Below are 70,350 nucleotides of genomic sequence, written 5' to 3' on the forward strand. Positions count from 1 at the left end.
TTCGTTTTAATCATAATAGCAAAAAATTTTTAGGTCATTATCCATATTGTAATTGGACATATGAGTACATTAATGGATCTTCTTGTTTTCTTAATGTTACAACCATGAGTGGTAGGCCAAAGGTCTTAATTAATAATGTCACAACCTACATGACCTATGAACAACAAGCTGCGTGTAGAGACTTTTATGTTTGGTTCGACTGGATGAGAAAGAGCAGCAGAACTACATGTTTGCTTCAATCTGATTTATGGTTATTTTGTGGCACAAGGGCCTACAAAGAAATCACCTATTTCTCATTATACAGGAACAGCCATTTCTAGATCCCTTTTCCCCTCTTTAGGTGTAGGGATGAATTACCGTGATCTGCATAAATTGGCAAACTGGACAGAAAATTTGTTCAATTCCACCATTTTGGCTTTAAAAATGATTAACAAAGAAATGTCAGAAATAAGAAATGTAGTTCTTCAACATCGTTATGCTTTAGATGTGATCCTTGCTTCTAAAGGTGGAATTTGTGCCTTAATTCATTCTCATTGCTGTATGTATATAACCGATCAATCGACCAATATCTCTGCTACTATTGATTATATGGAACAAATGATAGCTCATAATCCTTTGAATCCACCTGAAGGTTTTGATCCATGGGAGTGGTTGTCTTCTTGGTTGCCTAATGGATTATGGTTAAGAAAAATATTATTGATTGTAATTGCATGTATTGTTGGCTTCATTATGGTGTGTTGTTGCATTCAATGCATACCCTCTTTGATTTCCCAATGCACTGCATGGTGGTACCGACCACGGCCCACCACAGGGGTTACAAGAGGAATTTATGTTGCAAAGTGTAGACGCTTAGGCAATGAAGTGTACGATTTGGACTAATGGTCCCTCTTTTCCTCTAATAATATAAACAAGAAAAGGGGACATGTGGGAAAATGATTGCTTGTACATGAGAGCATGAGCAAAGTTCTTATTGTTGCAGGGTGATTTCATAGCTAGAAGCATCCTTGGAGCATGAACAGCGCGTGAACAGCTCGTGCTGTCCTATATGATTGGCTAACGTAGCATGGCCTGATGCTCGCATAGTCTAGTGCGAATGTCCTTATCTGCTGGCTAGAACAAATTGCTTGGCTTGTATTTTGTATCTTTCTGATTTCACACAATAAAAGCTGTGCTGCATTAGCCCTAGGAGCTGCCATATTAGCCCTAAGAGCTGCCATATTTCGGAACCTATCATGGTGTGAGACTGATTTTTCTTTGGATGCCGAGCTGCAACTCGACAAGTGGCCCCATGGACCAGAGCATGCCAGGCACTCCTGTCTTCCACTGCCTCCCGCAGTTTAGTCAAACTGGTAGCTTCAAGAACACTGTCCAACCATCTCGTCCTCTGTCGTCCCCTTCTCCTTGTGCCCTCCATCTTTCCCAACATCAGGGTCTATTCCAGGGAGCCTTCTCTTCTCATGAGGCGGCCAAAGTATTACTGGAGCCTCAGCTTCAGGATCTGTCCTTCCAGTGAGCACGCAGGGCTGATTTCCTTCAGAATGGAGAGGTTGGATCTTTTTGCAGTCCATGGGACTCTCAAGAGTCTCCTCCAGCACCAGAATTCAAAAGCATCAATTCTCCAGCGATCAGCCTTCTTTATGGTCCAGCTCTCACTTCCATACATCACTACTGGGACAACCATAGCTTTAACTATACGGACCTTTGTCGGCAAGGTGATGTCTCTGCTTTTTAATATGCTGCCTAGGTTTGTCATTGCTCTTCTCCCAAGAAGCAGGTGTCTTTTAATTTCGTGACTGCTGTCACCATCTGCAGTGATCATGGAGCCGAAGAAAGTAAAATCTCTCACTGCCTCCATTTCTTCCCCTTCTATTTGCCAGGAGGACTTCCGGTCGGTGCCAGCGCTTAATGGCGGTCCTAGCTCCGAGCTCCGGAGAAGGACTGCTTCGCAAGTTCGGGTCTTACCCGCTACGGCAAGCGGGGGACCCCTAAAATCCCAGGCGCTGAAGCCTGAGAACAAGGAGACTCGGTGGGCACCTTCGCGCCCCCCGGTACCGTGAAAGAGCCTTTTTAAAGGCTACGGATCGACATCGGGAGTGAGCGCGGTGCTGAGAGTCGCTACCCAGCCTGCGAAGTGAAGCCGCGTCGCCATAAGCGGAGAGCGCCGATTCCTTCCTGAAAAGAAATTCGGACTGATTCCCCGTGAGTAAGAACTGAAAAATAACCGGGACTCTTTCAATTTTAAAAATTGGGCTAAAAACGGGGGAGATTTAAACAAAGGAAGTCTGCCTCCCCCCGACTGCATGAAAGCGAAAGCAACGGAGCTCTAAACCTGCATCCGTTTAAATCCGTCCTTTGATCAGCTAAACCGGACATTTAAACCTTTGATCTCCCCTCTAGCAAGCAGGGCAGAGGGGAGGCGAATCTGACCATTAATTGCATGACTTATTTGGAGGAAAAAACCTCTGCTGTCTCATCTGCTTGAAAGTACGAAACGGTCTGCCTTCTTAGTACACTGAACTGACTTTTCCCTGTGAAGTGATACTTTGATACAAAGTTTCCACACTGCCTGACTATTGCATATTATAAGAAGAAACAGTATAAATTGGGCAACTGTGGCAATTTGAAGTTACAAGTATTTAGTAACATTGACTTTGACTGTGTTAATCTCCCTTTTTCTTACTTTTTGGACTGTCTCCTTTGTTTTGGTACTTGGAAATTTCGCTCTATGGCCATTTTGATTTGCTCCCTCTAGAGGATAAAGTAAAGTCCGGCACGGCTTAAGACAGTGGAATTTTCCAAGGGAGAACAAATCCCGTGGGAATTGACCTTGACATGAGTGGCCCACAAGAAGAGATAGTCACAAGAGCCAAGATCAAGCAACAACAGCAACAACAACAGTTGCAGCTGCAACAGGCAAAGAAAAGAGGCTCAATCTCAGGCGCAACAGCCGGATCAGCAGGAACAACAGGTCAAGACAAAGGAGCAGCCGTTTCTATGGAAGCTGTGACAGAGGCCCTGCTCAAGATAAACCAAACCCTGGAGTCTTTGACAAAACAGACTTCAGAGAACACACAAAAATTAACAGAAATATCAGCAAGATTAAACCAGAATACAGAATCTATAAATAGATTAGTAGAGGAGAACGCCACCACGCGCCAAATTGCCGAGGAGGCCAAAGCCACTGCCGGAGAGACACAGGAGAAGCTAGAGCCGCTTGCCAAGAAGGTCTATGAGCATGATGCAACTTTGGCCTTGTGGGAGTTACAGAGGAAAGAGAGAAATTTAAAATTAAGACTGATTCCGGAGAACGAAAGAGACAGCCTTGTGGAATACTTGACACGGGAGTTTGCGGATTGCTGGGACCTTGAGGAAGACGAATTTAAAATTACGACTGCCTTCAGATTGGGTAAAAAGCAAGATAGAAAGACACCGAGAGACTGTTTGATTACACTCAGATCCAAGGAGGAAAGAGACAAAATATTAGGATTACACTTTGAAAAGGCCCTGCAAATTGGAAATTCAGCTGTACAGATCTTTAAAGACATCCCAAAATACATTTTGGATTTAAGAAACTTTTACAAGGACTTGGTTCTCTTGCTAAAGAAGAACACTATTCGCTTTAGGTGGGAGTTTCCACAAGGACTGTCATTTGATTTCAAGGCAAAGAAAGTGAAAATAAAGACAATTCAAGATAAAGACAAATTTTTGGCAAGATACCAGGAGGATTTACAGAAGGGGACTGTGGACGTACTTGCAGAACAGAGGAGAGCACTGGACATCCTGAATCTCTCGTTTGGACAAAAACCACCACCATCAGAAGAAGAGCAACAACTTGGAGCTGTTGGAGGAGCCTTAAGAAAATAACAAGATGGCTCTGCAATTCCTTAGTTGGAATTGTAATGGGCTCAATGGGCCTTTGAAGAGAAGACAAGTATTTCATATATTGAATAAAGAACAATTGGACCTGATATGCTTACAAGAAACTCACATAACCAGAGCCCACAGGAGATTACTTTCAAATAAAAGGCTAGGACAAGAATTTATTTCATCAGACAAAGTTAAGAAGAGAGGAGTTGTAATATATGTGAAGGAGAAATGGGCTCCAAAAATGATATTCAAAGATGAACAAGGGAGATATCTGGCTGTGGAGATACAAGTACAAGGAGAAAAATTCTTAGTTGTTGGAATTTATGCACCAAATGAAGGCAAATCTGACTTCTTTAAGAGACTTCATGAAACTTTGACGGACTATTTGGATTACAATATGATAATCATGGGAGACATGAATGGCGTGGTCTCCACTAATATGGACAAGGCACAAAGACTAACAGTCACTAAAGAAGGGAGACTCCCTAAGACTTTTTTCGAAATGACAGAAAACATGGACTTGATAGACATCTGGAGAACAAGGAACCCTCTGGAGAGAGAGGGAACCTTTTTCTCCCAAGCAATGATGACCTGGACCAGAATTGACCAAATCTGGGTTACTAGTGGACTGGCTCCAAAGATTAAGAAAGTGGAAATCTGCCCAAAAACTTGCTCCGACCATAACGCCGTGAAGATGGAGATGAAACTCACAATAACTGGTCAATTTAGATGGAGAATGAATGACACCCTCTTTCGAGATAAGGAGATTCTCACGAAGGCCCAAAAGACCCTAAAAGACTATTTTGAAATAAATTTGAGGACCGACATGGAGAAAAGAGTGATCTGGGATGCAAGTAAAGCGGTTATGAGAGGATTTTTGATTCAACAAAATTCAATAAAGAGGAAAAAACAAAATGAGAAAAAAGAGAAGATCTTGGAAATGATAAAGGAAGGAGAGAAGAAATTAAGAACAAAACCAAAGTCTCAGGACATTTTAAGAGAGATCAAGTTATATCAAACTCAATATATGGAATTGATGAACCAAGAGATTGAATGGAAGATAAAGCAAATGAAGCAAAAAACTTTTGAATCAGCAAATAAATGTGGTAAACTTTTGGCATGGCAATTGAAGAAAAGGCAGAAACTAAATACAGTTACAAGCCTAGAGGTGGATGGAAAGAACATATCTAAACCCAATGAAATCAGAAATTGCTTTTTAAGTTATTTCAAAAAACTCTACACTCAAGGCCCGCAAAATGAAGAAGATATAGACAAATTCCTTGGAAGATATGGATTACAAAACATCTCTCAGCAAAGTAAGATGGACCTGAACCAGAGAATCTCAGAACAAGAGATAGAGGCTGCCATTCAGAATATGCAACTGGGTAAATCTCCGGGACCAGATGGTCTGACTTCTAGATACTACAAATCGCTGAAGGAATGGTTGATTCAACCATTAAGAGAAGTTTGTAATGAGATCCTTGAAGGAAAAAGGGCACCTGAATCGTGGAAAGAGGCATATATTTCACTCATACCAAAGTCAGAGACTGAAAAGACCCAACTCAAGAACTACCGCCCAATATCATTGCTCAATGTGGATTACAAAATTTTTGCAGACATTTTGGCAAAAAGACTTAAAAGAGTTTTGATGGAGATGATTCATAAGGACCAAGCAGGCTTTCTCCCTAAAAGACACCTGGCAGACAATGTAAGGAATGTTATAGACATTCTGGAAAAGCTAGAGGTGAATATAAACACTAAAGCAGTATTGATCTTTGTGGACGCGGAGAAAGCCTTCGACAATATTTCTTGGAGTTTTATGAAGAAGAATCTTCATAGGATGGGGGTAGGCCGGAGTTTTGAGAATGGTATGGCTGCAATATACTCTGAACAAAAAGCCAAACTGATTGTAAATAATGTTGTGACTGAGGAGCTTAAGATAGAAAAAGGAACACGACAGGGGTGCCCGATTTCCCCATTACTCTTTATTTCAGTTCTGGAGGTGTTGCTGAATATGATAAGAAATGACCAGCAGGTTAAAGGTGTGCAGGTCGGAGCTAAACATTACAAGTTAAGAGCGTTCGCAGATGACTTAGTATTGACTTTGCAAGAGCCAAACACTAGTACGAAAAAGGTATTAGAAATAATACAACAGTTTGGCCAGGTAGCTGGATTTAAGTTGAACAAGCTAAAAACCAAAGTTTTAGGGAAAAACCTAACAGATATGGAAAAGGAGAAATTTCAAGAGGAAACAGGTTTGACTGTGGTCAAGAAGGTCAAATATCTAGGGGTTTATCTAACATCCAAGAATCAGAATTTGTATAAGGACAATTATGAAAAATGTTGGTCAGAAATTAAAAAAGATTTAGAAATATGGTCAAATTTGAAACTGTCAATGTTAGGCCGAATTGCAGTAATTAAAATGAATGTATTGCCTAGAATGCTATTTTTGTTTCAGACCTTGCAGATTATTGATAAGATGGAATGTTTTAAGAGGTGGCACAAAGATATCTCGAAATTTGTCTGGCAGGGCAAAAAGCCCCGAATTAAATTTAAAATATTGACAGATGCTAAAGAAAGAGGGGGTTTTGCCCTGCCGGACCTAAAATTGTATTATGAGGCAGCAGCTTTTTGCTGGCTCAAAGAATGGATGCTCCTCGAGAATACAGACATCTTGGATCTGGAAGGTTTCAATAACGCTTTTGGTTGGCATGCATATCTTTGGTATGATAAAGTTAACAGTGCCTTCAAAAATCACATTGTCAGAAAAGCATTGTTTAATGTTTGGATAAGATATAAAGATCTATTGGAAAACAAAACCCCTAGATGGGTGTCACCAGTGGAGGCTAATGCAGTGAAAAAACTCAATATGGAGGTCGGATGGCCGAAGTATTGGGAAATTTTAGAACAGGATGGAGATAAGTTCAAATTACAAAGTCAGGAGAAATTGAAGCATAAAGTGGAAAATTGGTTCCAATATCGTCAAATAATGGAATTTTTTAAACAGGACAGGAAAGTCGGCTTCCAGGTGGAAAAATCAAAATTAGAAACCGAATTGTTAGAACCCAATACTAAGAATTTATCTAGAATGTACAACTTGTTGTTGAAATGGAACACACAGGATGAAACAGTTAAATCGGCTATGATTAAGTGGGCTCAGGATGTTGGACATAACATTATGTCAGCTGACTGGGAATGGTTATGGAACACCGGTATAAAATTTACGGCATGTAATGCCTTAAAGGAAAACATTATGAAAATGGTATACAGGTGGTACATGACCCCAGTCAAGCTGGCAAAAATCTATCATTTGCCCGACAACAAATGTTGGAAGTGTAAAGAGACTGAAGGTACTTTTTATCACCTTTGGTGGACATGCCCGAAGATTAAGGCCTTCTGGGAAATGATCTATAATGAAATGAAAAAGGTACTTAAATGTACCTTTTCTAAAAAACCAGAGGCCTTTCTCTTGGGCATTGTCGGCCAATTGGTGACAAAGAAAGATAGAGCTTTTTTCATGTATGCCACAACAGCAGCAAGAATACTCATCGCAAAGTATTGGAAGACACAGGACCTACCCACTTTGGAAGAATGGCAGATGAAAGTGATGGACTACATGACATCGGCCGAGATGACAGGCAGAATCCGTGACCAACGAAAAGAGACGGTAGAAGAAGAATGGAGAAAATTTAAAAGCTATCTTAAGGACTACTATAAACTTAATGAATGTTAAAATGTCGTAGTTTCCAGAAACAAAGGGGTACAGGGACATAAGGTCAGAGTGTAAGAGAGGACTAAGATGATAGAGATTGGAAAGTAATAACTGGGAGTTGCTAGTTGAACTATGGACATTGGGATGCAGAGAGGGGGGGTATGGGGAAGTCCTAGAAAGGAGGTTTATGAAAATATGTTTGAAACTATACGTGTATGTTTGCCATTTTTAATGTTTGTCTGTTTTTCTCAAAAATGTTGTAAAACCAATAAAAATTTTATAAAAAAAAAAAGAAAGTAAAATCTCTCACTGCCTCCATTTCTTCCCCTTCTATTTGCCAGGAGGTGATGGGCCCAGTGGCCATGATCTTCGTTTTTTTGATGTTGAGCTTCAGACCATATTTTGTGCTCTCCTCTTTCACCCTCATTAAGAGGTTCTTTAATTCCTCCTCACTTTCTGCCATCAAGGTTGTGTCATCTGCAGATCTGAGGTTGTTGATATTTCTTTACACCATGTGTACTTTGAGCCAAATATTCAGCCTTTCTGAGTCATGGGCTGGAAGTTTCTGAGCAGAATACGGCCCTGGAAGGCCATGTCCCCCCACCCACCACCCCTATGAAACTGCAGAGTGGCATGACTGCCAAATGTATTTTTTACATAGGGAAAGAAAAGTGCCAACATCACTACACTGTGGCACTGGAAGAGAAATATTGTGGGGTCTTCAGGTCATCATCCATCTTGCAGTACTGATACCTGGATAAGAGGAGGCAGAAAACAGGGGCAGGCATTGCGGTACAGAGGGATGAATGTGTCCTTTTCAGTTTCCCATTTTTTCAATCTTAAATTCAGTTCTCCATGTTTCCACAACAATGTGCAGGTTTTTGCTGCTGAATCCATGAAAATCCACCAGTTTTGCATGCAGTTCTTCTAATTACTGTGCCCATTTTGGCAAGCATTCCCCTGCCCCTCAAAGCAATGCAACGTCATATGCTATTTTCACTTATGTATACATCTCTACACACCCTTTAAGTATATGCACTTCCGGACATGTCGTTTGGTTAAAGAATCACATCGCAAAATTCAGACAACTGTGGATTTCGAAGGATAGGTGTTTCAGTTTGTGTATTGGTTCGAGAAGTTCGAATCGGGCCATTTCTCATCGAAATGCAAGCAAAATCAAATTCCGTCCCTGCCCTAGGCACTGCTCCAAACGCACTGCTTACTTAATTGATAAGATGATACACAGGCAAAACACTGTAGCTGCTGTATAAGGGATTGCGATGAATATAGAAATGTAATTGGATTAAATAAGACTTTGAAAGCAGAATTAAATGAAATTATCTTACCTTGAAATCTAGCACGCAGGGGGCTATCTAAAACGTGTAATTGGCATTTTAATAGATTGATATTTGAATTGGAATGGTAATTTGGTATTGATATAATGTGGCATATATTGGATTTTTGTAATTGAAAATATTTTTTTAAAAAAGAAAAGAAAGATAAGATGATGCACAAGCTACCAGGAAGTCCTCCTGCACAAGCCCCATTGACTAAATTGTTGTCGTGTTTGCTATGTCTTGACTTCTCCTGCTTCCCACTATTCTGCAGTGGTGCTGTTAAGAGGTGTGTTGTTGCTGCCACTGCAGCTTCAGCAACTGGACAAAAAATGCATTGGCAGTACATAGCCAAAAACCAGACAGGATCTACCCAGCTTTCACTCTCAACATGTCAGTTTGGTTCTCGAAACTCGCTTGCCCATTTTTTACAATCAATCCAGAATGGGCTTGAAGCGGCAGGAGGCTGAGGGGGAGAAATGGCAAGTCTGTCTTCAGAGGTGAGGCCCAGAGGGCTGGAGGCACTTCCAGAATCCGGACTGCTGCTATTTTCGGGTGGGATTCAATCACATACCAGCAATTAACGTGGATCTGGTGCTCTTACAAACCCACTTTAAAAAATAAATCAGACTTTTTTAGTAGCAAGGACAGTCAAATGCACTGGGAAACTGTGGAATATCAAGTACTTGATGCAACGTGATAAAACAGTTAGAAAGGATGCTGAAAAAGTAGCTGACGTTGTCTAACCTGCTGCCAGATTGAGTTTGCTATCCAGATGGACAATGCTTTGTCACACTAAACGCACCAGGTGTTTGCTTTCAAACCAGGTCAGCTGGAAGTAACCAGAGACTATCAAAGGGGCTGGAGGGAGGAAATTGCAAGGGCAGAAGGAGGGCAGGTACCGGAGAGCTAAACGGCAGGGAAGGGAACGATCGCCAACACTTTGTGGTGTAAGCTGCGTTCTGAATAGACAGTGCTGAGCTGAGCTCCCATCCATTGTGCTGTTTGCTGAGAGCTCATTTATCTGTTTCTTGCTGGCTTCTGAACCTGCTGGTGGCGGAGGCGGGAGCTATCTGCCTCCGAGGCAGCCACAGCATCCTTCAACAATATCTTTGCCACATTACACTTCAGGAGAAGCGGCGCCCCAACCCCACCCTGCTTCCAAGCTCATCCTAGCTGCCTGGGTTGCAGGTTGCCCTGTGTGGGTATGAAATGGGGAGAATTACAGGCAGTGTTCGAGGCAAGTGCAGTTCACCTTCTGCAGCGCTCCGTGGAGGGCAGAGATGTTTGCCAGGGTGAAGATTGTGCCACGGGGCAGGCCTCTCCCGATGGCGATGCCTGAGACCTCTCCGGGTGAGAGCGCACGATCCCATATGGCAAGGCCGGCCAGGTAGCCCACAAAGGACTCCGAGGGTTCGAACCCCCCACCCATTGTGTCTTGCTCCTGACCCAGTACAAGAGACCCTTTGGGGGGAATCTCGTAGCCCTTCTGGAACTTGGAGCCCATGGAAGCCAACCTCCTGTCCACATAGAACCAGTATCGGCCCTGGATGGAGGACCAGATGACACAGATGTGGTGCCACTTGCCATCCAGGATCCGTCCCACCGGCAGCTCCCGAAAAGCAGGGTCGCCAATGACAAAGTGGATGGAGTTCCGGGGTGCAGCATCGCGGCCGTGGAGTACCAGCTTATTGTCATTATCCTCAGTGGCATAAGACAGGATGGTGCCCAGGTAGTTGGCACTGGTGTTCACCCAGCTGCAGAGGCTCAGTTCAAGCAGGCCGGCCTGGAAACCTGGCGTGAACGTGGCAAAGTTCTCTGTGGAAGCGTTAGGGAAAAACAGCATGGAATCCACGTTGCAGACTGTGGGGAAAGAGAGAGAAAGAGGCGATCAAGCCTACAAGTTTAACATGTGTCAAATCTGGGAACTGCCCCTGCCCGAGACCAATAGCACTGCTCATCTGAGATATAAAGATAAGGACCAACATTTCAATTATTTGTGAAATTTTATCAATACAGTGGTACCTCGGGTTAAGTACTTAATTTGTTCCAGAGGTCCGTAGTTAACCTGAAACTGTTCTTAACCTGAAGCACCACTTTAGCTAATGGGGCCTCCTGTTGCCGCCGCGCCACCGGAGCACGATTTCTGTTCTCATCCTGAAGCAAAGTTATTAACCTGAAGCACTATTTCTGGGTTAGCGGAGTGTGTAACCTGAAGCGTATGTAACCTGAAGTGTATGTAACCTGAGGTACCACTGTATGTTGAAAAATTAGGCTTTGCAAAAGGCAGAAGAATGGCTCAGAGCGTAAGTAAATTCATATAAGTTATTTACATGGTTTAAAAATCAAAAGAATGGGAGCATTTCTTTTTTAAGGACACTGAAAAAGGATTTGACCACATTAAATGGCCATTTTTAAAGCAATATTGGAACTATGGGGATGTAGTCCAATAGTTAGACAAAGGATAAGTATAGATTCTGCATACTATCTCAGCTAATAACTCGGCCAATGGATGCTCATAAGAAAAATTTACTCTCTCTAGAGGTACATGTCATGAATGCCCTTTGTTGCCAGTATTATTTATATTATCTATGGATCATTGGTCTCAACCACTGAGCTTAGGGCTTGCCGATCAGAAGGTCAGCAGTTCGAATCCCTGTGACGGGGTGAGCTCACATTGCTCGGTCCCTGCTCCTGCCAACCTAGCAGTTCTAAAGCATGTCAAAGTGCAAGTAGATAAATAGGTACCACTCCGGCGGAAAGGTAAATGGTGTTTCCGTGTGCTGCTCTGGTTTCGCCAACAGCATCTTAGTCATGCTGGCCACATGACCCAGAAAAACTGTCTGCGGACAAACATCGGCTCCCTCAGCCAGTAAAGCGAGATGAGTGCCGCAACCCCAGAGTCGTTCGCGACTGGACTTAACTGTCAGGGGTCCTTTACCTTTTTTTTTTAAGCCGTTAGCTATAGCTTTAATAACGGCACTTTAATAAAGTGGGCAGATGCCTGGATATGTCCGAAGGAATGCTTTAAATGTATGGTGTGGATGGGACCCGAATTGTTCCCTCTCTGGGAAGATACTCCAGGAGAGAGGTTCCAAAGACCAAAGGTGGTAGGGGAATAATCAAATTGTTGTGTTGGAAGAGACCATGAGGGTCATCTAATCCAACGCAGGAATCTTTCGCCCAACGTTGGGCTCAAACCCACGGCACTGAGGTCAAGAATCTCATGCTCTACTGACTGAGCCATCTCCCTGGTCACAAAGTCTCCTTCAAGCTACCAATGGCTATCGACTATACAGCACTGCTGCTATTACCACCTCTGGGTAGCTTAGCAGGGCCATTCCGGCAGGATAAACCTGGTTGTTCAGCTCATCTACACATACTTGTCCCTGGTTTCCGAGGCGCCTCTGACTGCGACTGCTCTTCAGGGGCCTTTTCTACGACCGCTTGCTGTTGCCTGAGCGCTTGTGGCTCCTGCGGATGAGGCTGTTCCGCTTCTGCCTCCTGCTGCTGCGGAGCTTCCTTACCCGGAGGGGATCCGCTCTGCAGCCCTCTGCCCTGAGACTGGGCTGCAAGCCGTGTGCTCTCCTGGAGAAGTTTCTTCCTCTGGCGATGCTTCCCATGGAGCTTTTTCACAGTAGGGTTCTGCCCGCCGGCTGCCTCTGGTTCCTGCTCTTGGGGGACTCGGTTCAGCAGCTGAGCCGCAGTTAGGGGGTTCGGCAGAAGGACCTCATTGTGCGCGGGGTTCTTCAGCTGCTGCTCCAACTCATCCAGCTTGCTCCCCTGGCTTTTGAGGGCATCCTGAAGACTCTCCAGGGCTTTCTGGAGGATCCTGTGGCCAGCGTGCACGGCCTGGGTGTCCTCTCGATGGCTCTCGACTTCTTGGGTTAAGTTGGCCAGGAGCGCTCTCTCCTGCTGCCTCTCTGCCGCCTTCTCGCGGTCCCTCTCGCGCAAGGCTTCTTCCAAGGCCCCCAACTTCGAGTCTTGCTTCTTGCCCTTGTTCTGCAGCTTCTTCACCAGAGCTTTCAAGTGGCTCAGCTCCTCCTGCGTGGCTGCGTGGCTCTCGTTGGCAGCGGACTCCAGGCCCTGGTGCTTGCTCAGCAGCTGCTCAAACTTGGCGTCAATGTTGTAGGAGACGTTGTAATTCCCAGCAATCTCCTGAAGGCGCGTCAGGGTGACCTCCTGGAACCGCCGGAACTGGAAAACAGTTAGGGTGAGGGGGGAATGGAGAAAAACCCAGTGTCAGGTACTGAGTTGAATAGGATCCAAAATGCAGCAGTCTGATTGGTCCTAGAACAATAGGATTCAGAATGCAGCAGTCTGATTGGTCCTAGAACAATAGGATTCAGAATGCAGCAGTCTGATTGGTCCTAGAACAATAGGGTCCAGAATGCAGCAGTCTGATTGGTCCTAGAACAATAGGGTCCAGAATGCAGCAGTCTGATTGGTCCTAGAACAATAGGATTCAGAATGCAGCAGTCTGATTGGTCCTGGAACAATAGGATTCAGAATGCAGCAGTCTGATTGGTCCTAGAACAATAGGACCCAGAATGCAGCAGTCTGATTGGTCCACAGGAGCCACCCAATCCAGCTCTAGGTAGAAGTGAATCCGCAACCTGACTGGCCTACAGGAGAATCCCGGAATTAGCCAATCACGTGGGGCTCATTGTGTAAATAATGTATATAGAATCATAGAATCATAGAGTTGGAAGAGACCACAAGGGCCATCGAGTCCAACCCCCTGCCAAGCAGGAAAAAAGCAGACATATAAAGCAGACATTCTGGGGGAACTTCCATTCCTCCTCACCACTATGAGCTGAATAAAGAGCATGAAATCCATTCTCGACTCTGAGTATATTTCACCCAGTTAGATTTCTGGAGGGCTCCTAGAGAGGCTGAGGAATGTGAGGCACACTGCAGATCCAGACTTGCATCAGCAAAGGGTTGAGGGAAGGGGCAGAGAATGAAAGGTGGCCCTTAAGTACTTTCTATCTGGCCCCCAGCACTATCTCCAGATAGGAACAGAGGAAAAATTTGATGCAGCTTGCATTGAAAGGCAAGCCGACTTAATTTGCAATTTTGGAAGCAAGCTGCAAGCCAAAATGCAGCCCTCCTTCAAAATTCTCCCCATTTTGCAGTGTGGTTGTCCAGCCAAGTACAGTGGTACCTCGGGTTACAAACGCTTCAGGTTAGAGACTCCGCTAACCCAGAAATAGTACCTTGGGTTAAGAACTTTGCTTCAGGATGAGAACAGAAATTGTGCTCCGACGGCACGCCGGCAGCGGGAGGCCCCATTAGCTAAAGTGGTGCTTCAGGTTAAGAACAGTTTCAGGTTAAGAATGGACCGCCGGAACAAATTAAGTACTTAACCCAAAGTACCACTGTGCAGGCCGCTCCCGGTTTAGGCGCGTCTGAACGATGCACAATTGCACACATGTACATGGCGCCGAACATAGAAGTAGCTCCAAAATGTCATGAAAAGAGATGGAGCTGGAGGGAGCAGACTTATTGAGGTCACTCCCAGGAGCATGGCAGTCTGATGCGCGCTTGTGAAATGGGTTGAGCGAGATCTTAGGATCTGGAGGCAGGGTCACATTTTTCCACTGGACTCCTTGGAGCCCATGAATTCACTCAACTCTATTTATATCTCTACAGTAAGGGCTGCCGTTATTTATAGTGTTAACTGGAAACCACTCACGAGTGACTTATACTCATAAACGGGTTTATTTTGCTATTTCTGATCCAAAACGCTTCACGTCATTATTTCCTAGCTGACAAGCTCCCTTGGGGAAGCTTCAAAAGTTCCTCAATAGTTGTGAGTTCCTGATAGGCCAGGAATTGGAATCCTGGTGCCCTGGAGGTGCGGCTGAGCTCTGACTCGCCATCAGCCTCTGGCCAGCATGACCAATGGTCAGGGATGATGGGAGTTGTAGTCCAGCAACATCTGGAGGGCCAAAGGTCCCCCAACCCTCTGGAAATCAATAGGTAAATGGTTATGGAGACTGTAATCGTCACAAGCTTGTGACACCCTTGGGTTAGGTCAATAACTCGGGCTAATGGTCTCCAGTGAGATGAACTTAAAATCATAGAATTGGGAGAGACCATGAGAGTCATCTAGTCCAACAACCTTGCATTGCAGGAATATTTTGCCTGACGTGGGGCTCAAATTCAAAACAGCACCTCAGAACAGGGCTTTCTGGGGAAAGCAAGATGGTGGCCGCACACCTTCCAAGTGTCCTGGATTTTCCAGGGACAGTCTGGGAATTTCGAAAGCCTTCTTGGCTTCTGATTTGATGTCCTGATTTCCCCCGCCACTGCTGCCGCCACTGAGCTCAGGAAGGAGGATGAGACGGCGTTTGTCCCAAGCGGCAGTGGCAGCAGCGGCGGCGGCTGCAGTGGCAGCGGCTGTGAGGTCTTATCCCATTGCCTCTCCACGGCCTCTGCTACTGGCCTCCTCCCTTGGGCAGCTCATAATGGCAACTCGAGAGCAGGCAAGGGGGAGAGGTTGATGCACCAGCTCTGGGGGGCAGGCAGAGGGCAGGGCCCTGGGCAGGAGGAAACACGGAGAGGAATGGAGCATAAGGAATCTTGATTTATTTTTTTTAATGCTTTGTGCATCTACGCAGGGCCAGCTTTAGGTTTGACTGTTGCCGGGGATGTGTTTGGCCACTGCAATAATCCCCTGCCTGCCCCCAAGAATTTCACCTTATCCATGAAATATTGCTGTGGGGAAAACGAAGGGGGTGAAAAGGCAGCTCTTGTTCATTTGCTCCCATTCTAGTAAAAACAATAACAATAGAAATATAATTCTATTATTTGTACCCCACCTATCTGACTGGGTTTCCCCAGCCACTCTAGGCACTTTCCAACACATATAAAAACATAATAAAACATTGCACATTAAAAGGCTTCCCTGTGAAATGCAGACAGGCTGCCATAATCACCATCATCATCATGTGCTTTTTTTCTGGGGGTATGCAGGGGTATGCATACTCCTAAACATTTTGTGAATCTTTGTACTTTTGTCCATTTACTTTATTTATTTCCCTCAATTTGAACTATAAAATGGTGGTTTTCTTGAGTCAAATGAGAGTACCCTTAAACATTTCTTAAGAAAAAAAGCACTGATAATAATGATGATGATGATGATGATGATGATGATGATGATAACAATAATTTGTAACCCAGCTACTCTAGGCCATCCACTTAAGCACTTAGCTTCCCCTAGAAAATGCCGGGAACTGCAGTTTACTCCCTCACAAAGCTACAATTCCCAGCACTGCTGACAAACTAAGGTCCCCCCAGATTCTTTATGGGAAACTGTGTGCGTCAATGAATGGCGTGTACGCTGCCTCAGTTTATTATGAATAATAATAAAGCACAATCTAACACACGCTTGTGGTTGCTGGTAAGAGGTTATGGGCTAATCCTAGCCGGGCTGCCAAGGGCTGAATAGATATCACAACAGCAGCTACTCCCACTAACTTTTAAAAGGAAACATGACCCCAAGCCTAATGAATCACGGCGACTGGAGCGGCACCCAGACTTCTTTGCCGCCAGCTGCCGATTCCACTATTTTTGGCGGGTGCATTCTCTTGAGCATCACAGAGGACTGCAAACAGATGTCTCCTGCTTCGACCACAGCAGCGAGTTATCGCTATTATCTCAGTAGCGCCAGAGGGCCTGCAAGGATGGGTGTTTGCCCCATCTGAAGATAGAATAGCACCTCCCGCCCAACAACCCACGACGCTCCCTTTCATTTCTCTAAATTGGGACTCTTCCCTGCTAGTCCTGGAAAGGGTGCCTCTCAAGAATCAATTGCTTTATTTATCAGCGCCTGTTATAGCTGGTTGCTGGGCAGACAACTCACGCCACAACACCCACTGCCTCTCCCCATTTGGACTCCTGGCCTTGTCTCTACTGGTACAGTGGACGCTCAAGTTGCGAACGTGATCCATGCAGGATGCACGTTCGCAACCCACAGCGTTCGCAACCCGCGTCTGCGTGCCTGTGGCTTGCGATCTGGCGTTTCTGCACATGCACAAAGCGTGATTTAGCGTTTTTGCACATGCGCAACCGCGGAAACCCGGAAGTAACCCAACCTGAAGTGTCTGTAACCCGAGGTATGGCTGTACTGGTGCTATTCAGCAAGCTCTCTTTCCCCCGTGAACCATAACGGTTTTCATTTCATCTCGGTTCAAATGGATCCCTTGGTTTTGTGATACAGTGGTACCTTAGTTCTAGAACTTAATCCATTCCGGGAATCCATTCGGCTCCTGAAAGCGTTCAAAAGGCAAGGTGCGGCTTCCGATTGGCTGCAGGAGCTTCCTGCACTCAATTGGAAGCAACGTCGGACGTTCGGCTTTCGAAAAACATTCGCAAACTGGAACACTTACTTCTGGGTTTGTGGCGTCTGGGAGCTGATTTGTTTGACAACTAAGGCATTCGGAAACCAAGGTATCACTGTACAGTCATAACTCGAGTTACAGACTCTTCAGGTTGTGTTTTTTTAGGTTACTGATGCGCCGAAACCTGGAAGTACCGGAACGGGTTACTTCTGGGTTTCGGAGGGAGTTCGTTCCTGATATTGAGTTGGAATCTCCTTTCTTGTAACTTGAAGCCACTGGTTCAAGTCCTACCTGCCAGGGCAGGAGAAAACAAGCTTGCTCCATCTTCCACGTGACGGCCCCTGAGATATTTGAAGACGGTTGTCATATCTCCTCTCAGTCTCCTCTTTTCCAGGCTAAACATATCCTTTTCTCGTTTGAGGCAGATCCACGCCATACTTTTAAAGCTTATCCAACACACTTTGAAAGCACATAGCTCCCCACCCCCCAGGATCTTGGGAACTGTAGTTTGTTAAGAGTGCTGGGACTTATAGCTCTGTGACAGGGATCAGTGGCGTAGCGTGGGTTGTCAGCACCTGGGGCAAGGCAAGTAATTTGCACCCCCTAACCCGTGGATTTGCGCCTCCTAACCCTAACCCCCAGATGTTGCACCCGGTGCGGCCGGCCCCCCCTGCACCCCCCACGCTACGCCACTGACAGGGATACTATAGCTCCCGGGATTGTTGAAAGGGAGGTCATGTGCATTAAATGTATTTGGTGTGGTTTTTTAGTAGCTTGCAAGGAGCATTCTGAGCAGGGATGAGTGAATCTGCCAAGTTCTGGTTTCTCATCTTCCCAGTTTGAAGTAAAGCTCTTCACATGTAACAAAGATTGCAAGTCCTAATGAAAATTCATCCGGATTTTATTCCTAATAGACACATTTTTGCCTGCAGCTTTGTCCAATATGCACATCTTTGCAAAGCAATAATGTATCTTTAATGCATTTAATTTTCACTAACAAGTGTCTTTAGTATACATTATACAGTAGCATGTTCATTTTTGGACACATTAATTGGCTGGAGAAGTAAAATGCAAAATTTGAAGAATTTCAAAGTACAGTATGGCTGTGTGATTTCAGGGAATTAGGTAAGGTCACATTTAATTAATGCAAGCTGAATTGAATTCTCCCTCAAGGACTACTACTTTTTCTTATCAGCATGGGCAGGTACATAATAGTGCAGTTGTTCTGTTAACTCCAGTAGGTCAGTTGGACATAACAGGTTTTGTTATTTATTTATGTAATACATCATATTGCAAATGAAACAAAATGGCAGCTGGACAAAGGGGGGTGTCAATGGCAGAGTTCATATAATAAGCTCATATAGTGCATTCATATCTCAGAAGCGACACCTTATGCTTTGCGTAAATCCTGCACTGTTATTTTCTTAGGTGGTTATTGCTTTAGATCTTCTTTTAAATACAAACTGCCTGGTGTTGCCTGCTGAAGGGCACTGGAGAAACCCAAACAAATATTAGCTAGAAATCTAACTACAAAGTCCTGTGTAAGATCAGCTCTCTTGAGAAAGGTAAAAAGGCTGAGCCCAACAAGAAGGTCATTCTGGGAATATCAAGGCAGAACAAAAGAGCACCTCAAAGATAACCTGGATATTTTATTAGAGCAATATCTACCAGCGCCAGGAATAATGCTAAGTTCAGATCAAAGGTATAAAATGGGGAAAAAATAATTTCCAGCCTTTGATGAAGAACAAAGACCCTGGTAGCTTGTTTTTATTCTGTGCAACCCGCACAGAACTTACTGTTCTGTTCTGGCTGGAATGATTTCACTAGTTGTTGTTTTTTATAACTGTAATTGTTTTATCTGTTTTCATAACTGTATATTATATTGTTGTCTCCTGCTCTGGGAACTTACTGTGAAGGGCTGGTAAGAAACCTAGCATCTTAATTTTGAAAAGCAAACAAACTTTGTATGGAAAAATACTCGATACACAACCTACATGTCCAAAAGGCATGAATACCAATAATTAAGAAGCTGGTTTTTCGAAACATTGTGGAATTCAACCGTTTTAGTTTTACTGAGCTAAAATAAATGTTATGGCGAGATGGGAATATGGGTAACAAAACCTTGTACATAAAAAAGGGGCAAACTCTCGTGGTTTAATTTGAAGTCTGGAACAAATTAAATATTTGTGGAATTTTGAATGATCAGATTTGGATTTTAGTTTGCGAATGAGTTTAACAGGTTGCGTCCACCCCAGGTTAGACTGTCAGCAAATTCCAGAGTCCAGAATAATAGATACAGATCTACATTAGTCAGATGGCAGGATCCACTATCAAGAACATTATTTGGTGAACTTACGATAATAACAATCCATGCTAGGCTCACCTGCTCTTCCAATCGTCTAAACCTTTCGAAGAATAGCTTCCTTCGCTCCGCTGTCCCAGGCTGCTGGACCAAGGTGCCCTGAAGACAGACAGCGGCAAGGATCATGAAGACGGACAACATTTTCCGTGTTCCCAGCATCCCAAGAGCCACACACATCTTTGGGGTGATGCTCTAGGTGGGAACACAGAAGACAGGGTTCACCGTCTGTAGAAGAGTCCCCCTCTTAACACTACACTATTCAGAAAGCGGCTGCTGCGATCCCTTCCTTTGCTTCTAGAAGCCCAAGGTCCTCCCACCAAGCTAAAAAGAGACCCTAGTTTGTTCTCAGAATAGATGAGTTCCACAGACTTCTCTGGCATTCCCAAGAAGCCAAGTTTAGTCTCAGAGCTTGGCAGCCGCGTGGAGACATTGCCTGGGGGAGGGAGAACCTGGCTTGGTTTTTGGAGTTCCTTCCAGGACCTGGAAATCAGGAGAAGCCTGGTTACTAAGCTGGCTGCTTATTTCATTCATATGTTGTTTAGTCATTTAGTCGTGTCCGACTCTTCGTGACCCCCTGGACCAGAGCATGCCAGGAACTCCTGTCTTCCACTGCTTCTCGCAGTTTGGTCAAACTCATGTTAGTAGCTTCGAGAACATTGTCCAACCATCTCGTCCTCTGCCGTCCCCTTCTCCTTGTGCCCTCAGTCTTTATATTCTCTCTCTCTCTCTCTCTCTCTCTCTCTCTCTCTCTCTCTCTCTCTCACACACACACACACACACACACACAGAGTCATACCTCAGGTTACAGACGCTTCAGGTTGCGTTTTTTTGGGTTACAGACCGCCGAAACCCAGAAGTACTGGAACGGGTTACTTCTGAGTTTCGGCGGTTGCACATGTGCAGAAGCACTAAATTGCGCTTTGCGCATGTGCAGAAGCGCCAAATCACAACCCACACGTGCGCAGACACACCACTGCAGGTTGCGGACGCTGTGGGTTGCGAACGTGCATCCCGCACAGATCATGTTCGCAACCCGAGCATCCACTGTATATATATTACCAACTTTTTCTGAAGTAAAACAAGGACATGTATCTTCCGGGGTGGGCTCCTGGGTGAGTCATGTGACCTGCACCTTGCTCTCCCCTTTTCTCAGGGAAAGATCTTACACAGCACCCAGAAACACACACTTGGGGGGGGGCTGTGTGATATTGCAACCCCCCCAGGAGTTTTTTCAGGGCGATTGCGCAGTGTGAGAGCACAGCACCCAAAATGGCCACCGAGATCTTGTGCGGGGGGAAATGGAATGTCCTGTTTGTTCCTGGGCACCTGGAAGGTATGCATTTGCAGTGGTACCTTGGTTCCCGAAAGGCTTGGCTCCTGAACAAATCGGCTCCCGAACGCTGCAAACCCGGAAGTAAGTCTTCGGTCTGAGAACTTTTTTGGAAGCTGAACATCTGACATGCCTTCCGCTTGAGTGCAGGAAGCTCTTGCAGCCAATCAGAAGCCGCGCCTTGGTTTTTGAATGGTTCCGGGAGTCGTAAGTTTGACAACCAAGGTACCACTGTATTCAGTAAATTCAGAGTGTGCCAATAAGTCTGATTTGGAGCTCTTGCAAAACTAACTCCTCCCACCCCCGAAGTGGCTTTTCCCCACTCAGGAAAGTTGACAGGACAATTTGCCGGAAAGTGTGGGATGACAGCTGCTTGATGCAGCATCATCTAATCTCCCCACAAACAAATCAGGCTGAATGCTCATTAAACAGGTCATCTGGAAGAGACGCTTGCCTTTCCAAAGAGGCAAATGCCACTGTCTAATCCAGGGGAGGGGGACCTCAGGTCTGGGGGCTAAATGTGGCTCATCAGGCCTCCCCATACAGGCTTTGGGACTCTCTATAGGCCCCGCCCCCTACACAGGCCCCACCCCACAGCTTCCTCCAGCTTGCCTCTTTTGGCCTTGCTGGAATGTGTCCTTGAACTGGATGGAAAAGTGGAGGTGAAGAAACTTCCGATTTTTGTTGTTTGGACTCTACGGCTGAAGGGCTGATCATATAGCCTCCTGTACAAAGATAAGAGTCACCTCTGTTGCCTCCCTGCACCAGTGGAATGTGGCCCCCAGAAGTCTGCCCACTCTGGAACACGGCCCTTAGATGGAAAATGGGAATGCTTGGCTTTGAGCACAAGGAATGAGGGCCAGCTTTCAGCAACCTGCTCACCTGGTCCACAGGTAGCAAAATTGGGCAGAGTTGGCATTTTTGCACAGTTCAGAATGTTGCAATCCTTTGCTATCTGAAACTTGGTTCAATACCTTGCGTTTATCCAGGGGCTACAAAGAGAACAAAATGTGCTCTGAGGCCATAGACATGTCAACTCGCCTGGACCTCTTCGCTTCACGACTGCTGGTGCTGCAGAAATATATACCCAATAATACGCTGTGGGTTAAGCCTGCATGGCCAATAGAATCCACACAGCAATGGTCTGTGAAACAGGATATTTATTTAGGCACTGCAAGGTCAGTGCGACACAACCTCAACCAGCAAATAATGAGCAGTGGCAACCCAAAAATGAAAAAGACACAAGCATTCATTCACTTTCTGTGGCCTGTTGGCAGACCAACTCTGCATTACAAAGATGTCTGCAAATGTTACCTGAAAGCTGGCAACATCAAACCCCGCCAGGTGGGAATCCCTTGGTTTTTTGCTGCGTCATATTTGTTTTCATAGAATCATAGAATTGCAGAGTTGGAAGGGACCACGAGGGTCATCTAGTCCAACCCCCTGCAATGCTGGAAACTTTTTTTGGTGGGTTTTTCCTGTGTTTGCACATCACCGGTTTTTCTTCTGTAAAATGGGCATTTTGTGGTACCTGCAGCAGATTTTTAGATTTCCAAATGTACCCCCAGTTCTGATAAGGTTAGGGACTCCAGGAATAACACAGTGCCTCCTAGTTTCCTCTTGTTTCCTCCTAGTTTAATTTGCGCTGTCCTCTTCACACTGCTATACAGTAGAGGTAAAAGCACAAGGTGTCTGCATGAAAAAAGAGGACAGCAAATGCATTCAGCTGCATCAACTTCGGTGTGGAGTTTGAGGAGACGACCATTTAATTGGATTTATTTTTGCTGGAGCTGAAGGAAGGTGAGGACAGGTGACCTCACCTAGGCCCCCCCCCCCAAGCAGGCTCAAAGCTTCTCAAAAGCTTTTCAAAATCATTTTCTCAGCAGCTAAGCATCAGAAACATTCCGCTTGCTGTAACTAAAAAGATTGCAACAAGGTGGAGAACAGAGCCCATTGTCTTCTCAGGCCTTTCTCAGAACCACATTGCAACTTGCTTTCTCTCCGGGAACCATGCCAAAGCACAGGAATGAAACAACGGGAACACTCTGAAAACCCCCTCACCCCCTTTCCTGCCAAGAGTCCACAATAGTCCCAAGACAGCTTTCTGTACATGCTCAGGAACCTCAACATGGGGCAGGACTCCTGAGGGAGGAGAAAGGAGGAGGGAACTGGAAAGGGGTATATATGCTTGTGCACATGACTGTGAATTTCGTGCATGCTTTTTGTGACTTATCACACTTGCTCCTTCTACCAGTTCATGGATGGTAGAAATAAAAGCCTTTTCTCCGACACTATTCCTTGAGTGTCTGTTGACTCCCACTTCCTTTTCCCAGGCACAATATTTTTCCCACCCGAGGGCAAAGCCTCATAAGGCTACACAGCCAGAGGCAAGACACTGGTTTGTGAGCCTCAGCCCATGCGCGATGCCTGTGGATCACTGGGGTTGTTCTAACCCTTGTCCCAATTGGTGACCTGGAGATCAATAAGACTGCACTGCGGGGCTGTCATAATCCTATCTCTCTCACCCTCTGCTCACCACCTGCATACCAGGGATGATAATGTGGGTAATAGTGGGCTGCACTGCAGGGTTATTGTAGTCCACAGTCTTAGCCTCATCCCGTCATTTCCTTGCAACGTGAGGAAAGCAACACTGGACGCAAGGTTGTCAGAAGCTGCTCTGAGCTTGAGGCCCCATCAATATGGTGGTAATTTGACTTGCCAGTATGGTGATAGTAGTTAAAGCATCAAACTAGGACCAGGGAGACCTGGGTTCGAATCTCCCCTCAGCCTCAATGTCCCCTGCAGGGTCAATCTTTCAAGCTAAACCACCTCAAAGGATTGTTGTGGGGATGAGACGGAAAGGTGAGAGGTAACTTCCCCTGGGTTTCTTGTGTTGTAAACAAAATCTGCCCTTTTTCCCTTATGGGGTATCCAAGAGCCCATATAGAGTCCTATTGGTAGGAGAAAATAACAGAGACCAACCAGTGAATATTGAGAAGCAAAGCAGCTAGTAAGCCTGATCTTTATGGATCTGTTGCAACAGGGTGCTCCCCTCACACGCAGGAAAGGAGGAGGACCCAGAACCAAGGTGTGCCTGTCCTTATATAGACATTTTAAATTCCCTGCCCTGGAGCTCCAGACCACCCCTCCATACATCATACCTACATCACAGAAGGGGTGTAACCCAAGACCACCCCCACAAACATCATACCTACATCACAGAAAAAGTGGTCTACAACAGAAATTTGAATGTTGTTTTTCCCGTCTGCCAGGTTATCTGATAATGCCTTATCTGATTGCCTTTCCTGGTAGTCTGATGAAATGGTGATTACTCAATTCCTGCCCTCCCTCCTTGCAGAGAAAACATTTGGTCAGCTTGGGAGTCAAAATGGTTTCAGGTCGGTCTTCCTGTGCTGATCTATGCGCGTGCTTGGTTGGTACATTTATGAACATTTATTATATATATAAGACCTTAAATTTTATTGTTACACTTCAGAGAAGCAGAAGATACAAATGGGATAAATAAGTAATACCAGACTACACTGCAGGGCCGTCGTAAACCATTATGCTCCCCCGACCCCCGAGATAATGAGCAACAGCGGATGCCTATGGCGCTGCGTTGCGTAAGAGACACGCCCACCCAGCTGCTGTCCAATCGCAAGCAATGCAGAAGTTAGGGCGCCCTCCCTTTGGGGAGCATTCGCCCACTTCAAAGATGGCGCAGGGGGAAAAAACCGGAAATCTGACCTCCCGCTCTAGGACTTCCTCCTATCTATGCTCAAGACGCAGGTGAGGACCTTAAGCCGCGTCGGTCAAAGATGGCCGCCGAGGTGAACCGGAAGTCCCCCCCGTTGGTTCCGGGATTTCGACCACGCCCCTCCAGTTTCTGTACAGGTCGGCGCTGCACTCTCGGCGACAAAGAGGCGCCCGTGCGTAAGTGATACGTCAGCCAAAGAGGGGGCATCGGGCGTCACCACGCATGCGCGCCCAGAAGCGCATCCCAGCGGAGCTCAGCTGAGGAGACGGAGATGCCGCCGCTGTCAAGCTGGGTGAGGAAGAGGAGGAGGTGGGAGTCGGAGGGGCCCGGACCCCTTCCCCCCAAAGGGGTCGGGGGGCGGGGGAGGGAAAGGGCGAAGCGGCGTCGCGGCTGCTGCTGCTGCTGTTGTTGTTGTCAGTAGAGGTTGTTTTACTCGGAGTAGACCCGTTGAAAGTAATGGGCAGGGGGAACTAAGGTTCGTTCATTTCGACGGGCCTGCTGTGTGTAAGGCCTACATGGGCAGAACCCACAAATGATGATGATGATATTATAATATAACACGTTTCTGGGTTGTGTAGGAGTAAGTCATACTCGGAGTAGACCCGTTGAAATCAAATCAGCCTGAACTCTACGATTCTACATGGAGATTCCCTTCCAACTCCATAATTCGATGTTGGAGATAACCTAATAATAATGATAATGATGATGATGATAATAATAATAATAATAATATGTGTGGTGGTGAGAGATGACATGGGAGGTTTGCCAGCAAGCAGCCCATCCTCAGGTAGAGTGTGGGGAGGAAGTGCCCTTTCCTCTTTCCCTCAGTTCTTCCCCCCCTCTCTCTGGGCGACCCCTTCAGGCAGGGTGAGAGTTCAGAGGCAGGGAGGAGGAGGAGGAGGAGGAGGAAGAGGATGACAACACAGAGATTTAAAGGTTCCTGCACAGGTGGAGAGATTCCTCTCAGGCTAAGGGCACGTTGAGGCACAACACGCACGCACAAAATAAGTGGCAACTTTTAAAACAATTAAAACAGTAACCGAGCTCTTTAAAAAGAGGCAGTTTTCAAAATCAGCAAAGCAGGGTGCAAATGCAAACCAAATTTTTAAAGCGTTTAAACTAAGCAAACAAATAGGTTTGAAGGGTGCCAGAACGACAGCAGTGTTGGTGCCAGACAAGTTTGTAAAGGGAGGGCTGCATACGCACAATAAGTTTAAGGCAACCCCCAAACAAGAAACTTCCCCTCATAAAACTATAGTTCCCTTAAACTACGGGTCCCAGGTTTCATGAGGCAGGATATATGTGGAAACTGCGAAATTTCCTGGGCCAGTCCAAAGTGTGCCTAACCTACCCAGCAAACCGCCTCCAAGAATTGTTGGCAGATTCTTCTGGGATGTTCATGAGAAGGCGTGGAAGGCAGAAACCTTCCACTGTTTTCTGTTCCCAGCATTTGGTACTTTTGATTCCTTGTGCATGGAGGCTTCATTTGCTATCTTAACTTAATTCAGGATTAGGCTATCTTAAGCCAGAGGAAGGGAAGGTTCCGGATGTTGTCGGACTCTTGAAATCCCATCAACCCCATGCGGAGTGGCCAGTGGTCAGGGATGATGGGAGTTGCAGTCCAACAGCAGCTGGATTGCTACAGGTTCCCCACCTGTGGCCTAGAAGAGCAAAAAGACTGCCTTGCTAGCTCATAATAAGGTAGGCCTGTGTACAGTAGTTGCGCATTTCATTTCCAAAAGCTGCCTTTCGAGTACCCACAGCCTGAAGGCAACAGCCCCCCTCTGCTGTCCCCCCCCCCCAGAAAGTGATATCCAGAGGTAGATTGCATTTGTTTTGCAGTAGCCACTGGCAAACAGTTTGTGTGGATTGTGTAACCCTTCTACATGTAAGCAGCATATTTGCTCTCTGCCACGCCCCCATGTGTTACAAGCATGGCATTAAAATATACTTTCCCAATTCTACATAAAGCCCATGGGAGGAAGAAACCAGATTTGTAGTAAACACAACAAACGTTCTGGGGCTTCTGACTTCATTTTCTAAAGGGGATATTAGAGTCTGTTCCTGCAGGAGAATATAGACATAGGCAACTTTTCTCGGCATACAGTTGTATTAACTTTTAAATTTGATTTCCCTTGCATGTTCCAAAGTGTGTGAGAGACACTTTTTGCCAGTTTGTTGATCAATATTCTTTACAGCAGCTGAAGAGAGGTTTTTTTGTTTGCTGAAGTGAACAACCTGTTTTATCTCTTCCTTTAGAACCAACGAAATTTTCCTTAGTAGGAATAGAGGTGTGTGAGATGTGGATTCAACCACAGGTACGTAAAGTGATTCTGTATTTCATTAGGAGGAAAGCATGTAGACTTGATGGTAACATTGGCACAACTGGGAATTTATATTGGCCTGCCTTGTTGGCAGTTGAGAAACCTAAACAGTCCTGTTCAGACATCTTATTGTTGGGTAATCTTGATAATCTGATAATGCTTTGGATAGAAATGTTTTTAAATGCATATAATTAAATGGTTAGAAACTGATGTACTATTGGCTATTGGTAGGAGTTTCTTCTAATTTTTGTTCCCATAAAGCCCTCTAAGTCAACATATCTTCTTTTCTTGCCTCTTTCTCCCCACCTCGGTATAGAGATTATAATTTAATAAAGGATCTAGTCATTATTAGCTCCTTCCATTGGATTATTAAGAGCCTGTGTGCACTCTTAATTCCTTTGATGTTGTGACAACAACATTCCTTTCCAGAGTTACCTAGTACTGGAAAACATCGCCTCTCCCATTACAGCTGTGCTCTTTGGCCCTGTGGAGCCTTCAGTGTGGGGTTCCTCCGTGTTCCATTTTATCCCCTATGCTGTTTAACATCTACATGAAACCACTAAGTGGGGTCATCCAGAGCTTTGGAATACGTGGTCAGCAATATGCTGATGACACACTGCTCTGCATCTCCTTTACATCTGCAGGTGAGGCAGCGGAAGTGCTGGACCAATGTCTTGCCTCCATAATGGACTGGATGAGAGCTAGCAAATTGAAGCTCAATCCAGAGAAGATGGGGACACTGTTAGTGGGTGGTTCCTTAGACCAGATGGATGGGAGGTTGCCTGTTGTTGATGAGGTTGCACTCCCTCTGAAGGAGCGAGTACATAGCTTGGGAGTACTTCTGGATTCTTTGCTGTTGCTTGATGCTCAGTTGGCCTCAGTGGTCCAGAGTCCAACAGCTTTGGCTGGTGACCCAGCTGCTCCTCTATCTGGACAGGGATAGCCTAACTTCTGTTGTCTGCACTCTGGTAACCTCTAGGTTAGATTACCACAACGTGTTATACGTGGCACTGCCTCTGAAGCCGGTTCGGAAGCTTCAGCTAGTGCAGAATTCAGCGGCCAAGTTGTGCAAGAAGATTTGAGCATATTACACCGATTCTGGCCCGACTGCACTGCCTGCCAATTAGTTTCTGGACCCAATGCAAAGTGCTGTTTTTGACCTATAATGCTTTAAACAGTTCAATACCACAGTACCTCAAGAACTGCCTCTCCCCTAATGAACTAACCTGGACCCTGCAATTATAATCTGAGGCCCTTTTTTGTGTGCCTCTCCCACGAGAGGTCCAGAGGGTGGCAACATGATGACCGGCCTTTTCTGTAGTGGCTCCCCATTTTGGGGAACACTCCCCAGGGAGGCTCACCCACCACCTTTATTATGTCTCTTTAGGTGCCAGATGAAAACATTCATCTTCAGCCCAGTGTTTGGCTGATTAATAGTCTATGGCTTTTTAAATGAGCTTGTGTGAGTGGGATTATTGGTCTCTTTTTGTTTTATTATGTGTTCTGTTCTCGTTTTGTATTTTTATGCTGGGAATTACCCTTTGATCTTTGGATGAACGGCGATACACAGATTTAATAAACAACAACAACAACAACAACCTATCTCATTGCATTAACAATGCATTTTTCTTTACACATTGGATTGTGTTCACAGAAAGACATAACGGGCTCACTCTCTTCCCATAGCTTGTGGCGTGCTTCAAGATCTAGGGCCGTGCGGGCTTTGTGCTGGCTGCTGCAGGTACAAAGAGGACATGGAGGAGGGTTTGACGTGGCCGTCGGAGAGGCTGGAAGTTCAGACAGCTGCTTCTCCCGGGGTCAGCCGGCGGATATCAGTCAGCGAATTCTCTTGCCATTGCTGTTATGATATTCTCGTCAATCCCACCACCTTGAACTGTGGGCACAGCTTCTGTAGGCATTGCTTGGCGTTATGGTGGACGTCTTCCAAGAAGAACGAGTGTCCAGAATGCAGGGGGAAATGGGAAGGATTCCCCAAAGTCAACATTCTTCTCAGGTGATTCTAGCAGTCGAGGACTGTGATATGTGGTCTTCATACAATGGTTGAGATGTGTTAGTCTGCCCTCTTTGCTTAGTCAGAACCGTTGGTCCTACAATCTTCATACTTTTAATTTCATTTTTCATTTCACTTTTAATGTATATATTGCTATACGCAAGGTGGTCTGCAAGCTGAAGAAATAACAAAGATCATATACCTTATAACAATCTGGTCCAATGCAAAAAAAGCCATAATAAAAAATTACTGTAAAATAAACAACTTAAAGTAATACTCAATAATCTATTAGACTATCATAGTACACGATGAAATTAAATGTCAGCAAACAATCATTGGGTAGAAATTCACTCCTAACAATTACAATAAATATTTGCTAAATTATAATTAGAAAAAACAGCAAGTCACAGTGCATAAATACCACAATATATACAAAACCATGTAAAAGGATCAAATTGAGAAACAAAGACACACAACTTGTAAAAATATATATTAAAAAAAGAAATCCTGAACTTATTTCCCCCTCTTCTCTACTTTTGCTGTTCTTAATGCCATGGTTTGGGAAAGACTTACTTCTTAAGATCCTCTAAATGCCCTCCACTGTCAGTCTCGGCGTTTCAGTATTGCATGAGTCTTCCCTGGGGTAGAAAGACCACTGTAGAGCTTGCTTGGTGCTCTCCACGGCTGTTTCAGTTCAAACCACTGGAGGAGGAGTTCCAGGCTAATAGCCAGATGTTCTCCTCCAGGCCTCTCCCCACATCACACCCTCTGCCCTCTTTGAGACATTTTTGTGTGGCTAGAATGTGTCCTTGAAAGGTGATGGTACCTCTTGCTTCCCTGAACGGAGGGGTGTGTGGGTGTGGGTGTGTCTTTTGCATAGCTGCAATGCAGCCTCCTGTCTGCTGGTGAGGCTCACATCAGTTGCACCTCCCCTTTCTGCTTCTAGCTCCGCCCACCACTGGCACCCTGGGAAGCCTGTCCATGAGATAATGTGGTTGTAAAAGATCGCCCTGCCCCCCCCCTTTAAAGGGTTTAGCCAGCAGAACGACTTACCATTATCACCTGCTTGTACCCAACTCATCCTCCACAGAGCTCATGGTAGCTCATTTATCAGTGCTGTAAGGTAGGCCAGGCTGAGAAGAGAGTGCAGTTGGCCTGAGGACAGCTAGCAAACTTCACGACCGATGAGCTAGACTCTGGTCTCCCCAGTCCAGCATTCTAGCCACGTGCCCCAGAGGAGAAGGCCCCTTCTCCAGATACAGCCTGGCCTCAAACTGCAGGAAGAAGTCTTGCAAAGTAATGCTCTCTTTTTCTAGGGATGCAATCGAAAAACTGTTTCCAGATGCTATCGAACAGCGGAAGGACGACATCCAGCAGAACAGCGACGTGTCCCTCAGCCTTGCCGCCTTTCAGAAATACGGGAGCGATCAGACCTCCACAGCTCCAACGGCGGGGCGAATTAATCCTCGAGGAGGGGGGTTTTTCTCCGGCGTGCTGACAGCGCTAACTTGTGTGGCTGTAAGTCTCCCCCTTTAAAAAGCCCTGTGCTGGTGGGACATAAAGGGCTTTGCTGAGGATGGGTTTTTGAAGAGCTGATTGTATAGTTGCAGAAAACTTAACAAGTCTCCTGACTTAATGGGCCCCTTCAGAGAAATTTCAAAGGACATCCTGTTGCCCTCCATCTTAGTTCTCTTGAGCAGGAAAGGTGAAGGGAAGCCTATAGAGCAACCTTTCTCAACCTGTGGGTCCCCAGATGTTGTTGAACTACAACTCCCATCACCCCTAGCTAGCAAGGCCAGAGCTCAGGGATGATGGGAGTTGTAGTCGAACATCTGGGGACCCACAGGTTGAGAACCGCTGCTGTAGAGGTTCGCAGCTACTAGATTTGGTTTTTGTCTGCCTTTGGAAGTTGCCTTATATTGAGTCAGACCATTGATCCATGCAGCTCAGTTTGTCTACACTGAATGGCCATGAATCTCCAGGGTTTCAGACTGGGGACATTCCCAGCTCTATTTGGAGACCCCAGAAATTGGACCTGGGACCTTCTAGATACAATGCAGATGCCCTAGCACTGAGCTTTGGTCCTTCCTTCTTCAGTAGCTGGGATGCCTGGCATTTGGCTGCAGCTACCAGGTAGGTTTCCACCTCTTTCCCCCTCCTACAGGCTGATGTCCCCAAAGAAAATGCTGGAGACTAGAAAGTGGAAAGGTACCCAGAGGGAAGAGTAATGTTTGACATGGTGCATGAAGCTTAGTGCTCGCTTCAGCTGCAGGGCTCCCATAATATATTCCCTTGCGCTTCCACCGTGCTGTTATGGGAGGCTGTTCTTGTCCCAGAGTTACCCAATGAGTCCTTGGCTATCAGGCTTTCCAGCTGTATGTCATCTCCCCCTCCAAGCTGTATTTAAGCCAGGCTCCTTGGAGTGCCAGCACCAGAAACTTTACTGTTGGTGAATGTTCATTTTTGCTTTGTATTTATGTACAGTTGTACCTTGGTTCTCAAACTTAATCTGTTCTGGGAGTCCATTCGACTCCCAAAACCGTTCAAAAACCAAGGCGCGGCTTCCGATTGGCTGAAGGAGCTTCCTGCAGTTAAGCAGAAACCGCGTTGGATATTCAGCTTCCAAAAAATGTTTGCAAACCGGAACACTTACTTCCGGGTTTGTGGCGTTCGGGAGCCAAAACGCACGAGTACCAAGGCGTTCGAGAACCAAGGTATGACTATACTTAAGCCTACATTGGGTGGTGGTGTTTTTGTTTGTTTTTTGTAATATTGAAATTATTCTGTGTTTGCTAATTTGGTTGTTTTTTTTTTTTGGTAATTTTGAATTCACTGGCATGTGCCGTGTTTAGAATATTTGTATTTCCAGTGCTCTCTATATTGATGCTTTTGAATGTTTGCTGCAAGCTGTTTTGGGCACATCTCGTCGTGGAAAAGCAGCATATAATTAAAATCAATCAATCAATCAATCAATCAAGTCCAGAACTATCCTTTGGACCCCGCTGGGTGCTTTGCTCTTGTATTAAACATCTGGAACATGTTTAATATGTTTTATAGTCACCCCAGTCACCGCTGTGCATAACCCGTCATGGACCCTCTTCACTGCTTTCTAGGTAGTTTTGCTCGGCTATCACTGGAGCAGCCGGGAGTCGGAAGATGACCTCCTCGTCCACAAACCCGTTGCGAAATGGACCGCTGGGGAGGTGGTGCACTGGCTGGGGCACCTGGGACCCTGGACTTCCCTCTACAAGGAGAGGTTTTTACTTGAGCGCGTTAATGGGAGGTGAGGAAGATCCCTTTGGTGATGCTCTGAGATTATTGAGAGAGAAACTTCATTGTACCTGGTGCCTTGCTTATAAAAGATTTTGTGCTCCTCAGGTGATGTGAACACAGGGGCAAAACAAAACAAAAGTCTTGTTGTGTTCAAAGTAAGTTTTCTATCTGTAGCGTGGCTGTTAGCAATAGTTCCCTGTTAGTCATCTTGCTAGGACCATGTCTAAATTCTAGAGTAGGCAGATGCGCTTTGCTCTCAGTGCAAATATCCACAGACCCGTCTTGTCTTGATGGTGATATTCAACTTGGTAGTTCAGCGTGATTTGGAGCAGGGCAGAGGGCGTTTCCTTCATGTTACAGTAACTCCTGGTCTTGCAGGCTCCTGCTGACGCTCACGGACGAGGACTTCTCAAAGGCTCCTTACAATGTAGAGAACAGTAGCCACAGGAAGGCCATTATGACGGAACTGGAACGTGTGAAGATGCTGGGCGTCAAACCACCGCAGAACCTTTGGGAGTACAAGGTGAGAGGATGTTCTAGGAAGTCCTGCCTCCAGTGGCTGTAGACCTTTAGCCCCTGCACCAAATTACCGTATTTTTCACTCCATAAGGCACACCTAGTTTTTAGAAGGGGAATGCAAGAAAAAAAATCTTTAAAGGGAGCGCTGAACAGAGTCTGTATGCATCCCAGGCTCTGCTCAGCGCTCCCTTTCGCGAGCCACATGGAGCGTGTGTGCGGCGCTTGCAGGCTTTTCCCCAGGAGGAAGATGGGCAGACCATCACTGACGGGCTGCCCTTCTCCCTCCCAGGAGCTGCACACATGCTCCACGCGGCTCATGAAAGGGAGTGCGGCTCTTGGGGGCTTTTCCGGGAAGTGGGGGAAGGGACTGAGGGGCTACCCTCTGTCCCTTTCCCCACCTCCCACAAAAGCCAGCAAGAGCCACGTGCTCTTTCAAGGGTGTGCGGCTCCTGCGGGCTTTTCCCCGAGGGAAAAAGCGGCCAGTCAGTCCCTTCTCCCTCAGGGAAAAGCCCACGAGAGCCGTTGGAGCGTGTGTGCGGCTCTTGGGGGCTTTTCCCGCCTGCCTCTCGCCAGCATTTGCTGCATAAGACGCACACACATTTCCCCTTACTTTTTTTGGGGGGGGGGAGTTCATCTTATGGGGCGAAAAATACGGTACTCTTCTGTCCCTGTGGTGTTTTGATCCTCGGCATCCCTGCTGCGACCCAGCCCTGCTCTTGAGTCTGGTCCCCATCCTGTCTTCAGCCTGTGTCGCCCAAGTGCGGTGTAATGGTTTGAGTGTTGGACTAGGACCTGGGAGACCAGGGTTCAAAGCCCCGCTCAGCCATGAAGCTCATTGGGTGACCTTGGGCCAGTCGCCATCTCTTAGCCTAACCTACCTCACAGAGTTGTTGGGAGGATGAAATGGGGAGGAGGAGAACCATGAATGCCAACTTGAGCTTCTGGGAAGATAAAAGTGCCATAGAAATGTAATAAATACATGAATAAAATAAAAGTCTCTTAGCCTAGCTTGAAGCCATTTTACGAAGGAGCAGGGAGTCTCCCCAATTTCCGTGGAATTTCCTGCATCTGAGAGAAAATGCCACAGTGTTCACCCCATTGTGCAGTTTAATGCTGGCAAGTTCCCTCCCCACTGCCTACACTAATTTCTTACACAATTACACTCTGGGCTGCTTGATGCAGGGCTGGCCTGAAGGGAGAAATCCACAGAGCACATCCCCTCCTGCTGATTAATAATGGGGAACTAATTTATAACAGGGATCTGGGGAATGAAAGGCCGGTTAGCTTAACGTCAGTAGTGGGGAAACCCACTAAACAGGTAGAATTGCCAAGCAAGAGGAACAAGCCTTGCTGAAGTAGAATCAGCATGACTTTTGCCAGGGTAGGTCCTGTCTTAACATCTAGAGGGTTTTTTCCCTCCCCAAGTGTGCCAGCAGAGATGAACCAGTTGACAATGGGCTCTTAGGTTTTCAAAAGGTTTTTGAAAATTTATCCCCGAAAATTTATCCCTGAGTAAGCTGAGTAGTCGTGACATAACCACAGAAATCCTCTTATGGATCAGGACTTACTTAGGAATAGAAACAGAGTACTCTCGTACCTTGGAACTCGAATGCCTTGGTACTCGGACGTTTTGGCTCCTGAACACCGCAAACCTGGAAGTGATTGTTCCGGTTTGCAAACGTTCTTTGGAACCTGAACGTCCGACTGGGCTTCCGATTGGCTGCAGGAGCTTCCTGCAGCCAATCGGAAGCCACGCTTTGGTTTCCGAACGTTCTGGAAGTCGAACAGACTTCCAGAACGGATTCCGTTCGACTTCCAAGGTACAACTGTATTAATAAATGGACAGTTTTCTCCGTGGTGGGATGTGGAAAATAGAGGGTTGGTATTGGGACCTGTTCCTTATAACTGGTTTATTGGTGATCTAGAATTAGGGCCGAGCAGTGAGGGAGCAGGATTGCCCTGGGGCAGGGGTCTGCAACCTTTAAGACAAAAAGAGCCACTTGGACCCGTTTCCGAAGGAAAAAAAACTGGGAGCTGCAAAACCATTGCGACATTTAAAACAAATATATCTCCGGAGCCGCGATCTGACAGCGGGCGGGAAGGTGACGTCGGGACGGTGCATGGCTAACGCACGCACCGCCCCCATGCGACGTCACAGCCAGTACAGCGCCCGCCACAGTGGGGAGTGTCGGGGCGCACAATGTGCCTCCTCCCGTCGCTAGTATCCGCCCCGGAGCCGCGGCAAAGGTGTAAAAGAGCCACATGCGGCTCCGGAGCCGCAGGTTGCAGACCCCTGCCCTGGGGTCTCAGGTGGGGCAGGGATCTTTCATTATGCTATCTATAATGATGCCTCTGATCTCTGAAGCACCAGAACAGAAGAAGATAGAGCCTCTCCCCCAGTCAGGCAGGGTTCATGTGACCCTTAATATGACTCGGATCTTATGTTACACGCCTGGAGGGTGAAGAGGTTAGTGAGACAAAGCTGCATTTCACAGAAGCCCCCCCCCCCCCTTGCCCTCTCCCTTGCTTCCGTTTGCCGTTCCTCGTGTCTTCATGTGTTCCGGCTAACGGCTGACTCTCCCCCGTTTCTTTCCCTTTCCTCGCATTCCAGGCGGTGCATCCTGGGAAGTCGCTGTTCCTGTTGTACGCCTTGAAGAGCTCCCCTCGGCTCACCATGCTCTACTTGTACCTCTTCGATTACACGGACGTCTTTCTGCCTTTCCTCCACACCATCTGTCCCATGCAGGAGGAGGAGCTGGAGGACATTCTTGCCAAGCTGCTAGTAAGTAAGAGCGGGAGACGTCCGCCTTGGGAACATGCCCCCCTCCCGAACACCAAAAAAGTGGGAAGGGGTTTTGTGGGGCGGCAGTACAGAATGCTTTGAGGTTGCAGATCAGCGACCCTCGCCAAAAGCCCTGTGAGCAATGGCCCCAGGAGCGAAAATGGGGGCAAACATCATGGGGGCAGCAAGCCAAGGGCTTTTGTATTTCATTTTATTTAACAATTTTCTGAAGGTTTTTTAACACATTGGGCTCTAGAATCCAACACATTTATAAAAAGATAATAAATAGAAATATTTCAATAATAATAATAATAATAAAGAAAAATATGAAATAGAGTACTCATGATTCTTACAAAACACTATTACAGTTGTACCTTGAATCTCAAAGACCTTGGTTCCCAAACAAATCGGCTCCCGAACGATCGAAACCCAGAAATGAGTGTTCGAATGATTTTCAGAAGCTGGACGTCTGGTGCAGCTTCTCTGGCTACCGATTGGCTGCAGGAGCTTCCTGCAGCCAATCAGAAGCTGTGCTTTCGTTCCTGAATGTTTTGGAAGTTGAACAGACAGATTCCGTTCAACTTCCAAGGTACGACTGTATAGAGAAGAGAAAAAAGTAACTAAAAATACTGTTATCACTGGTAGAAAATGTGGGATATCTCTACACATTGGGATTGATTGCTAAATCATTCTTTAGAACCATAGATCTATGAAGGGAGCAGGTGTCTCTTACAACCCTCAGCCCCCTTAACAGACTAGACTTCCCAGGATCCTTTGGGGGAAGCCAAGACTGTGTAAAGTGGCATGATACTTCTTTGAATGTATGGTGCAGGCGGGGCCTTAGTGTGAAGCAGATTTCTGTGTTCGTCTGCAGGCTTGGCAGACCCCAAATACATTAATTGCCACCGCATAAAGATATGAGGGACGCGGGTGGCGCTGTGGTGTAAACCACTGAGCCTCTTGGGCTTGCCGATCAGAAGGTCGGTGGTTCGAATCCCCATGATGGGGTGAGCTCCCGTTGCTCAGTCCCAGCTCCTGCCCACCTCGCAGTTCAAAATATTGGTAAAACCTATTTGGCGTTTCGCAACTTTCTGACTAGTTGCAGGGCAGGACCTTAGCCAGACCTAGCAGAGTAAACGCAGAATCCACGGAAGCAATTGGCGACTTGGCTGCAGACAGGATAGACGAAGCAGGAACCAGGAACTTGTAGTTAGGTGTTTGTTATATACAGTGGACTATTTACAGGAACGGAACACTGATCTTTTGCTAGCTCTCTCTGACACGACTCACAACTCCTACACCTGAACCTCTGAACACTGAACTTCTGAACTAACACATTCCAGTTAGTAGGCCATTAATTATCACTCCCTTGAGAGAGCTTGACCAATCAGGGAGCTGTAACCATGTCTCTGTTATCACCAGGCAGACTTACTCCTTCAGATTGCCTTCTGGCTGTCTGCCAAACCTTAATTGACTCTGTGTGAGTAGCTGCACGTACACAGATTCCCAACGCCAAAAAGTGCAAGTAGATAAATAGGTACCGTTCCGGCGGGAAGGTAAACGGCATTTCCGTGCGCTGCTCTGGTTTCGGTGTTCTGTTGTGCCAGTAGCGGCTTAGTCATGCTGGCCACATGGCCCGGAAAAACTGTCTGCGGACAAATGCCAGCTCCCTCGGCCTCTAAAGCAAGATGAGCGCTGCAACCCGAGTCGTCTGCAACTGGACTTAACTGTCAGGGGTCCTTTTTTAAAAAGATATTTGCAGCGATACAGGGTGCCTTTCCTTGATGTTATGCTTCCTTAGAGATACTCGCTTGTCCTTAGCAAAAAAAACCCCCTGTTTTCCAAAGGTGGCATATACCTAATATGGACAAAATGTGCTCGCTCCAGGGATCGCGCTGCCAGAAATCTTCCTGGAAAATCCTAAGCCCCACTGTAACATTAAATGCTGAGATAAGAAAATGCTTCCTGCCAAGATTACCAGCATCGTCATCTTTAAGAGCAGGGGTCAGCAAACTTTTTCAGCAGGGGGCCGGTCCACTGTCCCTCCGACCTTGTGGGGTCCGGACTATTTTTTTTTGGGGGGGGGGGAATGAATGAATTCCTATGCCCCACAAATCACCCAGAGATGCATTTTAAATAAAATGATACATTCTACTCATGTCAAAACACGCTGATTCCCGGACCGTCCACGGGCCGGATTTAGAAGGTGATTGGCCAGATCCAGCCCCCAGGCCTTCGTTTGCCTACCCATGGTTTAACCAAGAGCCATTCTGGTATCCCCAGTGTTGACGGGCGTGTTTTTCTAGCCTGCTGTCCATCTGAAATGGCTTTGCTTTGGGCTAAATTGAACACACACACACACAGAGATCCTAAGCCACTTATGGGCAGAAATATTTTTATTTGCTTTCAAGGAAAAGCGGTCAATAAATTTTGGGCATGCCAGTAGCAGGAACCAAATTCTGATGGCAACATTTCAACAAGAGATATTTTGGGGTGGTCCCCAGCCTGCTTTCCCTGAACACTTTCTGTCTCTTTCAGGACCTAAAGGAGCCTGCTTGGAAGCAGTGGCGAGAATTCTTTGTGAAATACTCTTTCCTGCCCTACCAGCTAATAGCTGAGTTTGCTTGGGACTGGTTAGAGGTGCATTACTGGACGTCCCGCTTCATCATCGTCAACGCCATGCTGCTTTCTGTGCTGGAGCTTTTCTCCTTCTGGAGGCTGTGGTCAAGAAGGGAGCTTAAGTAAGTCCCTCTCGGACCCTCCTATCTTCCAGAATTAGCAACCCTGTTTTTGTACTTGTAAAATCCCTTTGTTTCTCTCTCTCTCTCTCTCAAAGAGAACTTGCACTGAATAGAGAGATTCCTCTTTTTCCATCTCCCAGCTGTGACTCAGCTTCTTCCTGCTCAGGGGAGGAAAAGCTAGTTGTGCAATTTTGTGCCAGGGATCTTTTATTTTTGGATATCAAAAAGTCTCCAAGGTTAACTTGACATGTCTCGTTTATGAGCAAATTGCTTTCCAGTGAAAAGCATGTGACTTAGAGTGCTCCAGATAAGCAACCTTCATTTGAAACGAAAAGGAGCGTCGTGAACCACACATTTCCTGTACATGTTGGAGGCCCACCCCCCGTTTTTGGTACTCCCCTCCCTCCTTTCTCTTAGTTTCCCTTTTGAGCTTGTTTAAAACTCCTTAAAACTATTATGGTGGTGTTTTCCTGTAAATGATTGAACACGTTTGCTTTCCCTGAACGGTTGTGTGTGTGCAAGGATGTTTTTAGTGCAGCTTCTGCAAGAGTTCCAAAGGTTCATTGGAAATGAGATCTAGGGCTCTAATCTGCTCTTTTCCCTCCCCATCTAGGACAATTCCTCACCGGATGTGGGGCCATTTCTGGAAAGTGTCCACCCAGGGACTCCTCATGGCTATTTTCTGGCCAGTTATTCCTCAGTTTGTTTGCAACTGCCTGTTCTACTGGGCTTTGTACTTTAACCCAATTATAAACATTGATCTTGTGGTGAAAGAAATCCGTCGCTTGGAAACTCAAGTGCTATGATGGCGTGTTCTGGGATCGGCACTGTGCTGTTCAGTCCTGAACCATCTGGTGGCAGGGAGCTGCCAATTTAATTTTCTTTCCACAGTGACAAAACTTGTGATTTTTTTTTTTTAATGGCACACCTACTTTTGCAGCAAGTCTTCCTTTTCAAAGCTGTGACGGCGGCAACAAGTGAAGGGAGGTGCTTTTCTGCTTTTCCTCGAGAAGGAACAATTAATTTCCCTATAATCAGAACGTTTGCTTTTGGACTAATCAAAGCGCCAACCTTTGTGTGCCACTCTCTGTATCTGGCCATGCCGCACAAGAAGCCTGATGAGAAATCGAAGCAGTCAGGCTCCTTTTTCGTGCAAAACGAGTCCTGCATTTACACGTTAAGCAGCTGTATACCCTTAAGAGACACCTGACCCTTCTAAAAATGGCTCAGATCCTGACCCGGACCCCTTTTCCTTATACACACAGCTCTGGTCGTGTTTGTGAATTTGAAGTAATTTCTGTTGCTGTATTGATTTACTAGATCTACTTGCCAACTGCTACCACTTTTTCTTTTAGAAAAAAAGGGAAAAGATGTTCTGCACGTAAATACCAATTGATTGTGAGACGGTGGGCTTTTTCCCTGTACGTAGATGAACGCCTCCTGTTGTCACTCGTTAAATGTATGCCAAAACCAAGATTAGCTTTATTTTAAATGATGTGCCCCTATAAATTAAACTTGACTCTGCGTTTGTAATGATATGATCTTCAGATTTGCATATGAACATTTTTAAGAATTAAAACGGAAGATTTTTTTTCTAATATTTATTATTAGTATTACATTTTTACCAAAACCCCTTCTTCTTCTCCCTCTCCCTTCTTCCCTTCACAACAGCCCCGTGAGGTAGGCTGGTCTGAGGTTTCATGGTCAGGCAAACTTCTGCCTGGGGTATACAAGATAAGGAAATGGTTACTCTGGGGGCTGAGTCCTTTCTGGACGACACTTCAGACTTATAACCCAGAGGAGAATATCACATACTGAATTGAAATGAGATGTACCGAGGTTAGGTAGGCAGCCTTGGGTCACCTGGGCCAAGGAGCTGGGTTGGAGCATGTTATCCCCTTCTGTTTGGGGAAACATTTCTTGTTTGAAGAATGGCTGAAATTATTTGGAAGTTGGTGTGTGTGTGTCTAGACAACACCCATCCAAAGCTGGGTGAAATCTAGAGCCGCTTTGATTTGTTTTTGAGAAGTGACTCGAGGAGGGGAACGTCCCATGTCTGTGAAGCCTGGCCCAAGTGACGCCCTTTCTTAATCATCTTCACATTGAGGGTTGAACGACCCACATAAAGTATCCGGCCAGAACAAATACTGGGAATTGTAGGGGGCGCTCGCCAGACACTTGGCTGCTTCGCGGTCGCATTCGCAAGCCATTTTTTGGCACTTGTCTTCTATATCCTCTGTGGAAAAAAAAAGGGAGACCAGGAATCAAGCCCATCATTCGAGGCATTGCAAAATGGGTACCAGAGTGCGCAGATTTTTCTGGCCTTCAGTAGAACGAGAGGGAATGAAATACTTACTTAGATACTAAATATTTTGAATAAAACTGGATGCCCAGGGTCTTGGAAGGGCCAGTGCCTTTAGGAATGACAGAAACACTAATGGGATGAAGCACATCCTATGTGTGGTTACTCAGAAGTAAGTCCCACTGTAAGTGGGTAGGGCAGCCTCCCTTAACCTACTGCCCTAGATTCCCAGTTCCCATCTAGCTGCCATCAACAGCCCTCTGCTCCACGAATTTGGCTAATCTTTTTAAGTCATTAAATTGGTGGGTATCACTGCCTCCTGTGGGAGCGGGTTCCACAATTTAACCGTGCAGTGAGTGAAGAAATCCTTTCTTTTTATCTATCCCAAATCTTCCAACATTCATCTTCGATAGATGTCCGCAAGTTCCAGTGTTACGAAAGAGGGAGAAAAGTTTCTCTCCACTTTCTTCATGCGATGCGTAATCCTAAAAATTTTGATCATTACTCTTACTTGCCTTTCCTCTAAGCTGCCATCTTTCCTCCATCCCATTGGAACATTTCAGTTGCCCTTTTCTGAACCTTTTCCATATCCTTTTTGAGGCGAGGCAACCAGAACTGTACTCCAAATGCTGTCGCCCCCTAGATTTGTATAACAGCACGGTGATAAATTCCTTTCCTAATGAACCCTAGCGTGGAATTTGCCCTTTTTTCACAGCGGTCACACACAAAATCTGCATATTTACTGAACTATCCCACGACATCCCCAACGTCCCAATTTGTAGTTCAGCATCTGGAGGGCCAAAGCTTCCCCACACCTTAATCTGACGTGGACACCTCTCTCCTTGCCTTAGCTGTCAACTTACAGATTTGAAAATAAGGGACCGGCAACCTCGGAAATAAGGGATCAGCAGCCAAAATAAGGGATTTTAGTCAACCAGCTGAAATACGAAGTTAAAGGGGACCAGATAATTTTGGAGAGCAGCGCCAGTTTTTAGCCCTTTGTTTCCAGAGGTTGCTACTCAAGACACCGGCTGATGAAACACTGCAATTAAATAACTACAAGCAGCAACCGCTTTTTGCGCAAAACGAAGTCGAAGCTACGAAGATGCTGCTGCAGTTCTGTATCTTTTCTCTCGTGCTCCATCTGCAGCTCTCAGTTCCATCAGGCAGGGCGGGAGGAAGGGAGCGGGAATAGCGCCCGAAGTAAACCCGCAGATCAGACCATCTATGCTAGTCCACCACTACAAATCCTTCCTCCGCTTTCCCCCTCTGTGGTTAGCCCTTGGAACACCTGCCCGCGCCTCTGCCTCCGCCTCCTCTCTCTGAACTGCTTTCTCTATAGTTACCCTCGCTCTCCTCTCAAGGCTCCTCCGCAATTCATACGCCGCGCCAGGCTGCCCATCTCATCTGGGTCCTTCGGCGGCACAGCCGCAGTACGGCTTAGCGGGAGCGGCGGTGACGGGCAGAGGGGAGGCCCCAGGCAGAGACGCTCAGTTTGGTGGCCACGAGGAGGATGGCGGTGGAAGGGCCCGAGGCTCCCGCCAGTCCCGGCGGGGAGGGGCTCCCAGGGGCCGAGGCTGGTGAGAGGAGGCCAGAGGGGGGCAGGCCGGGCAGCCAAGCAACACAGTTGGAGCCTCCCTCCTCCCTGGCTTGCAGGGAGGGAGGGAGAGGAGCTGCTTCCTTTGAAACCTGGGAAATTTAAGGGACATCATCAATAAGGGGCAGCAGCGGGACACAGCGCTGGGATAAGGGAGTTTCCCGCCAAATAAGGGACGGTCGACAGCTATGTTCCTTGCTTACAGCTAGAATATCTCTTGGGCCTTAGAATCACAGAACTGTAGCATCAGAAGGGGCCACAATGGGCATCTAGTCCAATCCCATGCAATGCAGGAATAGCAGCTAAAGAATCCAAGCCGGATCAGGGCCATGTTGTTTTCCCTGCGGTGCAGGGCCTGGTGTCAGGATGCCGAGCATTGCATTCGGGTCCTAGGCAAAGAGGGCTGCTGATGCTACTAGCAGATATGGCCACCAGGGTGAATGAAGGGGGCAACTGTGGGCTGCAATGCTGCCAGTCTCCATGCCAGTGGGGCCAGCTGTTGGAGAAGCTGAAGGAGGCCGGGGTGGGCTCCAGCGATCCAGCTACAGCATGGGTGCCCTGCCAACTCTACCCAGCTCTGAAGCCATGCCTGCTTGGCAGTTTCAAGTGGGCAAGCTTTGCCCTTGGTTCTGAGAAGCAATGGAAACTGCAAAACGAGTCTCTTAAAAGTGCATCCCTAAGAGAGGGCAGGGACGCGGGTGGCGCTGTGGGTTAAACCACAGAGCCTACAACTTGCTGATCAGATGGTTGGCAGTTCAAATCGGGTGAGCTCCCGTTGTTCGGTCCCTGCTCCTGCCAACCTAGCAGTTTGAAAGCACCTCAAAGTGCAAGTAGATAAATAGGTACCCCTCTGGCGGGAAGGTAAGCGGTGTTTCCGTGCGCCGCTCTGGTTCGCCAGAAGCGGCTTAGTCATGCTGGCCACATGACCCGGAAGCTGTACGCCGGCTCCCTTGGCCAATAAAGCGAGATGAGCGCCGCAACCCCAGAGTCGGCCACGACTGGACCTAATGGTCAGGGGTCCCTTTACCTTTAAGAGAGGGCAGGAGGGGAGGTTGTCAGATACAGCTGCCGTTATGGCAGCAAAGCTCCTCCCCGCCAGGGGAATATCCACTCACCACACTTGGCCGAGTTGTTCTCACACTCCCAGGTGTACTTCTGCAACTTGGGGGAGCAGCCCTCCTTCTCGGCTTCTCCGTAGCAGCAGTCATGCTGGAAGCAGCACCTGACGGTCCCAGAAGAGAGGATGATGGCTTTGTTTTTAGAGCACTTGCACAATGCCCTACGGCCAGAGCGGCTCTCAGGGCGGCTTGCATGTGTAGATGGACACACAGTTAAGGCAAGGCATTCCCTGCCTGCGTGTATCGACAACTGAAGAGACACAACACAGTCATATCTGAAGGAGCGTCTCCGCCCCCATCGTTCTACTTGGACACTGAGGTCCATCTCTGAGGGCCTTCTGGCGGTTCCCTCGCTGCGAGAAGCCAAGTTACAGGGAACCAGGCAGAGGGCCTTCTCGGTGGTGGCACCTGCCTTGTGGAACACCCTCCCACCAGATGTCAAAGAGAAGAACTATTACCAGACTTTTAGAAGACATTTGAAGGCAGCCCTCTTTAGGGAAGCTTTTAATGTTTGATGCATTACTGTATTTTAATACAGTGGTACCTCGGGTTACATACGCTTCAGGTTACAGACTCCGCTAACCCAGAAATAGTACCTCGGGTTAAGAACTTTGCTTCAGGATGAGAACAGAAATTGTGCTCCGGCAGCGCGGCAGCAGCAGGAGGCCCCATTAGCTAAAGTGGTGCTTCAGGTTAAGAACAGTTTTAGGTTAAGAACAGACCTCCGGAATGAATTAAGTACTTAACCTGAGGTACCACTGTATTTTGTTGGAAGCCACCCAGAGTGGCTGGGGATTATTATTATTATTATTATTATTATTATTATTATTATTATTATTCCTGAATTGCAACATTCAGAGGAGTGTGACTTCTGCAGTACGGCCACATTCAGTTCCCATAAAGTGCAAACTGGATAGGTTCGTCTTTAAAAGCAAACTGAACCCAATGTATTCCCCGCCCCTAGTTACGCATAAGCTCTCTGGGAGCCAGCCAGCCGCTGCTATGAAGCTCTAAGGCAAAGGGAGAGCTTCCAAGTCTATGAAAAGGTCACCTTCCTCTCGACTCCTGGCCGTATGAGTTGTGTAGGAGGGCCTTCTTTTGGGGCGGATCAAAGTACCAGCTTGCCATCTCCATGCCTTCGAAACAACAGCAACGGGAAGCTGACCTGCTAGCCTACATTTTAGTCTGGATTTGGGGCTGGGAGGAGTTCTGGGAGAAGTGGAAACAGCTGGAGACATGTGCCCCACTCTTCCAGCTGTGCCATGAGCATAGCAATTAAAGCCACATCTTCTCATTTTGCAAGACTGTGGGAAGCAATGGAAGTCTTGTTTTTCAAAAACTTCATTGCAGTAACCAAATGGTCATAAAATATATCCCGTATAGATGGCTATATTTTGGGCGATGGTTTTTATTTTGGAACTGCCTAAGGATGTGGGTTATTTCCCCCAAACACAGGAAAAGTGGTTTGGCCTTAGCCAGAGAATTTGGTGCAGTTTCCAAGTTTGCACATTCTGATGTGGCAGTGGCTTTCTCTCTCTGGAATAGGGGTGGCCGAATCCATCAATTTCCATGTCTCATTCTTCCAACTTTAAGTTCGTTTCACCACCTTTCTTTTACAAAGTCCTCACAATTCCCTCCCCCCAGTATGCAGTTTTTTTTGTATGCAGTTTTCCAGGCAGTATACATTTTTGCAGGCAGTTTTCCTAAACTCTCTGCATTTTTGTCTGTTACTTTCACTAATATACTGTATGTACAGTGGAACCTCAGGTTGCGGACGTAATCCGTGATGGAGGCACGTCCGCAACCCGCAGCGTTCGCATCCTGAAGCACCGCGTCTGCGCCTGCGTGATTTGGCTTCTGCACATGCACAAAGCGCCATTTAGCACTTTTGCGCACATGCGTGAGCGGCAAAACCCGGAAGTAACCTGTTCTGGTACTTCCGGGTTTCCCACGGTCCGCAACCCGAAAACACATAACCTGAAGCGTCCATAACATGAGGTATAACTGTACTTCAATGCACACTTCGCCGTAATATCTACATTCTACGTACATTAGGTTTGAGAACTGCCTTACAAAATTTGGAGAAGGGCCCATTTCACAGGATAGCCGTGTTACAATTTCCATATAGTTTTGCAAAGTGTGAATTAGGTACAGCATTTCCCCCACCCCCCCATCCTTACTCTTGAAGGTCTAATCTCACTCCTCCCCCCCCCCCGTCATCCTGGTCTCTTGTTTAAAATTATTCCCTACCCCACAGGCTTATAATTGAAAAGACATGTCACACAAGGAAAATTACGGGGAGGGTAGAGGAAAAAAGCAAACTCGGGCACCAATACTTACAGCTAAATATAATGTCTTGTGGGTGGGGCACAGCAAAGCTAGGCAGCTCCAAACCTTTGGCTGGGAGTGCTCTCTTTCTTTTCAACCGGTTCCTGTTTGCTTATTTAGATTTCTAAATGAGCCTTCCCATCCAGAAGTTTGAAGCTACTTAGCTTTGCTCTGGCCCAAGACATTCTATTTAACTTTAAAGCTCGGCATCTGAGTTTGCTTTTTTCCTCTACCCTCACATCCTTTTTTCCTCATGTGTCATGTCTTTTAAGTTGTAAGCTTGTGGGATGGGCTCTGTCCCCAGAAACGTAAACAGGAGAGAGGCTAGAGGCCTTCCTGTTAGGAATAAGGAGATCTGAGGTACCAAGTAAACAAACAAATTTGTTTATGTATGCCCACTACAGCAGCGAGAATCCTATATGAACAAAGATGGAGAGAGGAGATAGTCCCTACCAAGGAGTGGCAGATGAAATTAACGGAATATGCGAAATTAGCAAGCTTAACCGGCAAAATTAGAGACCAAGGTTTTAAAGAGGAATGGAAGCCATTTGTACACTACTTAGAAAACCATTGTAAAATTGTTAGAACTTTAATCGGTTCGGAGTAAGTTCAGCAGTTATAGTTTATAAGGAGAATAATTTGAATGTTTAAATAGTTAGAAAAAATAGAATATGCAGCAGGAATGGGGAAATTTAGGAAGCCATGGAAGGATAGACAGGAAGTCGATGGAATAGAATTATGGATTGATGTAATGCAGTGCTTTTTTATGGGGGGGGGGACGCAGGGGTACACATAGCCCTAAACATTTTTGTGTATCTTTGTACTTTTGTCCATTTACTGTATTTATTTCCCCTGATTTGAACTATAAAATGGTGGTTTTCTTGAGTCAAAATGAGAGTACCCCTAAACATTTTTAAAGAAAAAAAGGACTGATGTAATGTATCTATTTCTTTTCTCTTTTTTCCTTCCTTTTCTTTCACTTATTCTTCAGTTCTGTATTTTGTACTTTTATAAATTCAAAAATAAAAATTAAATAATGAACAAAAAACTTGAACAGGAAAGGCTTTCTAGACTCAATACTGTGTGTTCCTCCCCACTTAACTATGGGGTGTGGGGTTCCAGGGTGTCCTGAAAAATGACTTGTAGGAGAGAAAAAAGGACACCTCCCTCAAAAGTAAGTGTATCAGAAACCCAGAACCTTCGCCTATGGAGATCTCACCCCTTTGATCATTTTCAAGTGCAATTTCTTCAACAGATGCACGTCACATTTCATGTTGTTTCTCTGCACCCAAGTACAGTGGTACCTCAGAAGCTGAACGGAATCCGTTCCTGAAGTCTGTTCAACTTCCAAAACGTTCGGAAACCAAGGCACGGCTTCTGATTGGCTGCAGGAAGGTCCTGCAGCCAATCGGAAGCCGCGTCGGAGGTTCGGGTTCCAAAGGACATTCGCAAACCGGAAACCTCACTTCCGGGTTTGTGGCGTCCGGGAGCCAAAACGTTCGACTCGCAAGGCATTCGCCAACCAAGGTACAACTGTAGTGTTAGACAGAGATGGGGGAAGAAATAATGCATTTCTGGAACAGAACATTTCAGATATTTTGACCTGACGGGTCTCATACTCACCAGTCTGCCTTGTCCCTGGGATAGCCGGTCCCTCCCAAACCGCAGTAGCACCCGTAGCGCATGTAGGCAAACGGGGAGCGCTGTGTGGTGCACAAGATCGCCCCGGCGAGCTGGATGAGTCCCCGGCGGGTCCGCGGCGCAGCATGTCCCAATGGGCTTCCTGTAGCTAGGGAAAGGAAAGCAGATAGGTTAGGATCTGTAGATCCCTTTCTACGCAAGCAGAACTTGTCAGCGGGCTGCCTCTTGTGGCCAGGTGTGGCGTTTGCCCTCCTAGGTGTGTGACATCATACTGGGTTCATAAGGAAAGGGTTAACTAATTGTAAAATGACTAACCCAAGGGGAGGAATTTGAGTTAGAGTTAGGGGGGTTGAGAAGTTAGTCTGGAGTTAGAGACAGAGAGAGGATAAGTCTGTGGGTTGGGCTAGTCTGATGTGGGAGAGTGAGTGACTGTTAAGAGGTGTCAGTCAAACAGTTGATATAATCAGTCAGAAGGTATTAGGAAGGTAAGGTAAAGGTAAAGGGACCCCTGACCATTAGGTCCAGTCGTGGCCGACTCTGGGGTTGCGGCGCTCATCTCGCTTTATTGGCCGAGGGAGCCAGCGTACAGCTTCTGGGTCATGTGGCTAGCATGACTAAGCCGCTTCTGGCGAACCAGAGCAGCGCACGGAAACGCCGTTTACCTTCCCGCCAGAGCAGTACCTATTTATCTACTTGCACTTTGACGTGCTTTCAGACTGCTAGGTTGGCAGGAGCAGGGACCGAAGAACGGGAGCTCACCCCGTCATGGGGATTCGAACCGCCGACCTTCTGATCGGCAAGTCCTAGGCTCTGTGGTTTAACCCACAGTGCCACCCGTGTCCGTATAGGCCGATAAAGAAACTACAGTTAAGAAACTGACAGGAAATTTTATCTGAAAAACCATAAACTTGTTAATGCTTATAAAATAAACTTGTTTATTTGGTTCAATTTTAACAACTGTCTGGACTCAGTGTTTTATCCAAGAGTAACGAGTTGATGGCAGCGGGGAAGCGAGCACAGTGATGGTACAGCGATCAATAGACCGTTAAACGTCCGGGGACCCTGTGTGATCGCCATACCAGGGGACCACTGGCGGACAAAGGTGGGGGCAGAGTGAGTAGCCCACACAAGGTGTCATGGGGGGGGGTTGACATTGCGGCTGCCACCCCCCGGGATGCTCAGCACTTGCCGCACACCCCAGGATGCTCGCCGCGCACGCCCCAGGACGCATGCCGCTTGCCGCACAGCCCCCCAATGCGTGTAACACCACCTGTGGGCGGTGTGCCACGCCCCCTGGGACACACGCCAGCCACGCCCCTGGATGTTCACCGCTCCAGGTGATGGAGCAGGTAGTGGGGGTGGTACAAAGAGGAGTATTCAGAGGGAGAAGAAGGAGCAGGCTGAGAAGAGGAGGTGTGGGAAGCTGGAGAGGCCACAGGGTTTAGTGAGCAGGGAGAGTCTGTGCCAGAAAACAGTCCAGACTCGGATGCAGAAGCGGAGGCTGGAGAGGAGGGGAGGCCAGGAGACAGAGATGAGCCAGGCTGCTGATGAAGCCAGGCAATCTCCCTGTCCTGCTGCAAGAAGCTGCCCTGGTCTCCCAGAACATGCAGAGAAATGAAGAGGGCAGAGCAATGAGAGACAAGGCAATGGAGCCTCAGATCACTGGGGAAGGAAGAAGACTAGGGGAGCTGGGGGAAGGTGGGAACCTTCAGTTTTCACAGCGGCCTCACTGGGGCAAGACCTCCTGGAAAGAATTGCCATGACCACTAGGCCTGAGCTATGGTTTGTTTCCTTTGATAAAGAGTTAACTTTGCTGGTCTTGGGCGATTTTTTGTTTCAGTGCTGACCTAAGCCTGATTGCAGTCCTGACATCACAATCACCTCTCCAAAGCTGCACCCACTGCCAGATGTCACACGTGTTGGCACACACGGTTTGTCGACAAAGCATAAAAGATGCCGAAGGGCACAGACAGAGGGGGCTGCCTTTTGCAGAGGGAGAACACCCGTCCGTCGAGCTGACTGGCAGAGGCTCTCCAGGGGTCAGGCAGGGGACAATGCCAGCCCTATTCGGAGATCCCAGATCTTGAACCTGGGATCTTCTGCACGCAAAACATATCCTCCCCCAAGGAGCCATAGACTGTCCACAGGCTATAAGTGCTTTGTCACTGGGAAAGAGAGAGAGAATGACTATTCCCCTTGGCTGGGGCAAACGTAGAGGTGGCCCCTTTTGTGATGCCAAAAAGGATGTTGTGGGTCTGCACAAAATGCACATATTTTAAGTGTTATGTTCAGAGGCACATTTAGAAATAATTACTATGATTTAAAGAGAAGAGTACCTCCCTAAAGGGATGCGGATGGCGCTGTGGGTTAAACCACAGAGCCTAGGACTTGCCGATCAGAAGGTTAAACCACAGAGCCTAGGACTTGCCAATCAGAAGGTCGGCGGTGTGAATCCCTGCGACGGGGTGAGCTCCCATTGCTCGGTCTATGCTCCTGCCAACCTAGCAGTTCGAAAGCACATCAAAGTGCAAGTAGATAAATAGGTACCCCTCTGGCGGGAAGGTAAGCAGTGTTTCCGTGTGCCGCTCTGGTTCGCCAGAAGGGGCTTAGTCATGCTGGCCACATGACCTGGAAGCTGTACGCCGGCTCCCTCGGCCAATAAAGCGAGATGAGTGCCGCAACCCCAGAGTTGTCTGCGACTGGCCCTAATGGTCAGGGGTCCCTTTACCGCCCTAAAGTCAGGGGGAGGCAAGCGCTCTGTGACCTGTGTGGGGGACTGCTCAGCCTAGAATTTGAGACTTCACCCTGTCTAGATGGAAGCTGGAACTTGTGGCCTCGTAGGAGAAAGTGGAGGCTCCGTCCAGCCACTCTGCTTTCGGCAGGGCGTGAGAACCTAACCTGAGGAATGCACCTTTTATTTGCTTACTGTGGGGAATGTCTACTTTCTGAAACCTCACTTACTCAAAAGGAGGTATGTGTGCTGGCTGCAAGCAGCTGGAAAAACCTCAAAAGTTGTGTGAGTCAGCACAGCTCTCCAGAGCTAAAATAACGAGTGGAAGGGCCCCCGATTCTGAACTCTCGCTCATTCCCACTTACTGCCTTGAGGGACAACTTCAAGAAAAGGCCAAGGAGTAAACCCTATACAAATCCAGAGTGGATTTCTCTCTAAGGCAGTTGGCTGGCGCCTTGTATGCCTAATTCCAGCAATTCCTGCAGCCAAACATCTTGCTCTGCTTTCCTTCGGATCACCTCAGCGAGGCGGAGAGGGGGGTCTTGCCATCTGGGCAGCCCAGGTCCTCCATGCACACTCCCATCAGCCCCCAGAAAGCATGGCCAAGGACCAGGGATGATAGGAGACAACAACAACAACAACAACAACAACAACAACAACAACAACAACAACAACAACAACAACAACAACAACAACTTATTATTTATACCCTCCCCATCTGGCAGGATTTCCCCAGCCACTCTAAGCGGCTCCCAACATCATCATCATAGCGATAAAACTTCAAGCATTAAAAACTTCCCTAAACAGGGCTGCCTTCAGATGTCTTCTGAAAGCCAGATAGTTGAGATGACCGGCAGAATCCGAGACCAGGGAGAAGAGTCGGTGAAAGAAGACTGGAAGAAATTTAAAGACTACTTAAAGAAATATTGTAAAATTAATGAATGTTAGAAAGATGTTGGATAGAAATTAAGCGGTTTCCAGCTGTAATGCTTTAGGAGATATGAAAAAAAAAGGATTATAAATGGGTAAAAATTTTATGGTAAGGATTTGCTGAGCTAACAAACTGAACTGGAATACAAAGAAGGGAAGTATGAGGAGGTTGGAGGAAATAAGGGTATGGAAGTTATGTTATTGAAAATTAATGTGTGTTTTTAACTGCTTATTATTTTGCATGTTTATTTTTCATTTTTTCTTATATTTAAAAATTTTTCTCAATAAATATCTTTAAAAAAAAAAAATGAAAGCCAGATAGTTGTTTATTTCCTTGACATCTGATGGGAGGCCGTTCCACAGGGCAGATGCCACTATCGTCTCTAGCCATATGTCAAGCTGTCTGAAGCTGAAAGGACTTCTAATGACAGCCGGAAGGATACGGGTTGCCAAACTCTGGTTTATCGTGTTGGACATTTTGGTTCAAATCTCCACTCAGCCACAGAGTTTCATGGGTGGCCTGATCTACTTCACAAGGTTGTTTGCAAGGATACTAATAATAATTTTTTTATTTATACCCTGCCCATCTGGCTGGGTTTCCCCAGTCGCTCTGGGCGGCTCCCAACACAATATTAAAAACACGATAAAACATCAAACATTAAAATCTTCCCTAAACAGGGCTGCCTTCAGATGTCTTCTAAAAGTCAGATAGTTCTTTATTTCCTTGACATCTGATGGGAGGGCATTCCACAAGGCGGGCACCACCACCGAGAAGGCCCTCTGCCTGGTTCCCTGTAGCTTCACTTCTCAAAGGGAAGGAACTGCCAGAAGGCCCTCAGCGCTGGACCTCAGTGTCCGGGCTGAACGATGGGGGTGGAGATGCTCCTTCAGGTCTACTGGTCCGAGGCCGCAGTTCAGCAACACCTGGAGGGCCAAAGGTTCCCCATCCCTGCTTGAAATGCATAACGTGTGGGTGGCCTTACTTAATTTCCGCCCCACCCTTCCTCCCCAAGGAGCCCAGGGTGGCATAAGCAAGAAAGCAAACCAGCAAATAACATGCAAAAACTTTTATAAACATCCACCTAGGGCACACGTTTCATTTCAAGTTTACCGGGAAAAGCATCTTTGGGCCGTCCGGTGCCAAAGGGATTGTTTGGACTCAGTCTGACCCTTATGTTTCCCTCCCCTTATGGTTTTGATCTATGGGCTACTTTTAAAACGAGGCTGCATTTTAAATTGCATTTTAAACTGTATTTTAAATTGGTTTGTTTTTTCCTATTATGTTTTTACTGTAATTTTACTGGTGTTAGCCGCCCTGAGCCTGGCTCTGGCCAGGGAAAGCGGGGTATAAATAATAATAATAATAATAATAATAATAATAATAATAATAATAATAATTATTATTATTATTATTATTATTATTATTATTATTATTATTTTCATCATCATCATCTCTAGTGCCACCTACTGTTGGACTCCCTGAATTCCACCCCACCACCCCCAGTCCCAATGGTCACAAGTCACCACACTGCTAGGTATTTGTCATGTGGCACAGGGAGGATGACATTGCGCTTCACAGAAAGAGAGTCCAAAAACTACTGGGTGCATGTAGGACCAGTGGCATAGCGTGGGTTGTCAGCACCCGGGGCAAGGCAAGTAATTTGTGCCCCCTAACCCGTGGATTTGAGCCTCCTAACCCGTGGATTTGCACCCCCTAACCCTAACCCCCAGATGTTGCGCCCAGTGCGGCCGGCCCCCCCTGCACCCCCCACGCTACGCCACTGTGTAGGACCTCTTGAAAGCTCCTCAGGGAAGGCAGCATGGGGTAGTGGTTAGATTGTCAGGCTAGGTCCTGGGAGGCCGGGATTCAGGTCCCCACTCAGCCATGAAGTTCACTGTCTCTCAGCTGGACCTACCTCACAGGGCTGTTGTGAGGGCAAAATAACCTGCCTCAAATAAAATGGAGGGGGGGGAGGAATAACTGTGTGTTATAAATATAATTAATAAATAAATAAGCAAGCAAGCTTTTGGGAGCCCAGTCAGTCAGATTGCCATTGGGCCAGGCACCTAGAGAATTCGCACCCTCTGTCAGGAGTCTTGGGAGACCCTGGTTCCATTTCTGGCTGATGAATTGCTTCATTTCCTTCTCGCTTTTCCTATCTGCATTTGTTTGCTAGGCATAGACTGTTGGGTCAACAAAAGAGGCGAAGCACCACCCTGTGTACACTGCTGGCGAAGGCAACAGGGTGAAAGGCAAACGGGGAAAGAGCAACGCTCTCCGTCAAGATCCTGGCTCCCGTCTTTCCATGACGACATCAAAGCTGGTTTGCGAAGCAGCCGGATCCCGGACCGTCTGCCACAAACGACACTCTAACCCACAGGGTAGCTAGACCACCTTGCCAGCCCAGCTGCCGGGCGACAGATCAGAGGGGCAGACCGGGCAAGAGGTGTTGTAGTTTAGCACCTGCCTTGCATGCAGAAGGGCCCGGATCCCATCACCGACAGCATCCCTGTACCCCATGTCCACCCGCAAACTGTCCATTTATTTCATCCCTCCTCCTCCCTTTTCCTTTTACAGCCATTCCCTTTTTTAAACAGCTTCTTCCTCTGATCTGCTTCTTTCCCAGTACGTTTCTGAGCACAATTCAAAGTGTTGGCGCTGACCTTTAAAGCCCTAAACGGCCTCGGTCCAGTATATCTGAAGGAGCGTCTTCTCCCCCATCGTTCTGCCCGGACACTGAGGTCCAGCTCCAAGGGCCTTCTGGCAGTTCCCTCACTGCGAGAAGCCAAGTTACAGGGAACCAGGCAGAGGGCCTTCTCGGTAGTGGCACCCACCCTGTGGAACGCCCACCCATCAGATGTCAAGGAAATAAACAACTCTCTGACTTTTAGAAGACATCTGAAGGCAGCCCTGTTTAGGGAAGCTTTTAATGTTTGATGTATTACAGTATTTTAATATTTTTTTGGAAGCCGCCCAGAGTGGCTGGGGAATAAATAAATTATTATTATTATTATTATTATTATTATTATTATTATTATTATTATTCCCAATTTATTATCATTAGCCTTGGAGTCATAGCCGCTGCCAGCATCCGGCCGGCCAAAATGCTCCTGTACGACTAAGGGGGTGGTTGCAGTGTGGTGGATCCCAGCTGGTCTCATCCAGAAAGGTGATTCTGCTGTCCTTAGCGCTGCTGCATTGCTAAGGCCAGGCTGCAAGAGGCAAACAGACCCCATCTGTCCCAACTAGGATACTTTGGGGTCCGACTGATTTCAGCGAGAGAGATGCTCAGTGCCATTTCCAGGCAAGTCTGTTCAAAGGCTGCTGCTTTCAATTGAATTTCCCTCCCAAGGGCTGAAGCCTTCATCGTGGGCTGTAATGGAGGGTGGGATCTAACAGGGTTTAACTAGCAAGGGCAGGATTGCACCAGCTGTCATGGGTGCTCCCCAGCCAAAGGAATGCACATGGCTGTTAGTTAACTCTTCATTGCCAAAGTTGGCACAGTCATGTCTACAGCTCCAAATATAAGGGACGCGGGAGACGCTGTGGTCTAAACCGCCGAGCCTCTTGGGCAGGGATTAGCAAACTTTTTCAGCAGGGGGGCTGGTCCACTGTCCCTCAGACCTTGTGGGGGTCCGGACTATATTTTGAAAAAAAATATAAATGAATTCCTATGCCCCACAAATAACCCAGAGATGCATTTTAAATAAAAGCACACATTCTACTCGTGTAAAAGCACCAGGCAGGCCCCACAAATAACCCAGAGATGCATTTTAAATAAAAGCACACATTCTACTCGTGTAAAAACATGCTGATTCCTGGACCATCCACGGGCCGGATTTAGAAGGCAATTGGGCCGGATCATGGCCCCGGGCCTTAGTTTGCCTACCCATGCTCTTGGGCTTGCCGATCGGAAGGTTGGCGGTTTGAATCCCTGCAACAGGGTGAGCTCCCGTTGCTCGGTCCCTGCTCCTGCCAACCTAGCAGTTCGAGAGCATGCCAGTGCAAGTAGATAAATAGGCACCACTCTGGCGGGAAGGTAAACAGTGTTCCTGTGCACTCTGGTTTCCGTCACAGGGTTCCATTGAGCCAGAAGCGGTTGAGTCATGCTGGCCACATGACCCGGAAAGCGGGCTGCACGCACACAGCTGGAGACTGCGCCTGCATGGAAGTTGCCTCTGCTCATCTCCTCCTGTGCTCCAGCTCTGAAGCTCCCCCTGCCTCTGCCTCTTGCCTCCTGGCTAGTGCAGGCCCCCACAAATTACTCTCCTTCCCCCCGGTGCACACTCATCAGATGGGCATGGGATATAAATAAAATCATCCCCATCATCATCTGTGTCCTGCCAGTCCCTGACATTGCCCTTTGGTAGTGGCAGAATCAGGAACAGGGAATCTGCCTTATGTTGAGTTAGTTGGGCTGTTGGTCCATCTAACTCAGCACTGTCAACACTGGCCAGCAGCAGCTCTCTCGTATTTCAGGCAGGGATCCTTTCTCAGCCGAACCTGGAGATGCCACTGGGAGTTGGACCTTGCAAGTCAAATTCACTACCACTGAACTGCGGACACATCCTTACACGCAGAGGCAGCCTTACCTAGAATCAATGTTGGCCCACCTAGTCCAGTACTGTCGACTCTGACTGGCAGCAGCTCTCCAGGGCCTTAGTTTTTTCCATGACTTGCTACTCATCCTTTTAACCAGAGATGCTGGGGATTGAGCGAAGGGCCCCACTGATATCCGCTGCTTTCCCCAAGTCAAAGTACTTGCCCCTTTAGCTCCAGCAGTGCCAGCTCTGGCAGGCAGCAGCTCACCTGGGCTCAGTAAGAGGTTTTTCCTCCACTACCTGCTACCTGAGTATGGTGCAGTGGTTCAGAGTGGTGGACTCGTAATCTGGGGAACCGGGTTCACTTCCCCGCTCCTCCACATGCAGCTGCTGGGTGACCTTGGGCCAGTCACACTTCTCTGAAGTCTCTCAGCCCCACTCACCTCACAGAGTGTTTGTTGTGGGGGAGGAAGGGAAAGGAGAATGTTAGCTGCTTTGAGACTCCTTAAGGGGAGTGATAAAGTGGGATATCAAATCTAAACTCTTCTTCTTCTTCTTCTTTACACAACAAACAACACAAGCAACACAAAGACCAGAATACTAGACAGCACTGTAGTTCTTATTACATGATTTAGTACAACAAAAACAAAATGTGTACACTTGTAAATTCTCTAATATATCTCAAAACAAATGAACACACGTCTGTCAATCCATAGAAGTATAATGATTCTATGGTTGAAACAAAGTAATAGATGCCATCCTGTGGGCTAAGCGGTAAAACTCTTTAGGCGTTCATGGTGCCGAAGTAGTAGGTGAATTATCCCGGATAATCTGACTTTTTCGCTGGAATCTTCTTCAGCACAACACAGAGATTAGAAAAAATGCACAAGGAGCAGTGGTCATAAGGATATGTAACGACTAAAAAGTTTTACCGCTTAGCCCACAGGGTAGCATCTATTACTTTGTTTCAACCATAGACTCATTATACAGTGGTACCTCAGGTTACATACGCTTCAGGTTACAGACTCCGCTAACCCAGAAATAGTACCTCAGGTTAAGAACTTTGCTTCAGGATGAGAACAGAAATCATGCTCTGGCGGCGCAGCAGCAGCAGGAGGCCCCATTAGCTAAAGTGGTGCTTCAGGTTAAGAACAGTTTCAAGGTTAAGTATAATAATAATAATAATAATATCTTTATTGTCATTGCCCCCTTCAGGGACAACGAAATTAGTATGGACCTCTGGAACAAATTAAGTACTTAACCTGAGGTACCACTGTACTTCTACGGACATTCAAAGATTGACATGTGTTCATTTGTTTTCAGATATATTAGAGAATTTACAAGTGTACACATTTTGTTTTTGTTGTACTAAATCATGTAATAAGAACTACAGTGCTGTCTAGTATACTGGTCTTTGTGTTGCTTGTGTTGTTGTGTTAAGTTTGCAACACAGGGGTTTGTTGTTCTGTATACCTGAGGTGCTTTAAGCTGGAGATCCTGGGGGATTGGACCTGGGACTTTCTGGGGTTTTAACCCTAAGCTACGGACTTTTCCCTGCCCCATAAATTGAGCTGCCTGGTCCCGCTGACTCCCCTGACTGGCAGCATCTCTCCAAAAAGGACTCCCCCAGCCCTACTTGGATATGCCAAGGATTGAACCCAAGAACATCTCAAAGCAAGTGCTCTACCAATAACATTATGGGCATAGCCAGGGGGGCAGCTGCACCCCTCAATCAAGTAAATCATCATCATCATCATCATCATCGTCATCATCATCATCATCTAATTAAAAATAGAAATAATCAGAATATTTGAAAATGACATAGCAGGCCTAGTAAAATAGGCGGAAATCTTTTACCCTACCATGAAAAGGGCTCTGCCCCTCTCTCTTGCTCAGCAATGCACCCCTTGTACCTAGAGCCCTCATTTGTTCCCTTTCAGAGAGTAAACACCTGCCTAAGGTCCAGGATGACAGGGGATCGTCTCCATGGGCTATGCTTACTGAGTGTGCACAGAAAAAGTGCCTTGGGGAAAAGGAGGAATTTGAGAAGGAAGTGCTGGAAAGGTTTTCCGCAACCCCAGAAAACTTGTTTTAGTTTGGATTATTTTTAAGAAACCGAGATTTAAAGAAGTTGTGTCCTTCGTAATTTTGCAAAATATTACCGCATGAAAGGTACTCCCCAATGTTTATTTATTATTATTATTATTATTATTATTATTATTATTATTAAACTTCCTAGTTTCCAAATGACTGAAGATTTTGACATATATATTTTTTCCTGAGCCCTTGGGGGTCAAGAGAAAGTAATTTGAAACAAAAGCTGTGGTGGAGATAGTTTGACAAGGACAGTTTGAGAAGGAAGTGCTGAAAAGGTGTTCAGCAAACCCAAGAAAACTTGTTTCAGTTTGGATTTTTTTAAGAAAACGAGATTTAAAGAAGGAGTGTCCTTTGTCATTTTGCAAAATATAACCGCATGAAAGGTACTCCCCATGTTTTTTATTATTATAATTTAACTTCCTAGTTTCCAAATGACTGAAGATTTTGACAGATATTTTTTCCCCCGAGCCCTTGGGGGTCATGAGAAAGTAATTTGAAACAACAACTGTGGAGGAGACATTTCATTCCAAATCTGCTGGGCGGAGCCAGACAGAGGATGGTGACAGGTGAGAGTCAAGATCCCAGGTCTTAGCTCTGAATTAAATGGAGAGAGTGGGAGCTGCCTTCTAGCAGATAAGGGCTTCGGTGCGTCAAGCTCCGTCTTACGCACACCGAAAGGCAGCTGCTCTCCGGGGCTCCAGACCGGGTGGGGGGCTCCCTATACCCAAGATTGCACCAAGGACCTATTCCGACCGAGAGCCGGGCTGCATCGCCCTGGGAGCCGACGGGGCGCCCGAGAGCGCCTCTGCAAAGCCTGGAGGCTTTGGTTGCGCGCCTTCAGCCAAGGCGCTCAACGCATCTGCCGGCGCCCGAGGTGGGCATGTGCCCAGGGGGCACCGGAGCCCGTCGGTTTTCCTGCCCACTCACCCGTCCGCAGCAGGAGCAGCAGGCACAGCAGCAGCAGCGCCGGGCGTCGCCCCGCCGGGCCCATCAAGCAGCGATCTCGGGGAAGGCGTCGAGGCAGGTGGCTGGCGCGCTCCGCCGTGCGTCCCGTCGAGGCGCTGCTGCAGCTCCTGCTGGCCGGGAGCGACGTGGCTGGCACTGCCGCCTCCTCCCGCCGCCGGCTCGGCCTGGACCCATATCCTCTCCCTGCCCGCCCACAGCCAGCCCTGCACGTGTCCGACGGGGCGGCCCGCGAGGCGGAGCCGGAGGGCGGCGGGAATGTCCCAAGTTGCTGGGCATTGTTATTCAAATGGGGTGTGTGCACAGCATCATGTAATCGATTACGCGAGCGGGGCTTACCTGCTCCCGCCCCCCAAATATTTTATTCAAGTTGGCACCCCGTCCAAGACACAGGACCATCCAACCTCTGCTTAAAAACCTCCATGGAGAACCCACCATCTTCTGAGGGAGACCCTCACCCTTCTACTGCTGAACAGCTTGTTGTCAGAAAGTTCTTCCTGATGTTTATATGGATTCTCCTTTCTTACAACTTGAAGCCATTGTTTCCAGTCCTACCCTCCAGAGCAGGATAAAGCAAACTTGCTCCCTCTTCCACGTGACAGCCCTTGAGATATTTGAAGATGGCTATTATGGGAGGGACACGAGTGGCGCTGTGGGTTAAACCACAGAGCCTAGGACTTGCCGATCAGAAGGTCGGCTGTCCGAATCCCTGTGACGGGGTGAGCTCCCATTGCTCGGTCCCTGCTCCTGCCAACCTAGCAGTTCGAGAGCACGTCAAAGTGCAAGTAGATAAATAGGTACCACTCTGGCGGGAAGGTAAACGGCGTTTCCGTGTGCTGCTCTGGTTCGCCAGAAGCGTCTTAGTCATGCTGGCCACATGACCCGGAAGCTGTACGCCGGCTCCCTCGGCCAGTAAAGCGAGATGAGCGCCGCAACCCCAGAGTCGGTCACGACTGGACCTAATGGTCAGGGGTCCTATCATCTCTCCTCTCTGTCTCCTCTTTCCCAGGCTAAACATACCCAGCTCCTTCAACCATTCCTCATACGGCTTGGTTTCCTCTGCGTCAGTTCCAGCTTGCATAGGCGCCGACTCCATGGGGCTTGAGGGGGCCCGAGCCCCCTCAAAAATTCGTTTGGAGGGGCTCCGCCCCCCAATAATCTCGGGCGCCCCTCCAGCAGAACGCCATCGCCGCCCCGCCCCCAGCCCAAAATGCACAGGGTCGGGCTGCATGCCTCCTGCCCTCCCTCCCGAGCAAAAGCTCCACCCAATTTCCTTCGGAGCTGATTAATAGGCGCAGCACGCTCTCCCCTATTCGCTCACGAGGAGGCGGCGCCACTTTATTTGCATATTCATGAGCTTATTTATTATTCATGAGCTTTCCCGGGCCCCCCCAATATTTTTTATAAGTCCGCGTCCCTGCCAGCTTGTCAACACCTTTCTTAAACTGTGGTTCCCAGAGAAGTGGACACAGTATTCAAGGTGTGGTCCGACCAAGCCAGAATAGAGCGGTCCTTTTGTTCTCATTTCATCAAGCCATTCTACTGGTTGTACTTTAGCAAGACATTTGGACGCGTCCCATGATTTTGGCAAGTGAAACCGTAGGAGGCACATGCAACAGGCAGGGCTCCTAGTCTGGATGGCTGAGTGTAGACAACCTCCAGGGTCAAAGACCTCAGAACTCAGTGGGTTTTGTTAGTTTATTTCACTCCCCCCCCCAACAAAAATCTAAAGGTGCAGCTTCCCACTGCCCAATTCTCCATCTTGCCCTCCAGATGTTGTCAGACTCCAGGTAAGACTGATGCTTGCAGTCCAGGAACACCTGGAGTGCCACAGAATCCCTCCCTCCTGGTGTAGGACAACTATGCCTCTCCTTCTTATTGTTTATCCCTCATTTACGATGATGTGTAAATGACTTTCAGGTTTGGTGGGTGTGCGTCAGTAAATGAGGGGAATTAAGACTAAGAGAGCTGAGTGGGGGGTGCTCCTGTAATCTCACTGTACAGTGGTACCTCGGGTTAAGTACTTAACCTGAAACTGTTCTTAACCTGAAGCACCACTTTAGCTAATGGGGTCTCCTGCTGCCACTGCGCGATTTCTGTTCTCATCCGGAAGCAAAGTTCTTAACCCGAGGTACTATTTCTGGGTTAGCGGAGTCTGTAACCTGAAGCGTATGTAACCCGAAGTGCCACTGTATAATAGTTCTACAAAAGGACAATAAAGTATTTCAATTTCAATATTTCAATTTATTCCTCTTCACTTCTCTCTCCTCCTTTTTTTCCTTCTCCCCATCCCCACCAAATGCAGGATTCTACCATCATCAATCAGGCACGGGGGTGAGGGAGGGAGAGGCAGGTTGGTGAGTTCCGGCACCTCTTTTTCTAGAAAAATAGCACTGGGCATTGTCCCAGATTCCATCTCCAGCTAGGGCTGGGACAGGCTCCCTGCCTAACAGTAAGGAAACATAGGCTACAGCTCTGGGGTTTACAGAGTTAGTAACAAAACACACTGGGAGGAAAAGGATGTCTGCTCTATGGTTGCAAAGGGTTCTGTGGTCTGAATTAAAACACGAAAAGAAGATGAAGACGAATGTTGAACTGTACTGAATCCAGACTCTCATGTAGACCTTTGGGGTGTGATGCTCCTGAGCTGCTGGGCTAGAGGCACGGCAAAGAAGTACTGGACACTTTTAGGTTATGGGATATATTTTTTCCCCAAGAAGGGCAATTTGCCAAGTCTTGGAATCCCCATAGAGATCAGAGGTCTTCCGAAACTTGGAGATTGCAGCTCAGGCTGCTGTCCAGTCACCTGAGGATGACATAATCGGCTTCTGTTTGCATCATTAAATATATGCTGTGGCAGACATGCAAATTAGGAAGATTAAAACCACTTTGTGAAAGCCACTACAGCAGTACCTCGGTTTAAGAACAGCCCTGTTTACGAACGATTCGGTTTATGAACTCCGCAAAACTGGAAATAGTGTCCCGGTTTGAGAACTTTGCCTTGGTCTAAGAATGGAATCCGAACGGTGGAAGGGCACCGGCGGCGGGAGGCCTCTTTAGGGAAAGCGTGCCTCAGTTTAAGAACGGTTTCGGTTTAAGAATGGACTTCTGGAACGGATTAAGTTCGTAAACCGAGGTACCGGTGTACTATGGTAAGGGGGGGAGAGAGCTTTGGCTCTCCAGGTGTTGTTGAACTACAACTCCCATCATCCCTGGCCATTGGTTATGCTTGCTGGGTTTCACACCTCCAGTGGGTGGTATCCGTGGTGTCGCCTGCAGTATGAATATCTTCAGCAGTGTGCTTTCAGACATACTAGAATAAGAAATGCTTGAGGGAGAAACTTTTGGAATAACACTAGGATATCAGCTCCGTGCAAGGCATGACGGACAGCAGCAACAGCTGGTAAAGGTAGACATAATATTTTACAAGGAGAGGAAGAAACAACATTGACAGAATAAATGTCACAGAACAGGCAGAACGAGGATGTACGAGATCTTCACTTGTAGACTAATAAATCATTAAATGTGTCAATATGAATAGAAGTTATAAATGTTGCAGCTGTTGTATAAGGGATTGCTATTATGACTGGAATGTAATTGAAATCAAGGTGATTTTGGAACGCAGAAATAAAGTAAATCATCAAACCATCAATTCTAGCACACGGGGGGTAGTACCTAAATTATGTGATTTCGTACTTGAATGGTTGATGTTGGGAATTGTATTGTAATTTGGCATTGATATAATGAGGCTATTATTGGATTATTGTAATTGAAAACTAATAAAAATGATTATAGGGAAAAAATAATGCTCAAAAATCACCCGCAGGACTACAGGCAGATTCAGAAAACAAATCACACTTTAAGTGAATGCCTGTGATGCTGTTTGATAAATGGGAGGATGCCTGAAAATCTTGATACCGATAGAAAAATGTGCAGCTTCTTTACGAGAACCCTGAATCAGGGAAAGCTATCTATGTATCATATTTTTGAAGGATAACGAGAGGAGCGCCTCTCAGGACGTAAACCAGACTTGGAAGGCTGTTCTCTTTAAAAATGCTTGTTTCCCCTCACAGACTCACCAGGTGAAGGCCCTAGAGAAGTCTCAGAAGAGGAGAATGTATAACTTGCTGCTTAAATGGAACACTCAAGACGAGACAGTTAAATCAGCCATGATAAAATGGGCACAAGACATTGGGTACAACATTATGTTTGAAGACTGGGAAAGGTTATGGACCACCGGTATGAAATTTATGGCATGTACTGCCTTAAAAGAAAACATTATGAAAATGATGTACAGGTGGTACATGACCCCAGTCAAACTTGCAAAGATATATCATCTGTCTGATAATAAATGTTGGAAATGTAAGGAGGCTGAAGGAACATTCTTCCACCTCTGGTGGACATGCCCGAGGGTGAAGGCCTTTTGGGAAATGATTTATAATGAGTTGAAAAAGGTATTTAAGTATACCTTCCATAAGAAACCAGAGGCCTTCCTCCTGGGCATTGTAGGCCAGAGAGTGTTAAAGAAGGATAGAACTTTCTTTTTATATGCAACTACAGCAGCAAGAATCCTTATAGCCAAACATTGGAAGGCACAGGAGTTACCCACGCTGGAAGAGTGGCATACGCAACTGATGGACTACATGGAATTAGCCGAAATGACTGGCAGAATCCGAGATCTGGGAGAAGAGGCAGTGGAAGAGGATTGGAAAAAATTTAAAGACTACTTACAAAAACACTATAAGTTATATGAATGTTGAGAAATTTGCTAAGTTTTGGGAAAAACATGCTTCAGTACTGAGATTTGTAAACGATGGAAATTAAGTTATGAATGTGAAAAGTTTAAATTTTGGAGTATATAACTAGATGAAAGTACAAAAACACATGAAACAAGGTATCAATTTGCTGTTTATTTTTTATTGTAAAGAAAACAGGGGATGGAAGATGTGGGGAAGTCCAGTTGATTATGAAAAAAGATTTGGAAAAATGAATTTTCTTGTATTTAACTTTCTTCTTTCTTTTTGTAAAATCGCTTTTGCTGTATTATTGACGATGTATTCTGACCTTGGGAAAAAAGCAAATAAAAAATATTATTAAAAAAAAAGAGAAGTCTCAGAAGAGGGAGGCTCCGAGCCAGGGGAGCAGTGGTGGGACAGGGAAGACAGATCAGAGGACACAGAAGACAGATCAGATTGGTTGGATGCTGAACAAGCAACAGGCTTGAGTGAGAGAGAGGAAGAACAGGCAGAAAGCACTACAGACGTAAGACAGGCAGCTGAGGAGGAGGTGGGGGCTGAGGCTGTAGCAGATTCACAGGAGCCTGCCAGTCCTCCCTTGTCTCCAAGGGCACGGAGGGCTTTGCATGAAGCAAAGAGTGCAGAGGGCACAGGGGACCCCTTCCCAACCAAGTTTAAGAATGCTGAGAAAACAGCCGGACAGGGAGGAGACTTGGGGGGAAGTGGGAGGCCCAGATCGTCAGTTCTGACAGCTGCTTTACCGGGTCCAGTCTTGCTTTGTTTGTATTCTGTTTCCGTGAATAAAGAATCAACTTTACTGCTCGTCTCTGAGTCTCCGTGCTGACCTGTGGCTGAACCAGCCCTGACATCAAGCTTGCCTTCCAAGGTTGTAAAGGCAGGGACAGGGCGGGGAGTTTCTAATCCTATAAAACATACAGCAATAGCAGCCTGAAGGATTTATTTCCAGTTAAGGCCAGTGTCCTTCACTCAACAACCCGCAGTCGTAGAGGAGACAGGGTGTGTGCCTAATACTCCCATCAAGGGGCAGAGGGGATAAGTTTGGAGTCTTGATCCCCCTCCTGTGCAACAGGGGTAGCAAACTGCTGGTCCTCTGAATGTTGCTGGACTACAAATCCCATCATCCTTGACTGTGGCTGGAGCTGATGGGAACTGGAGTCTGGCAACTTTTGGAGAGTTGCAGATTCTCCACCTTACCCCGCTTCACTGCAGAGCATTGCCAAAACGCCCGTGAGAGTCTATTGCCACTCCCATTTCACAGATGAGGAAATGGAGCACCAAAAAGAGCGGAAAACCCGTGGATGAGCGGGGAATTTGAACCCAGGCCCAGTGCTCCGCCCACTGGGCTATACGAGCAGCAGCAGAGACACCGAAACTTTCTCCAGGTTTTCACCACGTAGGTATTTATCCAGAGTTTCCACAGGCGGTAGCCTAAGCAGCCACATAATTACAGCTTTGGGCAAACGGAACTTGTACCTTGCTTTGTAAAGATACCGGACTCTGCATCCCTTGCATAAGAGGGATGCTAATGGGCACTCTAATGTATACGTAAAGAGAGTTTTGGCCATCAGCTGGTTCAAAGCATTTATACCTGTATCCTCATTCCCGGGTCCCACTGCTGCTATTTCCTCCCCACCCTTAACATTTATTAATATTTATTCAGATCTAGAGTAGAGTAGGTTGATTATTTTCATTTCCAGGTGACCTATTTGTCGAGCATTCACAGGAACACAGGAAGTTGCCGTACTTTAGGCCATTGTGCATCCAGCTCAGTGTTGTTGCTGTTGTTGTCATCATACCACCCTTCATCCACAGATCTCAGGGCAGTTCACAACATAAAAATACAATATAAAACCACAACATACATGATAAAACAATAACAACAAACCAACAAACACCTCCCTCCTCCCACAATCACTGTTAAAATAAAATAATAATAATAATAATAATAATAATAATAATAATAATAATACTGTAATAATACTATAATAATAATAATAATAATACTGCAATAATACTATAATAATAATAATAATAATAATAATAATAATAATAATAATAATAATAATAATACTGTAATAATAATAATAAATTTATTATTATTTATGCCCCGCCCATCTGGCTGGGTTTCCCCAGCCACTCTGGGTGGCTTCCAAAAGAATATTAAAATACTGTGATACATCAGTGGTACCTCGGGTTAAGAACTTAATTAGTTCCAGAGGTCCGTTCTTAACCTGAAACTGTTCTTAACCTGAAGCATCACTTTAGCTAACGGGGCCTCCTGCTGCTGCCGCAGCATGATTTCTGTTCTCATCCTGAAGCAAAGTTCTTAACCCAAGTACTATTTCTGGGTTAGCGGAGTCTGTAACCTGAAGCGTATGTAACCAGAGGTACCACTGTATAAGATGTTAATGGCCAAAGGCCTGAGGAACCCTACACTGAAGGCTCCACAGGGCTGAATAGCACACCCCAAGCATCACCCTCTGGAAATGTCCATCCAAGTATGACTGGAACCACTGCAAAGCAGTGCCACCCGCCACCCCTAACTCAAGATAGCCACTAGTGACTGACAGCCCATCTCTAGCGTTTCTGACAAGTGTATCTTCCAGCCCCATCCGGAAACAGCAGGGGTCAAACATGGGACATTCTGCGTGCAAAGCAGGTGCTTTGCTCCTGAGCTACAGCGCCTCCAAATCTGTTCTGCACAAAGTTTCGAGGAAGGTTATACAACTGAGCATTCATTCTGCCTTGTTTGCGAGGAGGTTATGCAAAGTCGCACCCAGGACTATTCCACACTTTTCAGTACATTTTGTTCTGGGAGGCGGCTTTTGCACAAGATGGCTACATTCACATTAATTGTGCAAGCAGAATTTGATGATACACGTGCCTGAATCCCACCTCTAAAATAGGCAATGTCCTAAGGTAAGGTTACCAGGTGTCCCCGTTTCCCCGGATTTAAAAATCAGTCCCCATACAAAATCCATTGAAGTTGAAAAGTGTCCCCGGATTCATTGAAAAAAATCTGGTAACCTTACCCTAAGGGATCATGGGCACTGTGGCAAATCTCCAGGACAGGGGAGACCAGCCACTCACACAAGACCTGCCACATTCTCAATATCGCATTGAGCACATTCTGACAGCTGTGGTTGAGACGTCACACGAAAGCATCAGCCACGGCCACCGTGCGCTGGGTGCTGCCCTCTCTCCTTCCTGTAGGGACACAGCATGATGCAAGTGCCTCTGTGTGCGCTTAGGCAGAGGCCCCGAGGGACTTGGCTGCCGGCCAGAGCAATTGTCAGCTGGAACCTGAGGTTGTTTTGCTAACGCTTCTTTCTTGCTCGGGTGTCCTGGTTAGGAATGTGGTGCCCGGTTGCCAAAATCTGGGGCATAAACGCAATGTGGAGAGGTCATGCAAGTGCCAGCGTAGAAATGCACCTTGCACCGGAATGCTGCCAAAGCTGATGTGGGAGGAACCCTGAGTTGCGATGCGCAGACGTGGTTTCCGATTGTTTGGGGAAAACCCTGGAAAGATGGGGACTTAGGCATCTGTGGGGAGGCAGGGACCTTCTCTCTCTGCAAGTGCTTCAAGACTGAATGGGGCAAGACTGAACAGGGATGAGTTGCTGTGCTCATTAGGCCTGACACTCCATGTTTTTGTTAATAAAGAGGTAACTTCAACTTGCACAGTGTGATTTACTGCAGGCTCACCTCTGGTACACATAAAGATCTCTCAATTCTTCACCAAGGCTAGCAAGAGTCATGGTCCCATTTCGAGGGAGGACACATCCCAAAGCACCCAAGAGGAGTGTAGAGGGAGGCTGCTGAAGAAGCAGCCCCAGAAGCCGTGGTGTGGCCTAGAGGAAGCATAGCCAAATTTAAGGCTTGGGTTTGAGCCCTGGAATTGCGATTCCCTATCTCTGATCTAACCCTCCCTTCTGCTGACACAATTCCCTAGTTTGATGCCGCAATCCTGCACTCCCTAAACAGACAGCGGGCACTACTGAAATCAGCGGGACACAATGGAGAGTAAACACAGTGAGGAATCTGCGTCATTAAAACTTTATCTTGAAAATCTGTAAGAAGGTGTTAATGGGGGCTGAAACTCATTTGAATTAATTTCGAGTAGAAAGACAGGGCGCTTAAAAGATCTGGCGCACCATTTCTGAGCTGTCATGCTATTCTTCTTAGCCAAACCACAGGAGTTTTATGAACAGACACAAACTTGTGGATACATACATAAATATTCATATGGCTAGAACTATTGTTTTGAAAATGGAACATCCAGCTTTCCCTGGTTTAAATAGGGCATGTAAACATCACAGCAGGCGCTGTCTTAGAAGCAGTGTTCCCTTCCTAAGTGTAACAAAATGGAGCCTTATTGATTTACTTATGCTGAGAGACAGTCTTTCTTCCATCGTGGAACCCAAGGAAGCACATATGCCATTCCCTGATGGTCAGCCATCCAGGCACTGACCAAACTCAGACCTGCTTAGCTTCAGCGTCATAGTGGATTCATATACTTCTCAACCATATGCTACAATGCCTCTTAGGGGTTTTTTTGTTTGTAATCATAAGTACTTTAAAAAAACCTGCAGAGGGCAAGCACCCTCTTGGTTACATAAAAAAATTGATTACCCAGGAAACTGGTGTTGCCTCTTCACTTGATTGGAAAGGCTTTTAATCAATTAACCTAAATGATTTAATCAATTGAAGGGTTGCAGCCTTACACCTTACACTTCAGAACATTACAAGCAATAGGAGAAGTGAGTCATAGCTCAGTTGGTTGAAGTGTGGTGCTAATAACACCAAGGTTGCAGGTTTGATCCCCATAAGGGGCAGCTGCATATTGCATATTACAGGGGTTTGGACTAGATGATATTCAGGGTACCTTCCAAGTCTATGATTCTACAGTGCAACTCTGTGCAAGTCAATGGAGAAGTACTGGTAACTCCCAGCTAAACTGTGCCTCGGACCACAGCCTTAAAAGGTTTTAGTTCAGGAGTATCTAATCTGGCCACATGACCCAGAAGCTGTATGCGGACAAACGCCGGCTCCCTCGGCCAGTAATGCGAGATGAGCGCCGCAACCCCAGAGTCGTCCATGACTGGACCTAATAGTCAGGGTCCCTTTACCTTTATCTCATCTGTAACGTTCCAGATGTGAGACTCTTGACTCTCACCAGTCCCAGCCAGCACGGTCAATAGGCTTTGTACACACCATACATTTAAATCACCCCCTGCCACACATACAAAGAATTCTGGGAACTGTAGCTCACCCACCACAGAGCTACAACTCCCAGACCCTTCCTTATTTAGACACTTTCATAACCACACAGCGAGGCATTGTACGTCATACAAAATTATAGTTAAGAGGAAGAAGAACATCGGTAAATACTAGTTGGTTAAAAACAAACAAAACCACATCGCCAAAGCCTGTCAGAATAGGATTGTTTTTAGGAGGCGTCTAAAAGAAGGCAAGGATGATTCCTGCTGAACCTCAACTGGCAGGGAGTTCCACAGGGCAGGGCTTATCGCACCACAGGCTCCTTCTCCAATAAAGGCTGACCAGACCTTGGGGTTGTGGAGAACCACCAGAAGTGCCCCATCAGCATAGCTGTTAACATTTCCCTTTTTTAAAGGGAAATTCCCTTATTCCGAATAGGATTCCTCGCAAGAAAAGGGAAAAGTTGACAGCTATGCCCATCAGAGGATCTCAAGGATCAAGGTGAAGCATAAGGGATCAGAGGCTCCTTAAGGTACCCTAAACAAACTACAGTTCCCAGGATTCTTTTGGGGGGCAGGAGGGGTTCAAACGCTTTAAATGTATGATGTGTGCAGAGCCACAGTCAAGGCTGATGAGCTTTGTGGTTTTGCAAAATCAGGAGGAAGACGACAGGTGTGTTTCTCGCCCCCCCCGCCTGTGCTCTAGATGGCCTTTTGTTTATATTTACATTCATGTATGTCGCATGTATGAGGGACATGGGTGGCGCTGTGGGTTAAACCACAGAGCCTAGGACTTGCCAATCAGAAGGTTGGCGGTTCAAATCCCCACAACGGGGTGAGCTCCTGTTGCTCGGTCCCAGCTCCTGCCAACCTAGCAGTTCAAAAGCACGTCAAAGTGCAAGTAGATAAATAGGTACCGCTCTGGCGGGAAGGTAAATGGCGTTTCCGTGCGCTGCTCTGGTTCACCAGAAGCAGCTTAGTCCTGCTGGCCACATGACCCGAAAACTGTACGCCGGCTACCTTGGCCAATAAAGCGAGTTGAGCGCCGCAACCCCAGAGTCGGCCATGACTGGACCTAATGGTCAGGGGTCCATGTCGCATGTATAAGTTCAGGAGACTTGCTACTTCTTGCAATTCTCTCATTTCAAAATATAGCTAATTTCATTATCGTAGCCACATACCTGTCCTTGGTTAATAATGCACTCCGAGCCGCTAAGGTATTCCCCTTGGTGTTTTTGCAATTACATCTATCTGGATCCAGTTACAGATGGGTAGCCGTGTTGGTCTGCCATAGTCAAAATAAAAAAATTCCTTCCTGTAGCACCTTAAAGACCAACTAAGTTAGTTCTTGGTATAAGCTTTCGTGTATCTGAAGAAGTGTGCATGCACACGAAAGCTTATACCAAGATCTATCTGGATATTATCAAAGATATATGTCATCATTTCTGACTCCAAGAGATATACGTAACTTCTCGCTCTGAGCATAATTGCTGAATGAATATCTGTCTGGATTGGCTGAGTGGGGACAAACCTATAATTTGGCATAGTCTTAAGCCTTTCACAATTAACCAGAAGATCTCAACAAGGAAGACAGCCTCGTAGCTGAATTCGCCCATTCCTACTTCACTGCAAGCTTTCTGACATGCGGGAGATTCTCTTTGAAGCAGGGTTTTCCACACTGATACCGTTCACCGGCTGCAGAATCCTCTGGGCATCTCCCATGGAATCCTTGTGTGCTGCAAAGGATTCTGGGACATGCTCGGTC

At 46.7% G+C, this 70,350-nt stretch overlaps 3 protein-coding genes across 6 annotated transcripts; 1 reads left to right on the top strand and 2 right to left on the bottom strand.

The window, feature by feature from the left end:
* Positions 1 to 9,135: 9,135 nt before the first annotated feature.
* On the bottom strand, positions 9,136 to 20,161 carry PTX4 (pentraxin 4). Of its 2 annotated transcripts, XR_014002099.1 has the most exons (4): positions 19,645 to 20,161; positions 12,297 to 13,110; positions 9,600 to 10,776; positions 9,136 to 9,524 (listed from the first exon to the last, which is right to left on the bottom strand). XR_014002099.1 is itself a non-coding variant. In XM_081170451.1 (3 exons), exons 1-3 carry the CDS (start codon positions 19,798 to 19,800, stop codon positions 10,136 to 10,138), a joined length of 1,611 nt encoding a protein of 536 aa, XP_081026577.1. In that variant the 5' UTR covers positions 19,801 to 20,161; the 3' UTR covers positions 9,136 to 10,135. The 2 variants fall into 2 exon arrangements, 1 of the variants encoding a protein (XP_081026577.1); XM_081170451.1 differs by having other exon boundaries at positions 9,136 to 10,776.
* A 4,679-nt stretch (positions 20,162 to 24,840) lies between these two features.
* On the top strand, positions 24,841 to 39,958 carry BFAR (bifunctional apoptosis regulator). Of its 3 annotated transcripts, XM_081169622.1 has the most exons (10): positions 24,841 to 25,002; positions 26,219 to 26,411; positions 26,970 to 27,028; positions 28,721 to 29,048; positions 30,362 to 30,563; positions 32,159 to 32,328; positions 32,697 to 32,841; positions 35,449 to 35,619; positions 38,158 to 38,360; positions 38,974 to 39,958. In XM_081169622.1, the coding sequence occupies exons 4-10, from the start codon at positions 28,789 to 28,791 to the stop codon at positions 39,164 to 39,166; spliced, it is 1,344 nt and encodes a 447-aa protein (XP_081025748.1). In that variant the 5' UTR covers positions 24,841 to 25,002; positions 26,219 to 26,411; positions 26,970 to 27,028; positions 28,721 to 28,788; the 3' UTR covers positions 39,167 to 39,958. The 3 variants fall into 3 exon arrangements, with proteins under 3 accessions (XP_081025748.1, XP_081025749.1, XP_081025747.1); XM_081169623.1 differs by lacking the exon at positions 26,219 to 26,411 and having other exon boundaries at positions 24,841 to 25,025; XM_081169621.1 differs by lacking the exon at positions 26,219 to 26,411.
* Positions 39,717 to 58,754, bottom strand: PLA2G10 (phospholipase A2 group X). The gene is made up of 4 exons (XM_081169785.1): positions 58,574 to 58,754; positions 47,329 to 47,494; positions 43,375 to 43,481; positions 39,717 to 40,596 (listed from the first exon to the last, which is right to left on the bottom strand). Exons 1-4 carry the CDS (start codon positions 58,635 to 58,637, stop codon positions 40,448 to 40,450), a joined length of 486 nt encoding a protein of 161 aa, XP_081025911.1. The 5' UTR covers positions 58,638 to 58,754; the 3' UTR covers positions 39,717 to 40,447.
* Positions 58,755 to 70,350: the final 11,596 nt, after the last annotated feature.

Source organism: Podarcis bocagei (genome assembly GCF_964188305.1).
Source record: "Podarcis bocagei genome assembly, chromosome: 14".
Lineage (NCBI taxonomy): Eukaryota > Metazoa > Chordata > Lepidosauria > Squamata > Lacertidae > Podarcis > Podarcis bocagei.

Coding starts and splice junctions, on each gene's coding strand:
- PTX4 (XM_081170451.1), bottom strand. CDS start 19,800: ATGTGTGTGGCTCTTGGGATGCTGGGAACACGGAAAATGTTGTCCGTC. Junction 13,111..19,644: donor TTAGACGATTGGAAGAGCAG/GTGAGCCTAGCA, acceptor ACTGTTTTCCAG/TTCCGGCGGTTCCAGGAGGT. Junction 10,777..12,296: donor GCCTCGGAAACCAGGGACAA/GTATGTGTAGAT, acceptor CTTTCCCCACAG/TCTGCAACGTGGATTCCATG.
- BFAR (XM_081169623.1), top strand. CDS start 28,789: ATGGAGGAGGGTTTGACGTGGCCGTCGGAGAGGCTGGAAGTTCAGACA. Junction 29,049..30,361: donor AAAGTCAACATTCTTCTCAG/GTGATTCTAGCA, acceptor CTCTTTTTCTAG/GGATGCAATCGAAAAACTGT. Junction 30,564..32,158: donor CAGCGCTAACTTGTGTGGCT/GTAAGTCTCCCC, acceptor ACTGCTTTCTAG/GTAGTTTTGCTCGGCTATCA.
- PLA2G10 (XM_081169785.1), bottom strand. CDS start 58,637: ATGGGCCCGGCGGGGCGACGCCCGGCGCTGCTGCTGCTGTGCCTGCTG. Junction 47,495..58,573: donor GCTGCTCCTGCTGCGGACGG/GTGAGTGGGCAG, acceptor TCCTTTCCCTAG/CTACAGGAAGCCCATTGGGA. Junction 40,597..43,374: donor GAACAACTCGGCCAAGTGTG/GTGAGTGGATAT, acceptor TTTTTTCCACAG/AGGATATAGAAGACAAGTGC.